Below are 72,089 nucleotides of genomic sequence, written 5' to 3'. Positions count from 1 at the left end.
TTTTGATACGATTAACGAGCGCAAAAGCGTCGTAATCGTATCATCGGTGTAGTGTCAGACATTTTCATTATTTCGCTGCCGCGACAGGTACGATGTTGTTCCTCGTTCCTACGGCAGCACACATCGCTGTGTATGAAGCCGCATGAGCGAGAAACATCTCCTTACCTGCCTCCACTGGCAATGCGGAAGGAAGGAGGTGGGCGGGATGTTTACGTCCCGCTCATCTCCGCCCCTCCACTTCTATTGGCCGCCTGCCGTGTGACGTCACTGTGACGCCGAACGACCCGCCCCCTTAGGAAGCGTCGCAGGGCAGGTAAGTGCATGTGAAGCTGCCGTAGCGATAATATTCACTATGGCAGCTTATCACAAGATATTGCAGCTGCGACAGGGGCGGGGACTATCGCGCTAGGCATCGCTACATCGGCATGCGATGTCGTAGTGTGCAAAGGGCCCCTTAGACAATGATGCAGCTCAGATCTATGAAATTTTTCTTCAGCCCCAATTGAACTGAGGAAAAATGGCAGCATTCTGCGATTGCAAGGAGGCTCGACTCACTTGCACCCATACAAGTCTATGGGTGCGTGTGAAACATCGCACTGCCCTTGGATGACATCTGGATATATGCAGAGACAAGCAATGGAGAAGATGGAGAGATTAATCCTTCCTTCTCCTCTGCCCCTGTGATCCGATCGCTGGATCGGATCACAGTATAATGACACTCAATTCACACTTGCAGCAGACCTTGATCCGAGTGCCATTAGCATATCACATCCGATGCCTTATGCTAGTGTGACTCTGGCCTAAGGAAAAGTCTCTGTACAGCAACTCCATTCTAGCTGTCTCACCACAGAGGCTCTAGATCAGAGTTGCTGCACTGAGGGTCATGTCGTATCTCCCAGCACTGTCTATAAGGAATGTCCTCTGTACAGTAACTCCATTCTATCTCACTTCAGAGGTGACTAAATAGGAGTTGCTGCACTGAGGCTCATGATGCCTTATCTCCCAGCACCATTTATACGGAACGTCCTCTGTACAGTAAAGCGGGCTTTACACGCTGCGACATCGCTAGCAATTGCTAGCGATGTCGAGAGCGATAGCACCCGCCCCCGTCGCACATGCGATATCTGGTGATCGCTGCCGTAGCGAACATTATCGCTATGGCAGCTTCACACGCACATACCTGGTCGGCGACGACGCTGTGACTGCCGAACAATCCCTCGTTCAGGGTGGAGGTGCGTTCGATGTCACTGCGACGTCACTAAGCGGCCGGCCAATAGAAGCGGAGGGGTGGAGATGAGTGGGACTTAACATCCCGCCCACCTACTTCCTTCTGCATTGCCGTGGACGCAGGTAAGGAGATGTTTGTCGTTCCTGCGGTGTCACACATAGTGATGTGTCGTGCTGCAGCAACGACAAACATCGTACCGGCAGCAGTAACGATATTATGGAAAGGAGCGACGTTTCACCATTTTTTGACGTTTTTGCGATCGGTGATCGTCGCTCCTAGGGTTTACACGCTGCAGTGTCCGTAACGGCGCCGGATGTGCATCACTAACGACGTGACCCCGAATATATATCGTTACCGATGTCGCAACATGTAAAGCCCCCTTAACTTGCCTACGTCTGAGTAAATTAAACATTGACAAATCCCCAGGGCCAGATGGCATTCATCCACGAATATTGAGGGAATTGAGCTCCGTAATCGACAGACCGCTGTATCTCATCTTTTTAGACTCACTTGTAACAGGGTTGGTGCCTCAGAATTGGAGGATTGCTGATGTGGTACCGATATTTAAGAAAGGTAAAAGGGTAGATCCAGGCAACTACCGTCCAGTAAGCCTGACATCAGTAGTATGCAAAGTTTTTGAGGGCATTTTAAGGGATGACATGCAAAAATATATTGCAGAAAATAATATAATAACTGACAGACAGCATGGATTCATGAAAGATAAGTCGTGTCTAACCAACCTGTTGGGGTTCTATGAGGGGGTAAGTTCAAACCTGGATATTGGTAATATAGCTGATGTGATTTATTTGGACTTTGCAAAGGCATTTGATCCTGTACCACATAATAGCCTTATACTAAAGCTCCAGAAGCAAGGACTAGGGGAAACTATATGCAACTGGGTAAGGAATTGGCTAAAAGATAGGAAACAAAGAGTAGTCATAAATGGTACATTCTCTAAATGGGCTATAGTCAGCAGTGGGGTGCCGCAGGGATCTGTGCTTGGAACGATTCTTTTTAACCTCTTTATTAATGACCTTGTGGATGGGATTGATAGTACAGTGTCAGTCTTTGCTGATGACACCAAACTATGTAGGATATTAAAAACTGACCTTGATAGTACAATATTACAAAAAGATCTGGATAAGATGTCAGAATGGGCAGATACTTGGCAAATGAGATTTAATGTTGATAAATGTAAAGTAATGCACCTAGGATGGAGTAATCCTATAACTGCGTATACATTAAATGGAAGTAAACTCGGGACTACAGAACAGGAGAAGGACTTGGGTATTCTCATTACAAATAAGCTGAGCAGCAGCACTCAATGTCAAGCAGCAGCTGCTAAAGCAAACAAGATTCTAGGGTGTATAAAAAGAGAGATTAGATCCCGTGATCCCAACGTATTGTTACCCCTCTATAAATCACTTGTAAGGCCACATCTGGAATACGGGATCCAGTTTTGGGCTCCACATTTTAAAAAGGACATTCAGAAGTTAGAGTCAGTTCAAAGGCAGGCGACTAGACTACTACAAGGAATGGAGGCCGCCCGTATGATGAGTAATGGAGGCCGCCCGTATGATGAGTAATGGAGGCCTCCCGTATGATGAGTAATGGAGGCCTCACATATGATGACAGGTTAAAAAAGTTAGATATGTTTAGCTTAGAAAAAAGACGTCTCAGAGGAGATCTCATTTATATGTATAATGCATGTGTGGTCAATATAAAGGACTGGCACATGACTTATTTCTTCCAAAGACAATACTAAGGACCAGGGGGCACTCACTGCGAGTGGAAGAAAAGCGATTCCGACAGCTAAATAGGAAAGGGTTCTTTACAGTTAGAGCAGTCAGACTGTGGAATGCCGACCACAAGAGGTAGTAATGGCAGATACTAGAACAGCTTTTAATAAAGGGCTGGATGATTTCCTCAGTACACAAAACATTGTTGGTTATAAATGACTTGGTGACGAAATGTAGAATTGGTGTAGGAAGGTTGAACTAGATGGAACTAGGTCTTTTTTCAACCTAAGTAACTATGTAACTATGTAACTCCATTCTATCTCACTACAGAGGTGACTAAATCGAAGATGCTGCACTGGGGCTCATGATTTCTGAGCTTACTGTACTGTCTATAAGGACATTCTGTGTACAGCAACTCTACTATAGATGTTTCAGTACAGAGATGACTAGATCAGAGTTTTTGCCCCTAGGTCCATGATTTCTGGGTACTGTGCTGTCTATAAAGACGTCTTCCCTGCAGCAACTCCATTCTAGCTGTCTCACTACAGAGATGACAAGATCAGAGTTGCTGCACTGAGGATCATGATTTCAGAGCTCCCAGTATTATCTATAAGGACGGCCTCAGTCAGTCCATGCATTGCGTTCCGAGACTGTACCAACGTGCATCGATGTTTGAATAAGCCCTTATATAGATTACATGAAGGCTCCCATAGACATAGGGCTACAGCTGCCAGGATCAGACAACAATCCGATGAGTATGGGGGCTTCCCGACTTACCTCAAGAATGGAAGCAAAGGGAGGGTAGGAACTGTCTGTTGGACTGTTGCACTGTGGTGACGCATGCGCACTTGGCCTTTACTCTGGCACTCGCTTCCTTGTGAAACGACTGTTATTACCTTGTCTCTTCTTTTCACGTTCACATAGAATCACCATTCATAGTGTCTCTAACACACAATATTCTATTATGATACAAATATACATTTCATTGGCGTCTTGGGCATTTCTCAGTGTTTGCTTTCCCTTTACTCCATACCTTCTGGTGGAGGCTAATACTAATGGTGTACGTGATGATCTCCCACGTCGTCGTAGAGTTCTATCCCAATGACACATGTCCTGTTTATTTTACTGTTTACACCATTTAATTTTTATTCATTAATTTAATTGATTGTTTTTCAATTTTCACAAATTCAGTAAACAGAACCGTTTCTTTACATTTGATTTCAACACACACTTTATATTTCTAAATTTCCTTCCTTTTGTGTATAATATCACCAACTAGGAATATTCTACATGAGTATTCTCAAGACAATGGGTAATGTCTTATTATTTTTCACATTAATTTTTTCTTAATTGCATTTTTATCGTTATACCCATAACTCTCAGGCACCTAATTCATATGCCACTATAGTGCCGCGTACTAACCTCCTTACTCGATATATATGCCCTATTCTATGATGCTAAGTTCTAGACCCGTTTATGACGTCTCCCAAGATCCATATATTTTAATTTTCACAGCGATTTTCTCTTTAATTAATTATTCACAAATTTTTTCTCAATTTTGGTTATTAAATACTCACAAATGTTTTTACATTTTATTTATTAAGGCGATTATACACTTTGTTTTGATGCATATGCTCTGTTATTTGCATATCCGTTATTGTAACTGTCAGAGATCCCGCCAGTATTTGAAATACAGCGGGCGGTCCTCTGGCGTGTATGTACTTGTATATATAAGGGTTCACCCCGGCCATACTTGAATGTTGATTTTTCTCTGATGTCCTGATGAAGGAGACTGATCTCTGAAATGCGTTGACCTGACCTGTGCATAGAATAAAGAGGTGCTTTAATATCAACATCGTTTATCTCTCCTGGTGATAGCGCGGCAAAAAAAAGCCGATTCTCGTGTTTCACGCTCCTATTGATTACCTCCGGGTTGCGGCTGTTCACCATTCTACTAAGATAATTCTAGGAGTTGTGACTTTCACAACCCTACCAGGCGAGTGTATACACCTGCACTCGCGGATTGTTTTACTGGATAAGACCCTATTGGAGCATTTTTCTCCAGTTTTCTTTCTCTCTGTATTTGTTGTTTTTTTTTTTTCTGGCAGCCACATTGAGAATGAGTAGAGCAGTGGTTGGACATCCATCTTATTTTTCCATTCTGTAACGGATAAAAATTCCCCATTTTCCCAATCAGTGCAGGTCCTGGTGATCGGGCACTCTGATCAGCAAATTATCACTTAGCCCATGGAGAGGTGCCAACTTGTTTTCACTACACAAAACCTTTAAGGCTCATAAACAACCAATCCCCACAATTGTTTGGCCGACAGCTCTCTTTTGACTATCACATACAGGAATGCTCAGCCAAATGTACTTGTGTTCTCTATTAGAGAGCAGATGTCGCCTCCTCTGGTGGTGGATTATCTTTGAAGAGAACAAAAGGATCAACAAGTGGAATTCCAACACGCCAGTTCCTACCCTTCCTTGACAGCCAACCTGTTCGATGGAAACATCCACCCTCTCGGCCCAGGAAACCGACATTGATCGCGTGGAATGAGCTGTTAGGTGATCCAGAGGAAGGTGGCCCTGGTTAGAGTATGATTCTTTGATAGCGTTTTTTATCCAGTTGGATAACGTGCTTTTGGCCGCTTTTTTTCCCAGTATTCCGACCCACAATCTGGATAAAAAGATTGGAATCCTTTCTGAAGGATTCGGTCTTCTGTAGGTAGAGTACCTCCGTTCTACGCACATCGAGTGAATGGAATTTCATCTCTTTCTGGTAGCCGGGTTCTGGCAAAAAAAGATGGTAAGATAATGTCCTGGTTTCTATAAAAGTCTGACACCAATTTTGGAAGAAACGATGGATCCAGACGGAAGACAATCCTATCATCAAGAATCTTCATATAAGGTTCAAGTATGGAAAGAGCCTGAAGTTCACCCACACGCCTGGCTGTGGTGATTGCTATATGTTAATATCTTATACGTGTATGGTGTGATTTGATATATTGTAAAAAGTATCTCTGATCTAATTTGTCACTAACTTTTATATACTCTCTATATACATGGTCCTTTATGACATTCTGTATATAGAATACAATTTTGACATTATGCTGTATTTATTTGATCTGCATAAACGTGTATATTTACATGGTGACACCCATAGTTATAACAGCTTACCTGTCTTATTATAGAACAATATAGGGCATATGCCTTAATAGTGACGACTCTATCAGCAATAGTTTCTATTGGTAATTTATTTATGACACCACACATGGTGATCTTTACGATATAGTAAAATAACGAACTGTAATGGACCATACGAATATTGTGACATATATTACTATAAGGATATTTTCATAATTTATTGTATTCATTTTAGTATTATACAGTGCCTACAAGTAGTATTCAACCCCCTGCAGATTTAGCAGATTTACACATTCGGAATTAACTTGGCATTGTGACATTTGGACTGTAGATCAGCCTGGAAGTGTGAAATGCACTGCAGCAAAAAAGAATGTAATTTCTGGGGGGCGTGGCTTGCTGATGGCCGAGTGAGCTGCACTTGCTGGGAGCTCTGTCCTGAACTTCCCCCATTAGCCTCTATTAGAGCACATTAACATCTCCCTGCTTATGGGCAGATCCAGGAAAGTCACCGGACACCGAGGTGAGATAAAGGAGACAGTGAGCAGCATGGATCGTTTCCTCAGCCAGAGTACCTCAGCAGCCGTCAGGAACACTAGATCAATGATGGCGTCTGCCTCCCTCATGGAAAACTCACAGCCCCGGGAAAGTCAAACACAGACACAGCAGGAGCTGGGGAAATCACAGCAGGACTTCTCCAGCGAGGAGGACAATGAGGGAGATCTGCCTAATCTACATGAGATAAGTAAATCTAAAAAGGCTTTGCCTACAAAAAAAGATTTGGACAGATTTACTAGCAGGCTTGAGAATACTTATAAGAAAGAGCTGCAGGCACTGAAATCTGAATTCACATACAGGGTAGAGGAGGTGGAGAAGTCCCAGGAAGCCATCACTGCTGAGTTGTCCCTACAAAGGAAAATATTACTTAGCCACTCAGCAAAGATTGATGAGCTCACTTCAGGGCAAGAGGACTTAGAGAACCGCAATCGGTGAAATAATGTCCGTATCCGTGGCATCCCTGAAAGTATTGGCACGCCTGAACTGGAGGCCATGGCACAGAAGCTCTTTGCTCAAATTCTGGGAGAACAAAGCTCTGGGCCGATTGAGTTAGACCGCATACATAGGGCCCTGGGTCCCAAATCCCCTCCAGATTCACGTCCAAGGGACATAATATGTAGAGTCCACTTTTATAAGGTAAAGGACTCCATCATGTCCGCGGTGCGGCAGGCAGGATCCATCAACTACCAGGGGTCCCAGGTCCAGATATTACCGGATCTGGCTAGACGCACTCTGCAGCTGCGAAGAGCATTAAAACCCCTGCTCCAACACCTCCAGGACAGAAACATTCCATATAGATGGGGTTTCCCCTTCCAGCTGACAGCGCATAAGGATGGGAAATCAGCAATCTTTCGCAAACTCGGAGATCTGGCTAAGTTCTTGGGGACTTTCGAACTTCATATGGTAGCACTGCCGGATTGGCCCTCAGGCCCCCAACTCCCTGTGGAACCCCCAGTATGGCAGCCAGTCCGTCGCCATGGGAGACAAAGAGGTCCTGACAAGAGCAATCCGACAGGGTAGCGGTCCTGTGTAGCACCCCTGTTTCCTACTGGGGATAACCTTCATGGGCCCTTCCGGCATGATAGCCAATTATCCCTGGAGCCGCAGGGGAGGGCCTTTCCATGAAACTGCATCAAAGGCATTGTTGCAAGTTACTGTGATTTGTTGAAAGTCTTTCTCCTGTCACCTAATATTGCTTCTTTCCAGACTAGCATTGTGTTATTTCACAGGTGTTATCAGAGGTTCTGACATTGGGTCAAGTACTACTTAAACCTCATAGGAGGAAGCAGTAAACTGTTTGTGTTATAGATCCACTTGGACCCTCCACCTGGTGGACCTGGTTGGGAGTGTCTTCCCCTAGCATTTACTGACTGGACCCTGTGGGGCTGGACCGTCTAGAGGCGAAGATCTGGGCCTTTTGAGAAATAAGCCCGGGAGACTCATGTGATTTTCTTGTTTTTTACAATTACTAGAATCTTGTCCCTGATCTGAACACTTTGCTTACCTACCGGGAATGCTGATTGGGGTCAATGCCTAGAATAATAGCCTGTTATGATGTTTACTTTTCTTTAGATGATAAAGTTTTAGCGGGAGCATATAGTTAGTGCGCTTTATAATGATATATCATATTGTATTAGAGGCGGGGGGTAAGGAACGGACTCGCTGCCGTTCTTGGCTTCCTCTAACCCCCCTTAGTGCAAATGGCAATCCATTGCCATGGAAATTTTGCACCACTTAATACTAGGGTTCCTTACCCACCTTTTAGGTCCTTTGACCTAAACCTTGCTCTTTCTTTTCTCTGTCTTTCTTTCTTCTCTATCCTTCCCTCTCACCTGACTGGACCAGCCCCCAGATACCACATCATGCTTCCAGCTGACCTGCATTATGGATAGTGTCAAGTTTTGCTCCTTCAACGTTAAAGGTTTGAATGTCCCTGAAAAAAGAAAACAGATAGCATATTCCTGTCATAAGCAACGGGTGGCCATCTTGATGCTTCAGGAAACTCACTTTAGGTCAGATGCAATTCCTAAGTGTTCCTCGGCTTACTACCTGATTTGGCACCATAGCTCGAATCCTGATGCTAAGTCTAAGGGGGTTTCCGTGGCATTTCATAGGTCCTTCATACCAGAGGTGTTAGACTCCTGTATCGACCCCAAGGGAAGATATATTTTCTTAAAGCTTTCTTGGAAAACCAATATCTTTGTTATTGCTAACATGTACTTTCCTAACCAGGGGCAGGACAGATTCTGTGCAGACGGGAGGAAAATTCTGGAAGATTTTGCGGACTCCTCTCCGGTGATATTAGGAGGCGATTTTAATCTACCAATGAACCCGGCCCTCGATGTGTCCTCGGGTAAGTCGTCCTATCCGGCCTCAGTCATACAAAGGGTCAAAAAGCACATGCATGGTCTGAGATTGGTGGACATATGGAGGATTCTTCATCCGGACACCAAAGATTACAGCTTCTATTCCTCGGTCCATTCTGTCTATAGCAGAATTGACTCCTTCCACATTTCTCATGCCCTCCTAGACATGACAGTAGAAGCGACCATAGGTAATATAATATGGTCAGACCACGCTCCCATTTACTTATCGATTCAGTTAGGGCCTCGTGTCAAATCAAATTTCACCTGGCGACTGAATGAAAACCTATTACAGGATCAGTTATGCCAAGCGGACCTTACCCAGTCAATTCATAACTTTATTAGAGATCATGAATGTGATACCACTTCTCCTGCAATCCAGTGGGAATCACTGAAATGTGTATTAAGGGGCATTTTGATCTCACATGGTACCCGCCTGAAAAAAGAAAGAACCATTGAAATAACGCAGTTATCTAACCAGATTGCCTCACTAGAAAGCAAACACAAACGGGACTCATCTCCTACAACCTACGCACAACTCTCTACAACCAGACATAAATTACTAGAGGTATTAGACCAGAAATCCAGGGGCTTAAGAGAACATCTCAAAAGCCGCTTTTATCAACTGGGCAATAGAAGTGGGAAGCTTCTTGCAAGGGCCCTCCATCCCCGCTCCATGAATACTTACATCCCTTTCATAAAAGACCCAGGAAGTGATGGTCATTTGCAAAGCAACCAGGACATTTTAGCAGGCTTCCGCACATACTACAAGGCGCTTTATGATATTAGGGGACAATCGGGACACATAGTGACATAGCGACATATGGGACTCAGGATGATGTTAAAGCTTACCTGAAATCCCATAATCTCCCTTCCATCTCAAATGATACCTTACTGGAGCTGGAAGAGGACTTCTCCCTGGAGGAGGTCAATGCGGTAGTCTCAGATTTGAAGTCAGGGAAAAGCCCAGGTCCAGACGGGTTCTCAGCGGGTTTCTATAAACAATTTTCAGAACTTCTAAATCCTCTGTTCCTATCGGTCTGTAGATATATATCTGCAGGGGGTGCGTTCCCTCCCCAGGCGTTGATGGCCCACATCACAGTTATACCAAAACCAGGGAAGGACGCATCTCTTTGCTGCAACTATAGACCGATCTCGCTCATAAATCTAGATATCAAGCTTTATTCTAGAATGATATCAAATAGGTTACGAGACCTTCTTCCCAGACTGGTAAATCCAGACCAGGTGGGTTTCGTGCCCAGAAGAGAAGCCAGGGACAACACCCTGAGGACCATCTCCCTGATTGACGGCGCAAGACGTCACGGGATCCCCATGTGCATCCTGTCGGTGGATGCAGAGAAGGCGTTTGACAGGGTGCACTGGGGTTTCATGTTTCAGGTCCTTAAAAACATAGGGTTGGGAGAGCACATGATGAACAGAGTTACAGCACTCTACTCTTCGCCCACAGCACAAATCAAAATAAATGGCTCCCTCTCAGATTCCTTTACAATATGTAATGGAACAAGACAAGGGTGCCCCCTTTCCCCATTATTATATATTCTGACCATGGAACATCTGGCGGTGGCATTGAGGAGCAATATATCAATTAAAGGGGTTACATTTCACAAACAGGACCATAAATTAGCTTTATTTTCAGATGATCTGCTCCTGTACGTTACCTCTCCACTCATTAGTCTACCCAACATAATGGCTGAATTGCGGAGGTCCGGATCTCTGAGTAATTTTAAAATAAATACTCATAAATCCGAAATACTGAATATATCTCTTCCTCCAATGCTGGTGACTCAGCTCAAAGCCTCTCTCCCCTTCAAATGGCAGGTGGATTCATTGACATACCTAGGAATTAAACTGACGGCAGATCCCCTTGACCTCTTTAAATCAAATCACCGCCACATTTCCAGGAAGTTAGAATTAGACCTCAATAACTGGAACAAACTCCAGCTTTCATGGTTTGGGAGGATAAAAGCGATCAAAATGGACCTGTTACCGAAGCTGCTTTATTACTTCCAAACCATCCCCTTAGTATTGCCGGCCTCTTTTTTCTCACGTCTGAAATCTAGCATAACCAAATTTGTCTGGGCACATAAACGCCCACGTATTTCCCACAAAATATTGAGTAGATCAAGGGATATGGGAGGAACTGGACTCCCTAATCTCCTTTTGTATAGCTATGCCTCTTTAGGGACGTGTGTTCTGGATCTATTTAACTCAGGTGAAACGAAAAGATGGGTGGAAGCCGAAAGCGCGCAATCTGATGTTGATCCGAAGGTAGTTATTTGGACCAGAGCACCACCCAGCTCCAGCTCTATCACAGTACCCTTTATCACAAAGCAATTGCGGAATTTTATGTCCCGAGGTAATAAATATCTTGACTTGTCCTCCATTCCAGGCCCATTGACACCGGTCCATAGTAATTCAGATTTTCAGGCGGGTTTCCATAGATCAACATTCCTCCATAAAAGGAAGAGTGACCATCCTATTATTCGTGACTTTATCTCAGACACAGGTATTAAACCCCTAGATAATTACTCTTCAGATATCAACAAATCTCAAGATATGTGGTTCTTCTTCGAACAGCTGAAAAGTTTTATAGTGTCTATGGCTAGGAGGGTAGACATCTATAGGGCACTCACACCCTTTGAGGCCCTTTGCCTAGCAAAGGATCCTCCAGGCCATACCATTTCGACCTTGTATGACTTGTTTCTCAGATGCAGAGGTGCGAGGGATGGCTTGCCTGGGTACTTTGGGAAATGGGAGAGAGAGTGGGGGAGGTCATTCTCGGCTGGGGAGCGGACCAAAATCCTTCTCTTTATTGGTAAAACTTCGCTGAATGTGATATCACAGGAAAGGTGCTACAAGATCCTATCTAGGTGGTATAGGTGTCCTGTGAGTATCCATGCTGCCTTTCCATCAGCCTCTGATGTGTGCTGGAGATGCCAAAAGGAGAGGGGAACCCTCACTCATATCTGGTGGTCATGTCCCCCGGTGAGATCATTCTGGGAGAGCATTTTCCAGTTACTCAATAAACTTTCCTTGAGGCAGATCCGGCCCACAAAAGAGTTAGCTCTCCTGTCCCTCGGGAATGTTTCTGCTTCAGGGTTTAGGAAAGGTTTATTAAGACATTTTTTAACAGCTGCCAGAAACCTAATTCCAAGATATTGGAAGCAAACTAGAATCCCATCACGGGATGAATTCATAGCAGAGTGCAATGAGATCTTCAGGATGGAGACCTTGATAGGTCAGACACTCGGCAACAAGGACAAAGTTGATGCTACGTGGGCCCCGTGGATCATGTTCAGGGACTCACCGGATATGGGTCTATGGATTCACGGGGGGGCAGGTATGTAGGTAATTTTCCATTCTCTTATTTCTGTACCTAGAAGGTTAGCCTTGAAAATGTGGTTTTGATGTAGGAGGGCGCGTCCACTCGGGTGGGAACTCTTTGTACCCTTCCCCTTTCATCTTACTTTCCCACGTTTCTGTTGTCTTTACTGTCTCTAAATTCTTCTTCCACCTCCTCTTCTTTATCTCTTTTTTTTCAACTTGTTCTTCCTATTTCAAACACATACGAATTGTACTTGTTATTTTTGGTCGCCAGTGGCGCAGGTGTAGTCAAAGAACTGTTGTGTTTTTAGCAGCTAGCTTGGATATATACCCTCTGCCTGCGCGCTGTGCAATTGTTTGATTATCTTCTTCTATTCTAATAAACTTTGATTTGAACAAGAATGTAATTTCTTTTTTTTTTTTTTTTTTTTTTTTTAAATTGTGAAAAGTTTATTCAGAGGGTCATTTATTATTCAACCCCTCAAACCACAAGAATTCTGTTTGGTTCCCCTAAAGTATTAAGAAGTATTTCAGGCACAAAGAACAATGAGCTTCACATGTTTGGATTAATTATCTCTTTTTCCAGCCTTTTCTGACTAATTAAGACCCTCCTCAAACTTGTGAACAGCACTCATACTTGGTCAACATGGGAAAGACAAAGGAGCATTCCAAGGCCATCAGAGACAAGATCGTGGAGGGTCACAAGGCTGGCAAGGGGTACAAAACCATTTCAAAGGAGTTGGGCCTACCTGTCTCCACTGTTGGGAGCATCATCCGGAAGTGGAAGGCTTATGGAACTACTGTTAGCCTTCCACGGCCTGGACAGCCTTTGAAAGTTTCCACCCGTGCCGAGGCCAGGCTTGTCCGAAGAGTCAAGGCTAACCCAAGGACAAGAAGGAAGGAGCTCCGGGAAGATCTCATGGCATTGGGAACATTGGTTTCAATCAATACCATAAGTAACGTACTCCACCGCAATGGTCTCCGTTCCAGACGAGCCCGTAAGGTACCTTTACTTTCAAAGCGTCATGTCAAGGCTCGTCTACAGTTTGCTCATGATCACTTGGAGGACTCTGAGACAGACTGGTTCAAGGTTCTCTGGTCTGATGAGACCAAGATCGAGATCTTTGGTGCCAACCACACACGTGACGTTTGGAGACTGGATGGCAATGCATACGACCCCAAGAATACCATCCCTACAGTCAAGCATGGTGGTGGCAGCATCATGCTGTGGGGCTGTTTCTCAGCCAAGGGGCCTGGCCATCTGGTCCACATCCATGGGAAGATGGATAGCACCGCCTACCTGGAGATTTTAGCCAAGAACCTCCGCTCCTCCGTCAAGGATCTTAAGATGGGTCGTCATTTCATCTTCCAACAAGACAACGACCCAAAGCACACAGCCAAGAAAACCAAGGCCTGGTTCAAGAGGGAAAACATCAAGGTGTTGCAGTGGCCTAGTCAGTCTCCTGACCTTAACCCAATTGAAAACTTGTGGAAGGAGCTCAAGATTAAAGTCCACATGAGACACCCAAAGAACCTAGATAACTTGGAGAAGATCTGCATGGAGGAGTGGGCCAAGATAACTCCAGAGACCTGTGCCGGCCTGATCAGGTCTTATAAAAGACGATTATTAGCTGTAATTGCAAACAAGGGTTATTCCACAAAATATTAAACCTAGGGGTTGAATAATAATTGACCCACACTTTTATGTTGAAAATGTATTAAAATTTAACTGAGCAACATAACTTGTTGGTTTGTAAGATTTATGCATCTGTTAATAAATCCTGCTCTTGTTTGAAGTTTGCAGGCTCTAACTTATTTGCATCTTATCAAACCTGCTAAATCTGCAGGGGGTTGAATACTACTTGTAGGCACTGTATATTCCCCCATTCAGCCATTTTTCATATGAGGATATTGTACAATTGACCACACTGCCCTGTCTAGTTTTATGCACGGGTTTGCACATGGTTTTTATCTAACACTTTTTTCACTAAATGTCCCAGAAAACATAAATAAAGTTTGATATAATAATTTGAACTAAAATACCTGTCTGTCTATTTTTGGACTTTATTATATTAAAAATTTAGGAAGTGACCAATGGTCATATGTAGGTTGATATTTCACGAAAACCTAAGCATGATCATCGTACTGTGAAGAGATTTGTGGGCCGATTCTGAGCACAAACGTGTTTGTGCTGATAAAGGCAGAATGAGGAAGGTTTCTGCCAGGCAAGTTCATCGGAGAGCAGCTGCTAATAAGCCATTACAAACCAGCAAACAGATATTTGAAGCTGCTGATGCCTCTGAAATCCCTCAAACCTCAAGGTGTGGGATCCTTCAAAGACTTGCTGTGGTGCATTAACCTTCTATTCGGCCACCCCTAACCAGTGCTCACAAGCAGAAATGGTTGCCGTGGGCCCAGACATACATGAAGACTAATTTTCAAACAGTCTTGTTAACTCATGAGTGTTGAGCAACCCTCGATGGTCCAGATGGATGGAGTAGTGGATGGTTGGTGGATGGCCACCATGTCCCAACAAGGCTGCAACGTCAGCAAGGAGGTGGAGGAGTCATGTTTTGGGTCGGAATCATGGGGGGATAGCTGGTAGGTCTTTTTAAGGTTCCTGAAGGTGTGAAAATGACCTCTGCAAACTATATAGCGTTTTTAACTGACAACTTTCTTCCATGATACAAAAAGCAGAAACGTGCCTTCTGGAGCAAAATCATCTTCATGCATGACAATGCACCATCTCATGCTGCAAGTATACCTCTGTGTCATTGGCTGCTATGGGCATAAAAGAAGAAAAACTCATGGTGTGGCCACCATCTTCCTCTGACCTCAACCCTATAGAGAACCTTTGGAGTATCATCAAGCAAAAGATCTATGAGGGTGGGAGGCAGTTCACATCAAAACAGCAGCTCGGGGAGGCTATTCTGACATCATGCAAAGAAATTTAAACAGAAACTCTCCAAAAACTCACAAATTCAATGGATGCGAGAATTGTGAAGGTGATATCAAAGAAAGGTTCCTATGTTAACATGTAACTTGGTGTAACGCCTGCCCGGATCCACAGACTCAGACGGGCTGTAATGTACAGGCTAGAGGGAAGCCACTCACCAAGGATGACCCCCAGAACCCTGAAAACCTTTAACCCCTATACAGGGATTTGGAATTACACAGGGCCCTGGAGATCACTACCTGTGGAAGGCTGCAGTCTGAGAGAGTAGTCATCAGGCAGGGTCAAACCAGGAATTGCGGAACAGGGACAGAATCGGCAGGTAAAGGATGTAATCAGAAACAAGCAGAGGTCAAAACCGGTTCGGACAGCGAGGTACAAAAACAGCAGGCAGGAGGGTAGTAAGGAAACAATCGGTAATCAGCACACGAAATCACAGGACGAACCAGGCGCCAGAATTCTCAGAACTATCTCTGGCAGAGGTCAGCAGACAGGAGGGGCATTAAAAAGGGTGTGGTGTCTTCCCATAGGCTGTAGCTGAATGATGGTACCTCAGCTGGGAGACACCCGCCACCTACAGTCAGCCAGTGCCACTGCAGATCCCCAGGAAACCCAGACCAGTGGATGTACGGAGCCTGCGCCCACCGGTACCGCTGGCATCTACTCCTCTCCCATCACCAGCACCATCCACGGCAGGAACACGGCGTCGCCTGGCGATCGGAGCAGAAGTCGATGGAGCGGACTCCGGCGGTGACGTAACACTTGGCCTGTTAGGATGTTTTGGAGTTAAATAGCTTTTTATTTTAGTGAATGTGACCTAATAATGCTGCAAATTCTACAAATGAGCATTTTCAGTTCTTTAAAACATATAAAAATGTTTAGACACTCTACTGTGCCTAATAATTTGGAACAGTGCATTTTGAGTTTTTTTCAATTTTGAACTTTATACTGTTATCATTGGGAGGTTTCTTCAATAAAATTTGATGTATACTCTAACAGGTGATGACTAATTTGACTGACTGTCATTTGCACCGACCGTTTAGAAAAATCAGAGAAAAATATAAATTTGCATAATAATTTGGAACATGGTGTATAGCTAGTTGCCTACAACAAGACCTGAACACCAAACACAGAAATCTTTTTACCCAGTGATGGTTTGCTAGGTCTTGATCAAAATAAGCACTCAATGCCGATACCTGGACCTTAAAAGTGCTGGGACAGACCTTCTTCAAGGCCGTTTTGTAGGAAGTCCAGGATGTGAGCCCCATTCAGATGAAATAGGTCAGGAACCTGAGGTTTGCACCAGGCGGTAAAGGTTTTCCATATCTTGAAATATATGAGGTTAGTGACTGGCTTACGGCTTTTTTGAAGAGTCTCAATTACTCTCTCTGACAGGCCAATGGCTATCAGAATTATGGCTTCAGAAGCCACGCTGCCAAGTTCAGTCTCCTGAGATCTTGGTGGAAGGGTGGACCTTGATGGAGAAAGTCGTGGAATTGAGGCAATATGAAGGGCCCGTCCTGAGACAAGTTTATGAGGGCCCCAAACAAACTTCTCCTGAGCCGTATTGGTGCGACCATTATGGTAGGCACTTTGTTATCTTTTGCAGAGTCCTTGCCAGTAGTTGTATTGGTGGAAAAGCATAGGCTAGTGGAAACGTCCAAGGGAGGGAGAAGGCATCCACTGCTAGAGCCTGATCGTTGGGATTCAGGGAAAAAAGTTCATCTACCTTTGCGTTCTGCTTGTTCGCAAAGAGATCCACCTCTGGACGGCCCCACCTCAGGACTAAGATGTGGAATACGTCTGCCTTCAAAGACCATTCCCCAGGATGAATGTCCTTCCTGCTGAGATAATCCGCCTGGGTATTTGCGGAACCCTTCAGATGGACGGCCGACGGAGATAGAAGATGTCTTCCTGCCCAACAAAATATTTTTGCGGAAATCCTTTGAAGGCTCACGAGGTGTGTGCTTCCTTGATGATGAAGGTGTGCCACAGATGTCATATTGTCCGAGTAGACTATCACGTGTGCCCCTTGGATCATGGGGGATGCTGCTCTGACAGCTTGGTCCACAGCTTCTAGCTCTCGGTAATTTGTGTATCTGCGGTTGACCTCCTGGGACCAGAGACCTTGAAAGGGAACTTGAGAGACTATCGCTCCCCAGCCTCTCTGGCTGGCATCCGTTGTATTCGTCATCAGTGATTCCCGATTCCAGCAGACTCCCCTTTGTAGATGAGTTGGAATCATTCACCACAGCAAAGATGTTTTTACCGGACCTGGCAAAGATATATTTTTGTTCAGGGACCTCTGAGAACCGTCCCAAGAAGCTAGGATGTGAGCTTGTAGTGAGCTTGAGCCCAGGACACTGCAGGGAGACATGACGTCATAGACCCTAACACTGACATTGCAAATCTTAGGGTTATCCATCGCTGATGATGCAGGGCAAAAACTTTGTTTTTCATCCTCACTTGTTTGTCTATGGGCAGAAAGGACATTTGTTTGATGGTAACTCTGAGGAAGACCTTCCTTGTAGAGGGAAGTAGGTCCAATGTTTTGAGGATTTATCACCAATCCCAATCTCTGTAGGATTTTGAGGGTCATCGGTACCTGTTGTCGAGGTAAGGAATAATACAAATGTTCTGACTTTGTATGAACACCACCACCTCCCCCATTAGCTTTGTGGACACCCGAGGGGCTGAAAAGAGACCAAACGGGAGGGCGTTGAATTGGTAGTGATGGAGAAACCCGTTGTGACGAACCGCGAAACGGAAGATTTTTTGTGAGCGTGACAGATTGGGATGTGATAATATGTATTCTTTAAATTGATAGTAGCCATGAAAAACCCGTGACTGATAAGCGGTATGGTGGATTTGACGGACTCCATTTTGAAACGTCTGTGGACGATATGACTATTTAATGGTTTTAGATTTATAATCAGCCTGGGGGCGCTGTTTTTTTTTATCAAGAACAGACTGGAATAGTGACCGTGACCCACCTCGGTCTCTGGTACTGAAGATATTACTCCTACATTTTGGAGATTTTGAATGCTTAGCATAAGGGTGTCTCATGATCCCTGAGGAGGGGGTGATCCTTAGACATTGTGGTAGGTATGTGGCAAATTCGAATTTTAGACCATCCCTGATGGTGTTTATGACCCACTGATTTGACGAAATCTCTTGCCACCGATGAAGAAACCTGGATAGACGAACCCCTCTTCTGATGGCGTCATTGCTTCTCTTGATGATGGCTCCGATCTTCGGACTTCTGGAACATAAAGATGTACCTACCTTTGCCCCCTTTTTGATAACTCCACCGACCCATTTTATCTTTCCCTTGGTACTGGGTAGGCTGACTCTGGGGGAAGGATGAAAACATTTCTTCCTTTGCTTCTCCTCTGGCAAGCTTCTTTTTATCTGTTGCCGTCTCCAGGATGTCATCCAGGGCAAGGCCAAAAACATTTCTCCCCGAAAAGGGATAGAGCATAGCTTAACTTTAGAAGCCGCTTTGCAGCTCCAAAGGTTAAGCCAAATGGCTCGTCTTGCAGAATTTGAAAGAACCCCACTTCTTGCTGCCACCTGGACTGACTCAGGTGATGAATCTGCAAGACATCCTGTCGCCATCTGTAGAGGTGGAAGGGAAGCCAAGAGATCTTCCTTTGGTGTGTCTTGGGCGAGATGCTCCTGAACAGTGATCTGGCTACACATGTAAAGGCCACCCCGGTCCTATGTAGTACCGCGGAGGTCTCCCAGGACTTCTTAAGAACGCTGTCAATCTTACAGTCCATGAGATCCTTAAATTGTGATGAATCCCCAAAAGGGAAGAGTCGTCCTTCTGGCCGCTCTGGCTACTTGTACATCCACCTTAGGCACCTCCCAGCAGCAGGCAGGATTGTCTTCTAGCAGGAACCAGTTCCTCAATTCCCGAGGAATGATAAGGCGCTTCTCTGGGGCTTCCCACTCCTGCAGAATCATATCTCTAATGATCTCATGCATCGGGAATCCTACTTTCTTTTGGGTTCTTAAACCTCCAAACATTTCCTCCTGTACTGACATGGCAGATTTCTTTTCCTCAACCCCCATAGTATCCCGCACCGCTCCCAGTAGTTCATCCATATCATCCATGGAGAAGAAATATTTGTTCTCGACTTTATCCACTGAAGAGATACCTTCATTCTCCTCTATGACCTCATCTGGTAGTGATGATGGACCTTCTAAAGAGTTTGACTCTGACTCCTCCATGAGACTGTTTCCTCTTCTTGGGTGCTGGGGCTGCAATGGGAAGAGCCTGGGAGAGGGATGCTAGGGAAGACTGAACCTCCTGACGTACCAGGCTTCTTAACTCTTCAATGAGGGAGGGTTGTTCCTCTCTAACTACTCGGTCAGTACAGGGTTGGCATAGTCTCTTATTATGGCCCGAAGGAAGCCTCTTGCTACACAACACATTTATGGCTGGAGGTCTTCTCCTTCTTGGGTGCCACATTCTTGTTTCCCCCGACTTCCCCCAAGTTGCGAGAGAGAAAAGAACTTCGGCACTCAAAAGGAAACAGTGGAAAATGTGTTTCTTTTGAAAAAGATTTCTTTTATTAATGGCTCTTCATATGAAAAAAGAAAAGAGAAAAAACAGTTGTTGACGTTTCGGCTAATACAATAGCCTTTCTCAGTAAACTGTCTATGTATACAGGGTATAATAAAAATAATATATGCATGGAAAACCTCGTCACCAGTCTTCTTCACTTTGTCCTTGGATCAGGTGCTCACTAGATACCATCACTGCATGTATACCATTGACTGGGTTCAAGAGCAGACTCTTGCTATCTTTCTCATAACAGGAAATTTCCTGACCGCATATATATCACTACTGCATGATTATCATCGACTGAGTTCAAGAGTAGACTCTTGCTATCCTTCTCATAACAGACCACGGAATTGTCAAACTGGTGACGAGGTTTTTTATGCATATATTTTTTTGATTATACCCTGTATATATAGACAGTTTATTGAGAAAGGCTATTGTATTAGCAGAAATGTCAACAACTGTTTTTTCGCTTTTCTTTTTTCATATGAAGAGCCATTAATAAAAGCAATCTTTTTCAAAAGAAACACATTTTCCACTATTTCCTTTTGAGTGCCGAAGTTCTTTCCTCTCTCTTGGTTAAATTTTGACTTCTGAGCACCAATTATCACGGTTGAGCCAGATTCTTTACTTTTCTATTCCCCCAAGTTGCAGTATACTCACGGGGGCTGTGTTGGGCTCCACAGAAGCACAGTGGTTAGAGCGATCTCCCTCCATCCTCAGTCCAGCCTGGAAAGTGCTCTGACTGGGATCTTTATGTGGTCCGGATGATATCTGTTAAAAAATATACTCTTAAATATATTTTTCTTCAAATACGTAAAAGCGCATGAAAGAAAGGACTTCAAAAATGTAAAAAATAAATGTATTTTATCTATTTAAAAATGGTTGCCAGGGTTCAGTTACAGAAAGGAAAAATAATATACTTTGTTAGCTTATGGAAAAAAGAGTTCATTTAGTCCATACTGATCAATGGGAATCTTTACCCATCTCTCTTTGGGTCCTGAATGGCAAGGCAGGGGGTGTCATCTCTTAGGCCGGACAGCGTGTCTTCATCTTGCAGCACTGGAGTCTTCTGACCGCAGGCAATGTGGAGGAGCGAGCAAGTAGCCCCCTCCATCGTGCATTATATACCAGCTGTTCAGTCCATATAGGGTGGTTTAGTTGTATAGTTCCATATGACATAATCTTCTGGAAGCTTCTGGAAGGATTTATATATATCCTTCCATGTCAGTACTCAAGTATACTCAATATAGATATTTTAATACTTATTCCTTATAAAAACTTAATTAATAACCTATGCCCTTCAACATAAACAGAACTGTGAACGTATATGTCTTACTATGAAATATTTGATAACTAGATGTATTACTTTTAATGTTTTTACAAACCCCCCTTGAAGCGGGTGGAGTAACCCCGAAAATTAATTAATACATCATTAAAATAACAAATCTTCTTTCCTTATTTGGCGATAACAGATTAATATCAATAATAATGATGAATAATAATTAATTTGTATTATTCATGTTGTAAGTTCAATAATATAATAATGTTGATTCCTGTTATGATAGGCCATGACTGATCAATCATATAAAAATATATAACTATACTTTGCTAGACCTAAAAAGAAATGCAAAAAACAAATCCGGTCACCATATGATGTCCTCTGAGTTGATGTCTTCTTATCTCCGATGTAATCCGGCATAAACACAGTCTCTTAGAAATAAATCCTTTGATAAAAATGAATGGTTACCAATTTATACAGTCCCATATTGTGTTTATCATTGTTAGATCAAAGTCCATAAACTTTATTTTTTTATTACAAAGTCCATAGCCAATGTTGATAAACCACAGTTCATGAGTGTAGAAGAATAGCAAAAGTCTTTGATGTCTGTGCAGTGTAATTTACATTAGTCACCTTTTATCCTTCATGCTGCCTGTTGTCAAATCCTGGAACAGATGTTAAGACGTTCTTGGTCAGCACGACAGGAGTTAACTTTAACACGTCATTGCTCTTCTTAGTAACTTTAGGGAGGTCTTAATGCACAGACCATGTGTCATTGTCCATCCTCGAACCAAAAGATCATTGTGTTTTTGAGGTGCAAACACGGTAAGTGTATTTTGTATGTTACACAGTCTTATTTGAGACGTTACCTTTTGGATCTTTTGCAGAATCCCTTTTAACTTTAGGAAAATTATAAAGTCTTTTTATCTTTTGTAATCTTGATTGAAGACTTCATTCCCTAATCTAAATACCAAATATGGCAATAACTATCACTAATAAATGTCACAGCGTATCATAACTCTAATACTATAATACCATGTCATTATTATTATCGTAGAAGTATTAATATAATTGATACTTAGAATGATGTAATAATACTGCATAATGGTATAGACAATAGTATTCTCATGTAATGACCTTTTTGTCATTGGTGCATTACCCTTCCAAACCCATAGGTGGCAATGTGTTGAATGTAACCAAAATATAATATAAAATATGAAATAATATAATGTGTACCTATAACATGTATCATATTATAAATTTGAAAGGCAACAATGTGGCTTTTTAGTTAGATTATTTGTAAAATTATAAACCAAAGCAAATAACCTTTTAGAAAAGACTGGATGATTCCATCAAAACACAATAATACCCATTATAAATTATTATTGATTAAAAATATAATATATATTATTTGTAAATAGGAAGGTAAACCTAGATATACCTCGATCTTCCATCTTTATTACTCTAATTTAATCACTTGATTTGTCTATTATTTATTAAATAACCTACTATAAGAAAATGTGTAACTATAAGTAATATTTCATCCTTATTGTGTTAACATACTAATATAAAAATAATGTATTACCAGAAAGTAAACAATTGTATATATTGATGAAGGAAGTATCTTTTCTTCCAAAAAATGGAACTTTTCCCTTGTAATAAGATTCATATTTAATAAAGTAATATTCTTATATTAGATATTACTGAACTAAATATTGAAGTGTTTTCTCAATTGAGATATTTAAAATTTGAAGAAAAAAATAAAAATTGTAGAATTAAGATTTTGATTAAAAATGTGAATATTAAATAATAATTAATATAAAAAATAGGAATAAAAGGAAATGAAAATCGGAATAAAAATAAAAATTGAAATAAAAATAAGGCCTTCTATGTATATAACACCTATGGTTTTTAATAATACATAACCTTAATGTTACCAGTATCTTATAGGATTACCATACCTATCAGTAACCTATAAAAATAATTAAGTCATGTAACCTTGCAAATAATACACTTCTCTTAGTATATAAATGCATTATGATATACTTCAAATATATTTTTTTTTCAATTCTTCCTTTGTACTTGAAATATTAATTATTAAAGTATCCTGTAAACACATATATTTATCAAATATAAATGTGCGATTGAGACCAAACCTCCCCCTTTCAATATCATGAAATATGATATTATAAAAATTAATATGTTTGGATTAAATTAAATTAAAATTTGTGTTGTATATCTTCAAGACCATATTATAAATATCACTTCCATATTTGAAAAGAAAAATGATTACCAATCTATGTATCAGTAAAAGAAGTGACTTAACACAAAAGATCCTAACATCTCTATATTAAAGAAATATGTCTAAGAATAATATATATATATCCGGTATAAATTCCTTCATTTATACTTATGTACTATAACCTATTTATTCTAATAGTATACATACATATATTATAACCTCGAAGTTAAAACAAAAATTCCCCTTTTTTTTTTTTTCTGGATCCAAGTACTCAACATTGACATTAGCAGCTGCTCAAACAATCAATCATTCATAGACACATCTATGCACACAAGACTGTCATGATTCTTTAACATATACTTCTACATAGAAACTGACAAACACATATCCCTTTTTTTCCAATATTATATGCGCATTTCAAAAATTATGTTACTAATTTGAATTACTTCTCTAAAAAAAACAAATTCCAATGTATTACATACTGTACATATGACCATGGAACAAACATTTATTATTAGCTTTAGTACCAAGTCACATGCTCTGGTACGTGCAAAGAACACCATTCCAAAACAGCAAGCAGTTTTACTACACTCCAAAGCTCAGATTACATTTCTAATAACTCTAAAGAAGATATATATTCATAAAAGAAACGTTAAAGCAATAATACTCTGGCAATTGGTACCTGAGAAAATAATAATTATTAATTAATCGTGCTTTCGCGTTTAACCTTACCCAATAAAATATATGTTACCTGATTGAGGACAAGAACAAATGTATAAATAAAAAGTTAATACTTCATCAATCTGCTTTACTGATAAATTCTGAGGGAAATAAAAGAATAAAATTATTATCATATTTATGATAAAAATGAAACACTTAAAATCTGTTACTTTCTCTTATTGTTTTATTTTAAATATTATTATTCATATACAGAGATCAAATTATTAATTTATAACATTAAACTATCATTTTACTAAATGAAAATATGACCTTGATTTACTATCACTACCTTTAATATATATATATATATATATATATATATATATATATATGCATAGATTCACTGTATATGAATAAACATATTTATCAAACAATAAAATTAATTTACCCAGAAATCCCCTTTATTTAACTGGAGACCAAACCTAATTTTTTCTTCAAAGATTCGCTTTATTAAATTCACTTTGAACTTATAGGAATCTCGGAACTTATGTAATTCAAGGTTTTCTGTTAAATGAGAGAGAATGTCTCTCTCTGAAAGACCACCCAGCTGTCGCGGACTATCAAATCCTAACCCAGGGAAAGAATCTGCACAAGACACCTGTTTCTGTCTTTCAAAGCTTTTACTCAGAATTTGTCTGGGATCATCAATCCCAGTGACCAATCCCTCCACTGGAGACAAGGGTTTTTCCTGTGAAAAAAGATTTTTAGATGATAATTGGGGTGGATTGTATGATTTGTAACACGTATGCATCTTCCTTCGAATTTCATACACCCTGTCACAAAAATATCTGGATCTGGGAGACACTGTTGGTTTTTCAGAATTAATTAATCTCTGTTTTGATTGACTCTGGCGACTTCTAACAAAATCGATAAATGTCGTACATTTGAATAGGGACTTTTTATTTAATGCCACCGCACAGGCGGCATTGTCAAGGAAATTAAATTTCTTGATGAATAAACGTATCATTCCATCCAATCTGACATTTGGAATAACCGCCCTATACAAACGTTCAAAAACGGACATAAATGAGAACGTACTCTCATTCTGTTCAATTTGTAATTCCTTCAACATCTCATAATTTGGATCAGATTCATTCCTTGCACAGAAGATGAGATTTTTCAGCCTTATGATATCGTTATCATTTGAACAATCAAATGTCTCATTGTCAGAAGACTTTTTTAATGCCAATTGTCTAAAGAAATACTGAGGTATCCACATACGGAATAACTGATTCGTCTCACTATTGGTTAAATTTAACTTCTCAATGGAACTTTCAAATATCTCTGAATTTCTGCAAACATGTATTTTAGGATTATATGCGGGAATTAATTTGCATATGTCCAATAAATTTTTTCTAAGTTTAATCCCTAACTTAGCCTGTTCTATTTTTAGAAACTGATCGTCGCCATTTTCTCTCTGCACGTGTCCTTTCTGCACGTGTCCCACTCTGGCTCCTCCCCCTTCTGGCTTCTCTACGTCATTTCCTGCTTCTTTCCCAGCATGCTGAAAGTCACCTTGATTAGGTAACACGTGTCTGCCGCCATTATCAAAATCTGATTTATCATTTCCAACATTACAGTCAGAATTCACAATATCACTGACTGACATTCCAGGTTCTAAGCAGTCTTTGGATTTCTCTGTCACTGACTTTCCTGACAATTCAGGTTGTCTATTTCCACCATTTTTACATTTTTCTACGATTAACTTGTGAAAATCATAGACTAAATGACACACATTTCTGATTTTCTGTTTCTCTCTATTAAAAGACCTTGCACATTCTATACGTGAATTCTCAAGTTCACACTCCTCATAAAAGCGTAACCAAATCTCTTCTACATTAGAAATATCTGAATAAGTGAACTGAATTTTACTTTGCTTAACATATGAAGAGATAAAATCCATTTTCTTACCTGAAATGATCAGATGATCTGATGGATGATCCTGTAAGACTTGATTCACCTTGCTCAGCACGTCCAATACTTCTTATGGACTGACTTTATCTTTCTTGCTCAAAAATACGTCAAAAGTTAACTTCTGTAGCTTTGTAAAGACTTTAAAGTTCATTAAAAAAAAACTTTCATGCAACTTGACTTATACGTATTTCCTAGGTTCTGCGTGATTTTTTATAAATTGTCGATTCCTGATCCTTTGCAGGAGATACTTGAGATACTTAAGATACTTCGACCCCCCTTATGCAAAGTGAAGGAACAACAAAAAATGTAAAAAAAAAATCACGAATAGCTGGCTCACCAAATGTTAAAAAATATACTCTTAAATATATTTTTCTTCAAATACGTAAAAGCGCATGAAAGAAAGGACTTCAAAAATGTAAAAAATAAATGTATTTTATCTATTTAACCCCTTCAGCCCCCGGGCACTTTCCGTTTTTGCGTTTTTGTTTTTTGCTCCCCTTCTTCCGAGAGGCGTAACTTTTTTATTTTTCCATCAATCTTGCCATATGAGGGCTTGTTTTTTGCGGGACGAGTTGTACTTTTAAATGAAACCATAAGTTTTACCATATAGTGTACTAGAAAACGGCAAAAAAATTCCAAGTGCGGAAAAATTGAAAAAAAAAGTGGGATTGTACAATAGTTTTTGGGATATTTTATTCACCGTGTTCACTTTATGGTAAAACTGATGTGTGGGTATGATGCCTCAGGTCGGTGCGAGTTTATAGACACCAAACATGTATAGGTTTACTTGTATCTAAGGGGTTAAAAAAAATTCACAAGCTTGTCCGAAAAACGTGGGGCACGTTTTGCGCCATTTTCCAAAACCCGTAGCGTTCTCATTTTTCAGGATGTGAGGCTCAGTGATGGCTTATTTTTTGCGTCTCGACCTGACGTTCTTAACGGTACCATTTTTGCGCAGATGCTACGTTTTGATCGCCTGTTATTGCATTTTGCGCAAAATTTGCGGCGACCAAAAAACGTAATTTTGGCGTTTGGAATTTTTTTGCCGCTACGCCGTTTACTGATCAGATTCATTGATTTTATATTTTGATAGATCGGGCATTTCTGAACGCGGCGATACCAAATATGTGTGTATTTTTTATTTTTTTAACCCTTTAATTTTCAATGGGGTGAAAGGGGGGTGATTTGAACTTTTAGGTTTTTTTATTTTTTTTTAATTTTTTAAAACTTTTTTACTTTTTTTTTTATTTTACTAGTCCCCCTAGGGGGCTATTGCGATCAGCAATCCGATCGCTCTGCAGTATCTGCAGATCTCAGCTACAGAGCTGAGAACTGCAGATTTGCTGCTTCACTTTCAATGCCGGCTGTATTCCGGCATTGAGAGGAAGTGACTCATGTTAGCCACAGGCGTCATCACATGACCCTGTGCTACCATGGCAACCGCCGAAAGTCACGTGATCATGTCACGTGACTTCCGGCGGGGGCGGGGTAAGTCACTGTCATGGCGGCGCCCATATACATATCGCTGCCAAGACTTTGGCAGCGAAATGTAAGGAGTTAATGGCCGCGGGTGGAAGCGATTCCACCCGCGGCTAGCAGGCACACATATCAGCTGTTGATAACAGCTGATATGTGCGCCGATCGCCGCCGCCCGCGGCAGGGGGCGGGGCTTAACGGGACACGATCCATGACGTATCTAGTACGTCATAGGTCGTTAAGGGGTTAAAAATGGTTGCCTGGGTTCAGTTACAGAAAGGAAAAATAATATACTTTGTTAGCTTATGGAAAAAAGAGTTCATTTAGTCCATACTGATCAATGGGAATCTTTACCCATCTCTCTTTGGGTCCTGAATGGCAAGGCAGGGGGTGTCATCTCTTAGGCCGGACAGCGTGTCTTCATCTTGCAGCACTGGAGTCTTCTGACCGCAGGCAATGTGGAGGAGCGAGCAAGTAGCCCCCTCCATCGTGCATTATATACCAGCTGTTCAGTCCATATAGGGTGGTTTAGTTGTATAGTTCCATATGACATAATCTTCTGGAAGCTTCTGGAAGGATTTATATATATCCTTCCATGTCAGTACTCAAGTATACTCAATATAGATATTTTAATACTTATTCCTTATAAAAACTTAATTAATAACCTATGCCCTTCAACATAAACAGAACTGTGAACGTATATGTCTTACTATGAAATATTTGATAACTAGATGTATTAATTTTAATGTTTTTACAATATCCCAGCTTCCCACTGTGGGGGTGACTCCACCCCTACCATCGGTAAGGGGGACGCAGGCCATCTAACGGGGCGAGTGCCTGGTTTACCGCCACGGTGCTGTGATCACGCATGCGTTCCACAGTGGAACGTATGAAATCTGAAAGTGACGCTGACAAGGAGCCCCTGATGACGTCACTTTCTGCTCTCCCCACAGCCACCGTCCGAGAGGTGCCGAGGAGCTAAAGGAGGCCCCTGGCGAGTCAGACTGCCTCGCTTTAGCTCTGAGAGGCGCAGGAGGGGCAGGCAGGTCCCAAATCCGAATGAGACAGAAGCAGCAATAGAGGAGGAAGCGGGTTGGCTCAGACCTCAGCTGCCCGATTGGTAAGGAAGTATGTATACGACGTTCTCATCACCGGCCACAGAAGCACCGCAGGTCACTTTTTCGTGTCCCATAGGGACAGGAAACAACACTAGAGATGGGAGGTGGAAAGGGATTATTTAACCTCTTTGTGTTTCCTGTCCCTATTAGGGTAGAGAGGTAACCTCCTGTGTGCTGTCGTGGAAGGTGACTAGAGAAAAATAAAATGTTTAATATTTTGCACACTTAAGAACTAGGGGGAGCAGCTGCTGAAATCCTACTGTACTGTATAACTAGCTCACATTACAACTGCAGTATACGTGGGTGGAATCTGTTCATGTGTGTGATGTCACCTCCACCTTCTGTTCTGGGTGTTTCCAAAAGGATAACAGAGAATGAAGTTAAGGATCACAGGGCAGAGCCATTTTGTTGGTGAGCGCAAAGTGATCCTAATATCTAGTGTCAGCAAGGACATCTGCATAGTGCTCCTTACATAGCGCTCTGCACAACCCATACCAGCAATGCTCTGCCGCATGCTCGCCTATAATGATCTGCTGCATGCATGCCAGCCGTCAAATTTCTGCCGCACGCACGCCCCCAATGCTCTGTCGCATGTACGCCCCCCAATGCTTTGCTGCACGCACGCCCCAATGTTCTGCTGCATGCAGGCCCCCGATGCTCTGCAGCATACACACCTCCCAATGCTCTGTTGCATGCACGTCCCTCAATGACTGTCAATCTTACTCGGTTTGGGGCTCCATGCAAGATCTCGCCTCGTGGGGGTAAGTATAATTCTGAGAAAGGTCAAGAATCAGCCCAGAATTACGCAGGAGGACCTGGTTAATGACCTGAAGAGAACTGGGACCAAATTCTCAAATATTACTGTAACACACTATGCCGTCATGGATTAAAATTCTGCAGGGAACACAGAGTCCCCCTGCTCATGCCAGCACATCCAGGCTCATTTCAATCTTGCCAGTGACCATCTGGATGATCCATGGAGGCATGGGAGAAGGTCATGTGGTCAAGGGAGACCAAAATAGAATTAGTATTAGAGCATTGAAGATGGGTTGTGACTGAGTCTTACAGCATGACGATGACCCGAAACACACAGACAGGGCAACTAAGGACCTGAGCCTGATAGAAAATCTTTGGAAGGAATTGAAACTCAGTGCAGCCCAGAAACCTGAAAGATCTGGAGAAGATCTATATGGAGCAGTGAACCAAAATCCCTGCTGCAGTGTGTGCAAACTGGGTCAAGAACTGTCGGAAACGTCTGACCTATGTAACTGCAAACAAAGGTTTCTGTACCAAATGCTAAGTTCTGTATTTCCATTGTGTCAAATACTTATTTCACGCAATAAAATATAAATTCATTATTTAAAAATCATGCAATGTAATTTTCTGTATTGGTTTTTTATTGTGTCACAGTTGAAGTTACCTACAATAAAAATTACAGCCCTCTCCATTCTTTGCAGGTGGGAAAATTTGCAAAATTGTCCATGTATCAAATTCGAATATTAGTACATATATCCAGATTTTCATTATAAATATATTATATGCTAACTCCACTACTTGATAATGTATAAATAGAAAACACAGGAGCAATTGCACATTTCAAATTAAGAAAATTACTTTTATTACAAAATAATGACAACATAAAAAAAGACATACATAAACACATAAAATTGAAGTGTGACAGTGTACAACACACACATAGATGGGGAGGACTGAAACTGGCTGAGTTTCCGATGCTATAATGTTATTTGCTTATTGCAAGTAAAAAGTGAAGGAACCCACATTGGTTATATCCCTCTGCTATTACACAGCAACAGAGCGCAGAACTGTGGAGCATGAGCGACATGGATGCAAATGCATATATACAAAAAACACCCAGTGTACGGTTTCATATCGTGGCCATTAAAGGGATAAGTTCATGAGGTGCGCCTCTGCATCCAAACGACCATGCCCACAGACAGCATTACACCATAGAATATACAATTAAAGTGCTCAGTGCATACAGCATGTAAACTGATGCTATGTGATCCAGAGAATAGATAAATATATATATAGCCGCTACATCGGGTCACATAACATGGTTATAGTAAAATACAATCATCATAGTATAAACCAGTATAGGTAAGAATACTATATTCCTGGAATAGAGGTCATAGAATTGGCTCAAAAAGAGGACCTGCGCGTGTTAGTAATCTGTCATCAGTAAAAATTCACATCTCATTCACTGCAGGTTACCATATGACCTAAATGGCTCAGGCAATCATGGCATCACATTACCCATTGTAAATTGGTGGATCAGCACTGTCCAACCTCCACCCGAATGTACATTTCGCAATAGAATGCTTCCTCAGGGGTCTGCTGTTAATCGATATACCCTCACCTTTTATAGTGTGGTCACCCAAATGAGTCTCACCTGCGATCCCACGCCGGCGCATGTGCGTTGCTGTCCACCGGCCATCCCGGGAGCGCCACTCATCAGCATCGCACGTGCGTGCTCAGTGGCTCAGAACACCAATGCTCACGTGCGTCACCTATGACAGTGGCGCCACCCGGGGGACGGGTGGAGAGCAGCGGGCACGCGCACAGGAACACACCTGGGACCGATCACATCCACTAGAATGTGGCACCATACACACCAGTACTCTGCACGTCATTCTATGTGGATACAAGGTATATGACATGTTTGCCTCACAAAATATATACAGGGTGATTAATGTTCGTGATGACTTGATTCCCAGGTGGTGTGGGATATCACCAGGAGATAAATGCAGTTCCATTGGGATCAGTTTCACACACAAGGTGCTCCTCAGGATGGCAAGGGAGAAATTAACTGTCAACAAATACACAAATTAAAATAGCTTAAAAACAGTGTAGGAGAGCAATGGAAATATGATAACTGCTTATAGTACTAATAAGTATCATAGATGCTGCGCAAAAATCCAAAACCAGACCTAAGAGGCCAATTTTAAGATCTATTTTAAGACTAAGGTGGACCATGGACTAATTCACAGAAAACATGCAAATGAGTTAGCTTCGTTTAGCCCTATAGGCGATTCCGTTTGCAGCAGGATGATCCATTTACATTCCTGCTGCAGCAGTTTTTTTATATATGTTACCACCACGAATTCCTACGGACACTTGTTCAATACCCCTCACCTTAAAGGTGCAGGGATCACATCCATGTTTAAGTTTGAAATGTCGTGGGATTGTTTTTAAATCCTCCAAACTGGTAACAGTTTTTGCCGCAAGAATGTCACGGACATGTTCTCTCATCCGGACTCGCAGTTGGCGAGATGTCAACCCGATATAAATCAGGTTGCATCCGCAAACCGCGTAGTATATAACCTGCGTAGTGGAGCAGGTGCTATACTGTCGGATTGTAAATTCTTTATCACCCCCGGAAGACTTAAACGTTTTCATTCTACTCATATTGGCACATGCCTTGCATCCACCATACGGATAAAACCCCGATTGGTGGGCCCGTCCCAAATGGTTTGTTGGTAGTTGCCACATAGTGGCTTCTAACCAACAAATCTTTCAGATTTTTGTTTCTTTTATAAGACATCTGGGGGTAAACCAATAGGTAGTTCTTCAAAGTTGGTTCAGTTTGGAAAACTGACCAGTGACGCTGTAAGATTTTCTTAATTTCCTCACTCTGTGAGTAGAAGGTCGAAATTAATCTAATATGGTCATTATCCTTGGAAGTTCGTTTTGAAGACTGGAGTCTGCTTTCTCTGGTAGAGTTCTTTGCCCTGTTGTAGCCTTCTTTGATGGCTCTGTTACTGTACCCTCGTGACTGGAATCTCTTTCTCAATATCTCTGCCTGATGTTCAAATTTTTGTGGGGTGGAACAGATCCGCTTCGTTCTCATGAACTGACCAACTGGAATGGCTTTGATGGTTGCGTAATGTTGACTAGACCCAGCATGCAGCAGGGAGTCATCTGTGTGTTTTGTACACTGTCACTCTTCCATTTTATGTGTTTATGTATGTCTTTTTTTAATGTTGTTGTAATTATTTTGTAATAAAAGTAATTTTCTTAATTTTTAAATACGCAATTGTTCCTGTGTTTTCTCTTTATACATTATCAAATTCGAATATTGTAAGAATAAGCTTCTTACCTTTTGATACAGCTTGAGTTGCCTTTCTGAGGAAGGCAAGGTGGTCGGATTAGCGATTCTCAGGAATAGTGGGTCCCTGTTCAGGCACCAGATTTTGTTGTCACCATTGAGCATGGGACATAAAAGATTTTGTGTGTGTGTGGTCCTAATTAAATTAAATTATAAAGATCATGTATGTATGTATAGAAGACACCCCTCTGAGACAATAAAGTATCAGAAGTAGCTCTCCCTTTGTCTCAAACAAATAAAAGAATACATCATCATCACTCATTTATATAAGACTATAAACTTTTTAGTTTCACATTCCTGAACTTCACTTTTAACAAAGAAACTGAAACTATACAAGTCCTTATCTAACGTAAACAGGAGGTCTCTGCTGCATTACACCAGGGGACACAGTACAGACTCTTATGGTCATGTCACACACAACGACAGCGACACCGTCGCTGCTAAGTCGCCATTTTCTGTGACGTAGCAGTGACCGTGCTAGCGATGTCACTGTGTGTGACATCCTGCAACGACCTGGCCCCTGCTGTGAGGTCGCCGGTTGTTGCTGAATGTCCTGGACCATTTTTTGGACGTTGCTCTCCCGCTGTGAAGCACACATCGATGTGTGTGAGACAGAGACAAACTAAACGTGCAGGGAGCCGGCTTCTGCGGACGCTGGTAACCAAGGTAAATATCGGGTAACCAAGCAAAGGCTTTGCTTGGTTACCCGATATTTAACTTTGTTACCAGCGTTCGCAGCTTCTTGAAGCCGGCTGCCTGCTCCCTGCATACGTAGCCAAGGTACACATCGGGTAACTATAAGCAAAGCAGTTTGCATGTTAATCCGATGTGTACTCTGGCTACGAGTGCATTCAGCCAGCGCTAAGCGGTATGCGCTTGTAACCAAGGTAAATATCGGGTAACCAAGCGAAGCACTTTGCTTGGTTACCCGATATTTACCTTAGTTACCAAGTGCAGCATCGCTTCCACGCGTCGCTGCTGGCTGGGGGCTGGTCACTGGTCGCTGGTGATATCAGCCTGTTTGACAGCTCACCAGCGACCAGGTAACGACGCAGCAGCGATCCAGATAAGGTCAGATCGTCGTCGTGATCGCTGCTGCGTCGCTACGTGTGACCTAGGCTTTAAGGTCCCGTCACACACAACGAGATCGCTAACGAGATCGTTGCTGCGTCACAGTTTCTGTGACGCAGTAACGATCTTGCCAGCGATCTCGTTATGTGTGACACCTACCAGCGATCAAGCCCCTGCTGTGAGATTGCTAATCGTTGCCGAAGGGTCCGGAGCATTTTCTTCAAAGGTGATGTCCTGCTGGGCAGGACACATCGCTGTGTTTGACACCTAACAATGACCTCCTATACAGTCCGCTCGTTACTGCATCGTTGGTAAGGTCTGACTGTGTTACATCTCACCAGCGACCTCCCAGTGACTTACCAGCGATCCTTATCAGGTCACATCGTTTTCGGGATCGCTGGTAAGTCGTTACATGTGACGGGGGCTTTACACAAAGACAAAATGGAGAGTATATTTAACAAAATGAATTCTGCTCTCATTCAAGCAATACACATATGGATGAGTAAAGCATACAACTTGGCTAAAAAAAAAAAAGAAAAAAAAAAAAAAGGAAAAAAAATTCTCCATCAAAAATTAAAAAAATGTGTAAAAAAATGAATAATTTGTAAATGATCCATTATAAAAAGTACACAACCGTAATGACATAAAATGAACTCTTTATTAACAGATAGTAAAAGTCTATTAATATTTACTAAAACAGACATTCTATTCATGACTATGGCTTCACTCCTGTGTGAATTCTTTCATGTGTAATAAGCCTTGATTTCCGAGCAAAACATTTCCCACATTCTGAACATGAATATGGCTTCTCTCCTGTGTGAATTCTCAAATGTCTAATAATATGTGCTTTCAGAGCAAAACATTTCCCACATTCTGAACATGAATATGGCTTCTCTCCTGTGTGAATTCTCTCATGTGTAATGAGACTTGATTTGGCAGCAAAACATTTCTCACATTCTGAACATGAATATAGCTTCTCTCCTGTGTGAATTCTCTCATGTTTAACAAGATCTGGTTTGCAAGCAAAACATTTCTCACATTCTGAACATGAATATGGCTTCACTCCTGTGTGAATGCTCTCATGTGTAATGAGACTTGATTTGTCAGCAAAACATTTCTCACATTCTGAACATGAATATGGCTTCATTCCTGTGTGAATTCTCTCATGTCTAATAAGATGTGATTTCCGAGCAAAACATTTCTCACATTCTGAACATGAATATGGCTTCACTCCTGTGTGAATTCTCTCGTGTTTAACAAGATCTGATTTCCAAGCAAAACATTTCTCACATTCTGAACATGAATATGGCTTCTCTCTTGTGTGAATTATCTCATGTTTAATGAGATTTGATTTGTTAGCAAAACATTTCTCACATTCTGAACATGAATATGGCTTCATTCCTGTGTGAATTCTCTCATGTGTAAGAAGATGTGATTTCCGATCAAAACATTTCCCACATTCTGCACATGAATATGGCTTCGCTTCTTTGTTACTTTCACTTTCCTTAGCATTCTGTGTGGAACTCCTGGTACCGTCATCTGCCATAAATAAAATTGAAGTTATAAGCTTTTAATAATATAACCTCAAACATACACAGACACACATAAATCCATACAAATTCCAAAGAAAGTGTGTAGTGTTCTACTTTAAAAGGCCTATGTGACAGAAAATACCCAAAATGACATTTTAAAAACTGCACCCTTCGAAGGGCTCAAAATGACATTCAATAAAACATATCTACAAAAGCATATCCAGTGGCACTCAATAATATAAGGATACTTTGGCATTGCATTACTGCTGTAGGAATATTAGAAAAAAGGGATTAATACATAGGTAATGAGAAAAATGAGTAAAACGACATAGGCATTGCATTACTGCTTTAGAGATATTTGTAAAGTGAGATTCTTAGTTTATGTATTGACCAATCCATGTGAGCCCGATAACCTTGACAAGCACCTGACCAAGCACTCCACCCTATAGCAAGGGTGTGTCCACCATCTTATTTAGCCAGGAAGCAGAAATGCAGATTTTTTAACCACACAGAGGCATTTAAGGTTAGGTTCCCAATATAATGAGATCACCTTGTCAAGGTGATCGGCCTCACATGGATTGGCCAATACATAAGCTAAGAATCTCTCTTTGCAAATATCTCGAAAGCAGTAATGCAATGCCTATGTCTTTTTACTCATTTTTCACATTAGCAATGTATTTATCCCTTTTTTGTAATATTCCTACAGCAGTAATGCAATGCCAAAGTACACTTTAGATGCATCACAGAAATTAAAGCAATGTGGAAGGAAAAAAAAACAAACATTTTAATTTTTCCCACAAAAGTGTTGCTTTAACCACAAATTTTTATTTTCCCAAGGGTAAGATGAGAAAATGGACCATATAATTCTGTTGTGCAATTTCTTGTGTATACGCCGATATCCCAGGACTCGGCTGGGAAGGAGCACCATTTAACTTTTGGAGAACAGAACTGGCTGAACTAGAGGATGCCATGTCATGTTTGTAAAGCCCTTGATGTGCCTAAACAGTGGAATCACACCCCACAAATTATCTCATTTTGAATTCTACACCACTGAAGGAATGTATCTAGGTGTGGAGATCATAGGAGTACCCTTATATAGGGCAAGGGGTCTTTAGCAGACCCCCAGCTATTATGGCGACCCATATGCACCAAATGATAAATGTTGCTGGGGGTGTTGGATATGTGGAACGTTGTACCCCATAGGCTGCGAGCTGCGAATGCTGCTGTCAAAGATTGAAAAGTTAACAGCAGTGGGTGAAGCTTACCTCCACTGAATAACTCAGACATCATCTGCTGCCAATAACGGAGACTCAGCTTCTGAGCCCGCAAGAAGCAATAGGATGTAATAATACGTTACATATCGAGAAGGGGTTAAAGAAAACCTGGCAGCTACAAAAACACCATTTACCTGCAGATATAGTGGTAATCTGAGTACCTAGCATTTAAATATCTATCTGGTTTATTAGAACAGTGTGTGACGCTAGTCACTGCACGGACAAGCCGTGAGGCAGGGTTATCAAACGTTCTGGGGTCAGATACAAAGAGAACATGCCGTGAACTAAGGGGAAAGACAAAGGCGTAGTCAGCTCTGGGGTCAGAATATCAGGAGGATAGCGGATATGGGCAAATGGATGGTCAGAGGAGGTCCAAGGTCTCCCAGCTATAGATCAGAGCACAGATAACCAAGGCCCACATTCGCAGGGAGCCACAGTGGCATCTGACTCTGTTCACAGACAACCTAAAATTAGTTGCTCAGCCTCAGCTGAGTGTATTACACTGTTTTCCTCTCCTGTGGAGTGGTTTGTGGCTTCTTGAGACTCAGTGGGCTAATTTCTTTTCAGCTGTCTTCTCCCCATTTAAGATTTGAGATTCCTCTTCTTACTGCAGATGATACCTTCAGTTTATGCTCCTGTCATTCCGGTTTTTGTGGCGATTCTTTGTGGGGTTTGCATCTCCACTCCCGGTGGTTATAGATCAGGGATTGGACAGGTGTTAGTGTGGCACCCCAGGGTTCAGTTGCCACAAATATACCTGTACCCGGGGCAGGGAAGGATCTCCACATCAGGTAATCCCACATACAACACTTCCACTCCAAGCCTGGAGGGGGAGCTCTACAAGCAGAGTTCAGGTGAGGTCCCCTTTAAATCCAGGTTTGGAGGCGGAGTTAAAAAGACAGTTGACAGTTGGAGAAAAGGAGACTGTGCGAGCAGAGAGTGAGGGAAGACATCAAAATGGAGAGGGCTGTGCTTAGCCCGTACGAGCAACTGTGTGACCGCCTGAGGGGTCAGGAGTGAGGCAAAAGAGGAGTGACCAGGGAGGTGGAGCCAGATCGGTTCATCCCCAAGGAACAGCGCTGATTACCGGACACCGGCGTCAGAGTTTGTGAGGGATCTAATCTACCCAGCAATAAAGACCGGAGGCCAGGGAGACTCCAGATCTCCTGGCCGCAGCAGCACCTGAAGGCAAAGCCGCTACACAGAGCTTAGGGACCGCAGTGAGTACAGCAGTGCCCCTTAGAGAAGCTCCCGCCGCCTGCCATACAGGTGAAGACAGTGAGAGAGGGACAACGTATAGCTACAGGCAGCCTAGTACGAAGGAGAGAGACAGCGCAGCAGGGAGGCCTCACAACTGACCTGGTGCAGAGATCCTGAACTGTTCCCAGATTACCCAAAAACTGTCACATCAGAAACTGAACCCCTTTTTAATAACACCTGCAAGTAAAACCTGGTCAGAGTTAATGAATTGGTGTGACGCACTTTATTTCTTCATCTGAGGAGCCATAGGCTGCTGCACTAAAGTGACAGTTGAAAAGGCTGTGAGGAAAAACCACCATATCTGTGTAGAGACTGCTAAAACTGCCCTGGGGATCCTGCTTCACCTACGGGAAGCATAAACAACTGGCTGCCTAACCATCACCCCAGAGGTCTGACCTGCAGCCCCAGTAACCATACTGGAACCGTAGGTGGCGTCACGAAAGTTTATTTTTTTTATTTTTTTTTTATTTTATTTTTATTATTTACTGACTTTCAGCGACCACCAGGGCCATGGAACCGGGCACAGGCCCCCGTGACATAATCCCATTAACCAACACCTGGAACCGAGTACCCCACGGCCCTGGGGCGGGTCATTAGGGTTAAGCTGGAGGTCCAGACCTGGATACCATCAAGCCTACCTCTGGGATCAGGGACAGCACAAGTTCCCTAGTTTGAGGGCCAGTTTTAGGGTCCCTGCTCCAGCTATCCTGGCACCTACATGATACTCTGGGTTTAGGACTGATTACTCAGAACAGGGAACCCCTGAAGAAACCAAGCACCTCCCAGTTTCAGATTGAACTGAGCTTTCGCTCAACAAACAGCTTGGCACGACCCGGATTCCATAGGGAGCCAAAATTGTCACTCACAGCGTACAAGACAGAGGATAGAGTGTGACACAGTAACTACAAGGAGAAAATGCAGTTACATTCTCCCAGCAGCTGCTCACTTCCAGTCACCAGCACAGTGGGAGAGGCTGAAACAGTCACCACTCACTACATAGTGAGTGCACAGTAATCAACTCTCTTGTTCCTTGGCTGACAGCCTGTGAGCGGTAAGTGTTACTGTTTCCCGCACTGCATCGGTGACTGTATACGAGCGGCAGCAGGGAGAATGTAACTTCATTTTCTCCTTGCAGCTGGGAATGTGTCTGTTCTTCTTGTTATTTAATGGTGACGCTTCACTGAGGAAGGTTACCTGTGGAAAGGTCTCTACTCCGTTCATCACTCCGCACATCCATTTCTCCTTTTTCCATTGTGTCTGCAGCGTTCTGCATATCTTTTCCCTGAATTTCAAAGCTGTAAAATAAATAATGTAAAAGTCATGGACAGAAGGAAAAGTCATGTGGAAGGTTCTAGATGGACGCTTCTGCTACCAGAGCTGTGTGGCCCCTGAGACCAATCCATGCATGGCCTCTACGCCTCCTATATCCCCCGTGCGGCCCCAGAGTCAGTTCAGCAGGGATAGAAGCAGACGTGGCAGGATCCACTTAGTGTGGTACATTATGACATTGGGATTTCCTTCATAGTTTGGACGCCCTAATGCTTATTTTTCCATCATTTTAGAATTGCTTTAGTCAACAATGTTATATTTTTGAAAGTCTTTTTGAGGAAAATTAGTTTTATTCAATTGTTTTTCTTTAACGGGACGAACAGAGATGTACATAGAATCATGGGACCCCATAGCGGAAGTTCTAATTGGTACCCCCCCCCAAAAATAAAAATGTCATTAATATTCAACTGGGTCATATAAGAACCTCTCACAACTTTACAGCCCTTACAAAGGAACTTTCCTCCTAATGAAGCCCAAAGATTCTCCTTTCACTGCCCCATAATGTATAATACAAGCACTGTATGATACCTCCACAGGGACGTCCTCCACACCAGGGCTGAGGAGAAAAACGAGAAGTTTCCATCCGCTCTCTATACAGACACATCTGCAGGTTTTTCCCTCCGCTCTCTATAGACACATCTGCAGGTTTTTCCCTCCACTCTCTATACAGACACATCTGCAGGTTTTTCCCTCCGCTCTCTATACAGACACATCTGCAGGTTTTTCCCTCCGCTCTCTATACAGACACATCTGCAGGTTTTTCCCTCCCCTCTCTATACAGACACATCTGCAGGTTTTTCTCACTATCTGACATCAAAATCAGAATAAAGTGAAGAAATAAATCCGGCACTCACAATATTTTCAATTTTTTTTTTTTTTTAAATCCAGTGAATAAAGACCACAATGTGAGTCAATCAGTGACGCTTCGGTCCTTCCTTGGACCTTTATCAAACTCACACTATAAAGATACATAAGAAAAATACAAAGTGAATATTATGGGATATTGCAGCCGCTGGGGACGTGGCCATGTTCCAATTGTGCCCATTTTCTGTTCTATAGATAAATCTTTTCTATGTTTCCACAAGTAATATGTAAGATGTTTGCTCTAATATTCATGCACCGTATTTTTCGGACTATAAGACGCACCCTGGTTTTAGAGCAGGAAAATAGAAAATAAAATTTTAAGCAAAAAATGTGATCATGACACACTTATGGGGCGAGGATCTGCTGCTGACACTGTTATGGGTTAATGTCCCCAAATTCTCTACTAGGATACCCCATCTTGGTAATGATCCTCCTGCCTTGTATATACAGTATATACCCCCATCCTTGCTCATAATATACCCCCATCCTTGCTCATAATATACCCCCATCCTTGCTCATAATATACCCCCATCCTGCTATACACCCCCATGCTGGTATACGGCCCGCATCCTGTGGCACATAAAAAAAATAATAAACGTTCATACTCACCTTACCTCACTCCCTGCAGCCCCTCCTCCCGTCTGTGTCAGCAGCAGCGCCGCTGAGTGGAGCCGTCCCCGTTCCCCTGCAGTACCGCGATCTCCTCCTGGCTGCCGGCGGCCAGCCAGGAGGAGATCGCGGTACTGTAGGGGAACGGGGACAGGTGAGTACACTGATTCACTGCACCCCGCGCTGATGATGATGCACGGGGAGCAGTGAATACAGCCGCACATGATCACTCCAGGCTGTAGTTGCCAGGGGTGATCATGTGGCCGGCTGTTTATCCCTCGCCCATCATCCCGTCTACCTGTCAGCGCTGAAAGATGGGCGTGCATATGGAATGAGTGGGACCACGTGGTCACAGCAGGCGCTGCTGCAGCCTGCTCGTGCCCCCGATGACCCGCTTCACCACAGCACCCTCATTCCCCGCAGCCATACATTCAGACCATAAGACGCACCCCCCAATTTCCCCCCACATTTGGGGGGGAAAAAGTGCGTCTTATGGTCCGAAAAATACGGTACCTTTGAGAGAATATTCACTTTGTATTTTTCTTATGTATCTTTATAGTGAGTTTGATAAAGGTCCAAGGAAGGACCGAAACGTCACTGATTGACGCACATTCTGGTCTTTATTCACTGGATATAAAAACCCCAGATGTGCATCCATCCTTCCTACAGGCCCACCCCAGGTGTGCCCCCATCCATCAATCCATCCTTCCTACAGCACCCTCCCCCCAACTTGCAGTCTCTCCCCCCTGCGAGCCCTCCCCCAACGTGCAGTCTCTCCCCCCTGCGAGCCCCCCACAACTTGCAGTCTCGTCCCCCTGCGAGCCCTCCCCCAACGTGCAGTCTCTCTCCCCTGCGAGCCCCCCACAGCTTGCAGTCTCGTCCCCCTGCGAGCCCTCCCCCAACGTGCAGTCTCTCCCCCCTGCGAGCCCCCCACAGCTTGCAGTCTCTCCCCCTGTGAACCCCACTCAACGTGCAGTCTCTCCCCCCTGTGAACCCCCCCCAACGTGCAGTCTCTCCCCCCTGCGAGCCCCCCCTCAACGCACAGTCTCTCCCCCCCTGCAAGCTCCCCCCCAACGTGCAGTCTCTTCCCCCTGCGAGCCCCCCCCCCAACGTGCAGTCTCTCCCCCCTGCGAGCCCCCCCCAACGTGCAGTCTCTCCCCCCTGCGAGCCCCCCCAACGTGCAGTCTCTCCCCCCTGCGAGCCCCCCCCCAACGTGCAGTCTCTCCCCCCTGCGAGCCCCCCCCCAACGTGCAGTCTCTCCCCCCTGCGAGCCCCCCCCCCAACGTGCAGTCTCTCCCCCCTGCGAGCCCCCCCCCCCAACGTGCAGTCTCTCCCCCCTGCGAGCCCCCCCCCCAACGTGCAGTCTCTCCCCCCTGCGAGCCCCCCCCCAACGTGCAGTCTCTCCCCCCTGCGAGCCCCCCCCCAACGTGCAGTCTCTCCCCCCTGCGAGCCCCCCCCCAACGTGCAGTCTCTCCCCCCTGCGAGCCCCCCCCCAACGTGCAGTCTCTCCCCCCTGCGAGCCCCCCCCCAACGTGCAGTCTCTCCCCCCTGCGAGCCCCCCCCAACGTGCAGTCTCTCCCCCCTGTGAGCCCCCCCCAACGTGCAGTCTCTCCCCCCTGTGAGCCCCCCCCCAACGTGCAGTCTCTCCCCCCTGCGAGCCCCCCCCAACGTGCAGTCTCTCCCCCCTGCGAGCCCCCCCCCAACGTGCAGTCTCTCCCCCCTGCGAGCCCCCCCCCAACGTGCAGTCTCTCCCCCCTGCGAGCCCCCCCCCAACGTGCAGTCTCTCCCCCCTGCGAGCCCCCCCCCAACGTGCAGTCTCTACCCCCTGCGAGCCCCCCCCAACGTGCAGTCTCTCCCCCCTGCGAGCCCCCCCCCCCCCAACGTGCAGTCTCTCCCCCCTGCGAGCCCCCCCCCAACCCTGCGAGCCCCCCCCAACGTGCAGTCTCTCCCCCCCATTGTACAGCCTCTTTTCGTTAGCCCGCTCCATCGTGCAGCATCGCCCTGTGTAGCCCCTCAATATGCAGCATCGCCCAGTGTAAGCCCCCAATATGCAGCATCGCCCCCTGCCCTGTGTAGCCCCCCATATCCCCCTTCCTTATGGAAGCCTCCACAGCCCTGTGCTGCAGCTTCAGCCCCTTCCCTGTGATATATACACGAGCTGCAGCCCCCAGTAGTGACAGGAGACACTTTTATTTCTTACCCCAAAATCCAGTGTGACCTCAGCTCTATAACTAATGAGGAAAAGCTGAATCTTCCCCACCTCAGGGTCAGGATCCGCTCTGCACAGGAGCCCGAGCACTGCCGCTTCCGGTCACAGATCAGCACAGCGCGATGAGGCCCCGCCTTTTCCGGTGACGTCATTCCCTCAAACAAATCAACTCCATTCTAGACGCTACCCTCTGGCCACTGGGATGGTAGATGCTAGAATGTACGGGCTGCTTTCTGGTATGACGTCACTTCCGGGCGTATTCATTTACTGTTAGGGGGCGTGTCCTTTATTCAGCGCGGCCTGTAGCTCTAGGCTCAACCGATCTGGATTTTGGGGTAAGAAATAAAAGTGTCTCCTGTCACTACTGGGGGCTGCAGCTCGTGTATATATCACAGGGAAGGGGCTGAAGCTGCAGCACAGGGCTGTGGAGGCTTCCATAAGGAAGGGGGATATGGGGGGCTACACAGGGCAGGGGGCGATGCTTTGGAGGCTTTCATAAGAGAGGGGGATATGGGGGGTTACAGGGTAGAGGGGATGATGCTGTGGAGGCTTCCATAATGTGTGGGGGTTACTCTAGGCAGGAGGCGACCCTGCATGTTTTGGGGGGTCTTGCAGAAGGCAATGTGGAATGTTTTGGGGGGCTTGCACTTGCCAGGGAGCAACTCCGCACGTTTGGGGGGGCTCGCACTGGGCAGTGGGTGATGCTGCACGTATGGGGGGGCTGGCAGGGGGTGACACTGCACGTACGGTGGGGGCTCGCACTGGGCAGGGGGTGACGCTGCACGTATGGGGGGGCTGGCACTGGGCAGGGGGTGACACTGCACGTATGGTGGGGGCTCGCACTGGGCAGGGGGCGACACTGCACGCTTTGGGGGAGCTCACTCTGGGCAGGGGGCGACGCTGCATGTTTGGGGGGGGCTCACTTTGGGCAGGGGGCGACGCTGCATGTTTGGGGGGCTCACTCTGGGCAGGGGGCGACACTGCACGTCTGTGGGGGGCTCGCGGAGGTCGACGCTGCACGTTTGCGGTGGGCTCACTCTGGGCAGGGGCGACGCTGCATGTGTGGGGGGGTGCTCGCCTCGCGGAAGGCGACGCTGCACGTTTGGGGGGAGCTCTCACTGGGCAGCGGGGCATTGGTGCGTGTTGTGGGGGCTCTCGCTGGGCAGCGGGGCATTGGTGCGTGTTGTGGGGGCTCTTGCTGGGCAGCGGGACATTGGTGCGTGTTGTGGGGGCTCTCGCAGGGCATTAGTGCGTAATATGTGGGGGCTCTCGCTGGGCATTGGTGCATATTGTGGGGGCTCTCTCTGGGCAGCGGGGCATTGGTTCGTATTGTGGGGGCTGTCGCGGGGCAGCGGTGCATGTTGCGGGGGCTCTCGCTGGGCAGCGGGGGGCTCTCCCTGTCCAGCTAGACCTCCCGCAGCGCCGCCGCTGCCCAGCGAGATCCCTTGCATAAGAGGATCAGGGGCTTCTAAAGACAGAAAATAAACTGTCAGCAACATCTGAACAGCCCCTCTCCCTGCTTAGTGCACCCTGCAAGCCCCCCCAAAGTACAACACTGCCCCCTGCCTAGTGCACCCTGCAAGCCCCCCGAAAGTGCAACACTGCCCCCTGCCCAGTGCGAGCCTCCCAAACGTGCATCGCCCCCTGCAAGTCCCCCCCAAATGTGCAGTATAGCCCCCTGTCCAGTGCGAGCCCCCCCAACGCTCCGCTGCCCAGCGAGGGCCCCCGCAGCGCCCACGAGGACTCTCACTGGGCAGCGGGGGGCGATGCGGGGGCTCTCGCGGGCGGGGGAGGCTCGCTGGGCAGCGGGGGGCGGCCTCGTGGGGCAGCGCGTTTGGGAGGTTCGCACTGGACAGGTGGCTATACTGCACATTTGGGGGTGCTTGCAGGGGGTGATGCACGTTTGGGAGGCTCGCACTGGGCAGGGGTCGACGCTGCACATTGTGGGGTGGGCTCGCACTGGGCAGGGGGCGACGCTGCACATTGTGGGGTGGGCTCGCACTGGGCAGAGGGCGACGCTGCACATTGTGGGGTGGGCTCGCACTGGGCAGGGGGCGACGCTGCACATTGTGGGGTGGGCTCGCACTGGGCAGGGGGCGACTTTGCACATTGTGGGGTGGGCTCGCACTGGGCAGGGGGCGACGCTGCACATTGTGGGGTGGGCTCGCACTGGGAAGGGGGCGACGCTGCACATTTTGTTGGCTTGCAGGGGGCTGTGTTGCACTTTGGGGGGCCTTGCAGGGTGCAGTTGGTAGGGGGCAACGTTGCACGTTGGGGGGGCTCGTGCTGGGCAGGGGGCTGTGTTGCACGTTGGGGGGGGCTCGTGCTGGGCAGGGGGCAGTGTTGCACATTGGGGGGGGGGCTCGTAGGGAGAGAGACTGCACGTTGGGGGGGGGCTCGCAGGGAGAGAGACTGCACGTTGGGGGGGCTCGCAGGGAGAGAGACTGCACGTTGGGGGGGGGGGGGGGGCTCGCAGGGAGAGAGACTGCACGTTGGGGCGGGGGGCTCGCAGGGAGAGAGGCTGCATGTTGGGGCGGGGGGGGCTTGCAGGGTGTGCTGAGCAGGTGGCCGTGTTGCATGTTGGGGGGGGGGCTTGCACAGGGAACTCTGTGTGTTATTAATCTTCTCCCTTTGTTTTTCTAATACAGTTTATGACTACTGGCATCTGGGTGTAATTGCCCCCCGTCGTCCCACCTTAGAGACTGAGAGAACAGTGTGGTCTAATGCACATCATCCTCCTGTGTCCTCCAATGTATTTAACGAGAGAGGATTTTTATGGTAAATGGAGAAATACAATTTTTACACCTAAAACGCACGGGACTCCGATACAAAAGATTTTTTTTTTCTTTCATTGTTGCCGATGTCCAACATGGCTTTATTCTACGGATTGATTTGTAAAGTTGATTGTTACAGTATATTTGTACTACTGTCTCCTCCCCATTCCCCTGTAGACTGTAGCCCCCGAGGGCAGGGTCCGCTCCCCTCTGTACCCGTCTGTCAGGATTGGTTTATTCACTGTAATTTATATCTGTATTTTGTGTTACCCGTTCCCATGTACAGCATGGAATCAATGTTCTCTATAAAAATAAAACTGTATAAATATTTCTCCTTTTTTTTTTTTTAATTGATGTTCTTGTTTAATAAAACTGTTGTAGACGTATGGGTTGAATGTTCCTTTCTATAATGATAACGCTCGGTGTGACATTAGTGATCAGTCACTGCCGGTTGGATCTGTATCGGGCTGCGGTCACACATTGCCGGTTGGATCTGTATCGGGCTGCGGTCACACATTGCCGGTTGGATCTGTATCGGGCTGTGGTCACACATTGCCGGTTGGATCTGTAGCGGGCTGCGGTCACACATTGCTGGAGGTAGTTTCCACAGTCCTCACATGTAGACCCACAGTAAACTGATCAGATCTCGCTGACAGTTTATTTTCTGCCTTTAGCAGCCCCTGATCCTATTATGCCCCACATATATTAGGCCCCAGTCGTGTTTCTCGGTGTTTCCCTCTTTTTGTGGCAACATAACTCCATAAGGCTCACACCTCCTGATTCAGGTCGTTTGGGGCGAAACCTTTTTTTATATATTTAAAGGGACGTAAGTCGCTGAGGGTCTGAAGCTGGTGCCACCGCTGTTCCGTAGGACAGGCTCTGGCAGAGGTGACACTACATATTTTACAGAGGGGTAACAATACTCATTAGAAATCTTGAGAAGTATTTTTAGCCGCTGCGGAGAACATCATAATTTGCAACAACACAAAACAATAGTACATACAGCACATGGGTATCCATAAGGCCCCTTTCAGATGTCCGTGTTTAAACAGGTGCAAGTCACACATGACCTTATGGTCGTCCGTGTGGTATCGGTAAAAAAAGGAAAGGGCCATGGTTATTTGGCCCTTTCCAGCCTAAGGGCTCATGTGCACGTTGCGTACTTACATGCATTTACGCTGCGTTTAGCGCTGCATCGTAAATGCATGCGTCCTGTGTTCACTGCACAATCTATGTAATTGGGCATGAGACGTGCGCACATTGCTTTTTTTGAACGCAGCGATTTGGGTGCTAAAATTTTTACCCAAATCCATTAATTCAGCAGCATGTCAATTCTTCCGTGCGTTATGGATGCAGATCCCACTCTGTCTATGGTGGTTGCAGCATCCCGTGCGCAGGAAATCGGCTTTTTTTTAACAAAAAAACTGCATCCATTATGCTGTGTTTGTGCAGCGATTTGAAGCGCACATGTGCTGTCAAATCGCTGCAGAATATTCAGCAGTTACGTGTGCGCATGAGCCCTTACAATAGCAGCCCACAGACGCCTGAAAAGTGGAACATCCATTAGAGGCGCCAATTCTGGTGCTGGATTTGGCTCTTCCCGTTGTTCTTGTGCGATGACAAATGGGGTAATATATGTAGGGTTGATGCCAGCTCCAGCTGGCATCAAGCCTTGGTATTAGTAATGGGTGGCGTCTAGCAGACACTGCCATTACTAATCCAGTAGCTGAAATAAGAATAACAAGGTTTATTTGAACAACAAACCTCCGACTCGGCCCTCATTCACCAATTTATTTGATTTTTATAAATAAAAATTCCGCCGTAATCCATGGTGAGGTCCCATGACATTCCCCAAAAACAAACCTCAAAAGACATAAAAAGAATCATTCAATAAATAAAGATGAGACACCCTCTTTTCCAATTTATTTCTCTAGCAAAGCCCTAATCCTGGTCTGCCGAAATCCATTTGGGGGCGGCCACGTCGATCCTATACTGCTGTCACATTCAATGGAGAACCGATTGTTTCTCATTGTGGGAGCGCACACACACTGCTGTGTATGCTTCAGTTCGGTGACCTGGATCTCATAAGGTGAGCTCAGGTCACCGCAGGGACGACCTCAGCAGTATGTGTGCTGGTGTGGCAGTGATGTCACGGGTTAATCAGAGTTCACAATGAATTCGGATCACATCCTGATGACACCCCTGTGACGTCCGTGGTACTGTGGGTGTCGCGGCAGTAACATCATGGGTTCATCAGAGTACCCAATGAACTTTGATGAACCCGTGAAGTCACTGTCACTATACCTGCAGTAGGGTGGGTGTCGTCAGGATATCATCAGAGTTCCTTGGATACTCCTGACCTCACTGCGCACACACTCCTGGATACTCACCTGTCCCCAGTGATGCTGTCCCTGGCACTGATGTCTCTGGTGCTGCTGCTTCTAGGTCCTCTGTGCAGTACATATTTATTGAGTATAATGAGCGGGAATCAGAAGCAAGTGACAGCAGAGCCGAAGACAGCAGGGCTGGAGACAAGGGAGTATAAAAAAATAATTTTATTTCATAGACACGTATTTTCTCCCGTACGGGTCATACAGATCACATCAGTGTGTGACACCCGTGCTGCTGGAGAAAAAAACGGACATGTCTGCGTGCATGGAAATGTGGAGCCACACGGTCCATGTGAAAACATGCATGTGTGAGAAACACCATAGATAACATGAGTATGTGTGGCATCCATGTTAAAAATGGATGTCATACATACCTGAAACATGGATAAAAATTCCCTGCTTTCCCAATCAGTGCGGGTCCCAGTGATTGGACACTGATCAGCAGGTGATCACCTGTCATATGGATAGGTTATAACTTGTTTTCACTATACAATCCCTTTAAGGCCCGTAAACAATCCCTACAGTCATTTGGCTGACTGCTCTCTCTGGACTATCACATACAGGAGTGCTCGGCCAAATGTTCATGTGTTCTCTATCTGAGAGCTGATGTCGCCTCCTCTGGGGGTGGATTATCTTTCAAGAGAACAAAGGGATCAACAAGTGGAATTCAAACACGCCGGTTCCTTCCCTCCCTTGACATCCATTCTCGAGGTAAGTCGGGAAGCCCCCATACTCATCAGATTGTTGTCTGATCCGGGCGACTTTAGCCCTATGTGTATGGGAGCTTTCATGTAATCTGTATAAGGGCTTTTTCAAACATCTATGCACGTCAGTACAATCTCGGAACGCAATGCATGGACTGGCTGAGGCCGTCCTTATAGACCATACTGGGAGCTCTGAAATCATGAGCCTCAGTGCAGCAACTCTGATCTTGTCATCTCTGTAGTGAGACAGCTAGAATGGCATTCCTGCAGGGAAGACGTCCTTATAGACAGTACGGTACCCAGAAATCATGGACCTAGGTGCAACGACTCCTATCTAGTCATCTCTGTACTAAAACATCTATAATGGAGATGATGTACACCAGACGTCCTTCTAGACAGTACAGTGAGCTCAGGAATCATCTGCCTCAGTGCAGCAACTCCGATTTAGTCACCTCTGTAGTGAGATAGAATGGAGTTACTGTACAGAGGACGTTCCTTATAGACAGTGCTGGGAGATGAGACATCATGACCTTCAGTGCAGCGACTCTGATCTACTCATATCTGTACTGAGAAAACTAGAATGGAGTGTCTGTACAGAGAGTTTTCCTTAGGCCAGAGCCACACTAGCATAAGGCATCAGATGCGATATGCTAATGGCACTCAGATCAGGTTCTGCTGCGAGTGTTAAGGGTACTTTACACGCTGCGAGCGTACCTGCCCCCGTCGGTTGTGCGTCATGGCCAAATCGTTGCCCGTGGTGCACAACATCGCTAACACCCGTCACACGGACTTACCTTCCCTGGGACGTCACTCTGGCCCGCGATCCGCCTCCTTTCTAAGGGGGCGGTTCGTGCGGCGTCACAGCGATGTCACACGGCAGCCGTCCAATAGCAGAGGCGGGTTGGAGATGAGCGGCCGGAACATCCCGCCCACCTTCTTCCTTCCTCATTGCCGGTGGACGCAGGTAAGGAGATGTTCGTCGTTCCTGCGGTGTCACACATAGCGATGTGTGCTGCCGTAGGAACGATGAACAACATCGTACCTACAGCAGCAACGATATTTGGAAAAGGAGCGACGTGTCAACGAGCAACGATTTTTCACGTTTTTGCGCTCGTTGATCGTCGCTACTTGGTGTCACATGCTGCGATGTCGCTAACGGCGCCGGATGTGCGTCACTAATGACGTGACCCCAACGATACATCATTAGCGATGTCGCAGCGTGTAAAGCACCCTTTAGTTGAGTGTCATTATACAGTGATCCGATCCAGTGATCGGATCACAGGTGCAGGGGAGAGGGAGGGATTAATCTCTCCATCTTCTCCATTACTTGCCTTTGCGTATATCCAGATGTCATCCGAGCGCAGTGCGGTTTTCTCGAGTCATACGCCAGTGTGACTCTGGCCTTATAGACAGTACAGTGCCCAGAAATCATGAACCTCAGTGCAACAACTGCGATCTAGTCATCTCTGTACTGAGCAGTGGTGTAACTAGAGTTTGATGGGCCCCAGTGCGAAGTTTGGACCTGCCCCCCCCGCCCCCCAACACAGACACACGGGGTACGGGATAATGACACTGACACTTGGGGTACAGGATAATGACGTTAACACTTGGCTCTTTTCCTCAGCACCCAGGTTTCCCATGATCTGAAATCCCTCTTTCTATCAGCACCCAGCTTCCCTATGCTCTGATATACATCTTTCTCTCAGCACCCAGCTTTCCCATATCAGAGCATTGGAAAGCTGGGTGCTGCGGGAAAGAGCCTCTTTCCATCAGCACAAAACTTTCCCATCCCAAGCTTGTGTCTTTGTCCCTCCTCGTATATATATTTCTCCAAATCCTATAATGGCCCCCACATAGCCTTCCATATAGCATATTCGGTCCCACATAACCCTTCATATTATTAGAATGCACCCCATAGTCCTCCTTGTATTATAATGCATTTCCCATAATCCTCCATGTATAAGATAGATCTCATAGTACTCCATATATTATAAAACAACTCTCATAGTCCTCCATATATTACAATGCACCCCCATAGTCCTCCATGTTTTATAATGCACCCCCATAGTCCATGTATAAGGTAGCCCTCATAGGCCTTCATATATTATAATACAGCCCCCATAGTCATGCATGTATTATAATGCACCCCACAGCTCACCATGTATTCTAATGCAGACCCCATAGGCCTCTATGTATAATAATGCAGCCCCCATAATCCTGCAGATATTATAATGCAGCTCACATAGTACTCCATGTATTACTGTATAATGCACTCCCCATAGTCCTTCATGTATTATAATGCAGCCCCCAAAGTCATCTATATATAATGAACTCCATAATCATCTATGCATAATTCACCCCATAGTACTCCATATATTATACTGCACCCAATAGTCCTCCTTATATTATACTGCACCCCATTGTTTTCCATATATTATAATGCATCCCCATAGTCCTATATGTATTATAATGTAGTCCCCATAGTCTTTCCTATTGTATTATTCACCCCATAGTCCTTCATGTATTCTAATGCAGCCCTATGGTCCATGTATAAGGTAACCCCATTAGTCCTCATATAATGCAGCCCCCATAGTCCTACATGTATTATAACGCAGCCCCATAGTCCTTCATATTGTATTATGCAGCCCCATAGTTCTCCATGTCTAACGCACCCCCTCATTCCATGTATAAGGTGTCCTTCATATTGTATTATGCAGCCCTATATTCCCGCATATATAATGCACCCTATAGTCCATGTATAAGGTAACCCCATTAGTCCTCATAATATGCAACTCCCATAGTCCTGTATGTATTATAATGCACCCCATAGTCCTTCATATTGGATTATGCAACTCCATAGTCATCCATGTATAATGCACCCCTATATTCCATGTATAAGGCATCCTTCATATAGTATTATGCACCCTTTATATTCCTCCATATAGTAGTACATACCCCTTATATTCCTCCATATAAGAGTATGCACCCCTTATATTCTGCCATATACTAGTATGCAGCCCCCATATAGAGTACCACCATATTGTGTGCCCCTATATAATATTGTGCTCCAACATATAGTTATATGCAGCCCCCATATACTAGTTTGCATCCCCCATATAGTAGTATGCTTCCCCATAGTCCTCTGGTCATCCTGATTAAATACACAAATATACTCACTTCTCCTCATTCCCCCGCTGCTCCGGTCTCCTCCGCGTGTGTCCACTGTTCTGCAACAAACCACAATTTATTGAGGGCACCACAGATATGGAATGGGATCGAAACCAATTAACACACCAAAATTTGTACCAACAATTGAGAACGAGACAAGCGGTGTGTAAAAATAATTGGGATCACCAAAAATCAGAAGTAGAAATGTCTTTTATTTAACACGGATTTAAGGACAGCAAACACAAGCCATTAAAAACATTTAGAAGCCCGAAAGGGATTCCTGTGCAATCTGCATCTCAGGGAGAGTGTGTGTGGTCAAGTTATTTATGTATAGGTATAACAAATCTTACTTTATTGGGCAACATTACAGGTGCGCCACCTAAACAAGATATTTCATCAATAGGTGCTCTTTCTTGGCCCCTATAGGACTAAAAATATATGTTATATGCTTGCTTGATGAAAAAATATATGGGTACACATACCGAAAAACTGTACCTATGTGGATATAATCAGTAAATGCTTGGCATGTGCATGCCACATTATAGTACTGTACTTACTCTGACAAAATCACAGTGTTTGGTGCATGTACGCTATATAATGGCACAATAAGGGTTAAAAAAATCAACGGGCCAGTTTACTCTTTGTATCTCGCGCATTCGCCTATATACTATAACATCTAAATTGTATATACAGAATCAAAAGCATAGTTACGGAATCCCTATTGGATTGGTGCTGTATATAATGATAAAAACGGTCAAGAAATTGATTATTTTCCACATTTAGGAATAGCAGCGATACAAAACAACCTGCATTGCGCTTGCGCATTGTTTGATGGCCGTAATTAAACACACCCATAGTGGGTGTGATATTTGCACAGCAGAAAGGGACTTGATATCCATACCGCGCATGCGTGCTGTATGACGACTCCAGCAGTGGGAAAAAACCTTGCGGCGCCGTACCTTTCAATTTACATTCTGTGCATGCGCACTGACACACCGCTCATAGTGTGCAGCTGACGCGTGCTGTATGATGGCTCCAACAGCAAAAGAATCTTGCAGCCCCGTATTTCTCAAGCCACATTCTGCGCGTGCGAATTGGCACACTATTCACAGTGTACAGCTGACGCACGCATGCGTACTCCAACACTTCCGGACGCCACGGCTTACGGCTGCTCTGCACTCCAAGGTGACGGGTAATTGATTTTACTTTCATTTTTGGTATTTAAGAGGACACAAAACACTTATTTGTGCTCACATCTACCCCTGACGAAGCAACAGGCGTGTGGTGATACGCGTGGGGTTTCCCACATTCCCTGGACATTTTCCCTTTCTTCCCATTATGGAATGCACACTATGAGGGTAACTATATATACTTCTCCTCGGTAACACTCGGCTGGTTTTTCTGTTAGACCAGCATGTGTCACCATAGGGAGAGCGCATCCTTCTCATTCCACATCAACTAGGTTCCTTGAGATATTTTCCCAACTTGACTAATCTTTCCTCTACATAAACAAGAGGTTCATCGGGGCACTGCGAGTCTTAATTATAGATTCTGTAGCACACAGTTCTTCTGGGTATGTTTTTGATCCTTTACTCGCTTATTTATCTATGTGCCCAGGTTCGTTTACTCTTCATACATCATTAGCAAGGATTTTATATTGTAATAGCAGGATGCTGGCTAATTGCCTGTTGTGCTTTTGGGGTTTTTTTGCCCTTATTTTTTGTCATGTTTGACTCATTAGAATTGCTTGTAAACCTGAGCCCGTTTTCTATTGGAGGACCTGTTTTTGTATATCTGTTGTATGCACACCCACTGTTGTATATATTGGGGGGATCATGTATCTCTTCCTGAGATGCATATTGCACAGGAATCCCTTTCGAGCTTTTAAATGTTTGTTTTTTTAAATTATTTATTTATTTAGAAACCATCATAACAACAAAATACAGGTCCATGGACCTAACGGCCCGTCTGCAATAATCACAGTCTGCTCAGAATAGAAAGTAAATTGAGACCAATCATATGCACAACTAGGTAAGGTATATAAGACGTACGCCCAATCCCGAACATCTACCTATGCAAGGTTCCCGTAAGGTTATTCTTTCTTATTTTTCTAAATGAAAAAGCACATTCTGCCTTAAGATATTAAGATACGCACGTTTGAAAAAAGAAGAAGAAAAGAAGACAAGATAGAAAAAGGAAGAGAATATAGAAGAGGCATAAGAGGATGAGCAGGGAAGAAGTGGGACGGGAGGAGGTAAGGTAGAAGTGTGGGGGGTAGAGGGGGGGAGGAGTAGGCGGACATTCATACTCGCTGTTTATCAGCACACTTACAGAATTGCGGATTCGTTGGTTCCCGTGCCGTCTCCCACCAGCTCTCTATAGTCCCCTGTTTGTTGGAAGTCCATGCACCCCCGCCAGGTGGCCCAGAATTTCATATAGGAGTCATGCAGTGAGGAGGTCAGATCCTCCATATGCATTAGGTCATTGACCTTAGTGATCCACTGTGCCACAGTGGGGGGGGGGGTCTGAGATCTCCATCTCTCCGGGATACATAGTCTCGCTGCCATTATGAGGAACCTCCTCAGGGATGCTTTCTATGTTTTTAGTGGGGTCTCGCAGTGATGCAACAGGAAGATGGTTGGACCCATTTCCTCAGTGGTTCCTGTGACGGATGATATCAGACACACCTTTCCAGAACGGCTGGATCGCCTCGCATTCCCAAAACACGTGGAAGAGAGTACCCTCCTCCACACCACATCTCCAGCAAGTAGGATCCACCCATGAAAAAATGGCATGAATTCTAGATGGCACCCTGTACCATCTGGACAGCAATTTGTAACTGGCTTCCTGGAATCTAGAGCTAATGGATGAACTGTGTGCAAGCTGACAGATACGTTCCCACTGGTCAGAGGAGAGGCTCACGCCGAGGTCACTCTCCCACTTCGCTACAAATGATGGAGGAGGTTGGTCTGAAGGAGAGGATAACAAAAAATATACCGCGGATAACGAGTGTCGAGTCGGGCCTGTTCCCCCACAGATAATTTCAAATCGTGTCTTGGGCTGTTGGAAGTAGGCCCTATTTGGAATTTTACTGAGAAAATGTGCCAGCTGTAAACATCTCCAGCGTCCCAATGGGGCTGGGGTTTGTCTAGCCTCCAGATTGGCAATCGAGGGCCAACCCTCCCGATCTCCCAAGTCTTCTACGCGATCTATCCCATTGTGTATCCACAACTGAAATATGGGGTCCGTTCTTCCCGGCTCAAAAGAGGGATGGCTCAAGATAGGCATCATGCGGGAGTGAAGGGGGATCAATTCTGCACGCACCGGACCCGTACTGCAATACGTCACCATAGGGCCAATAGTTGGATGTACCTTCAGCCCCGCAGGAGCCTCCGGAAGCACCCAAGGCAATTTATTTAGAGGTATTTGAGAAAAAGTCTGTTCAATTTGAACCCACACCTTCTGTGTACCGTTCCTGCACCAATCAATTATTCTGGTGAGGTGGCCTGCTAAATGGTAACACTTCATGTCCGGCAGCCCGATCCCGCCTCTGCGTTTGGATCTAAATAGGGTGGTTCTCTTTAAGCGTACTGGTTTGCCCGCCCATATAAATGATGACTTAATTGACTCGAGTGTCCGGAAGAATGCGGTTGGAATTTTAATTGGGAGAGCTTGGAAAATGTATAAGAGCCTGGGCTGTATATTCATCTTAAAGATTTGATTTCTACCAAACCATGAGAACAGAGATTTTCCCCACCGGTCACAGTCTTTCCTAATAGATGCTAGCAAAGGTGGAAAATTATGGACATAGAGGAGGCCCAAGTCACTGGTAAGACGTATTCCCAGATAATTAAGAGACCGAACTGCCCACCGAAAACTAAAGGATGATTTCAACTCCTCCACTTCCCTGGAAGACAGATTGATGTTAAGAACCTCCAATTTTGAGAAGTTAATTTTGAAATTTGCTAATTGAGAATATATCTGAAATTCTTTCATCAAGTTAGGGAGAGAAATTCTGGGAGCCGAAACAAAAAACAGGAGATCGTCCGCATATTCTGCTTAAATGTTTTTAATGGCTTGTGTTTGCTGTCCTTAAAACCGTGTTAAATAAAAGACATTTCTACACCTGATTTTTGGTGATCCTAATTGTTTTTACACACAGCTTTTCTCTTTCTCAATTGTGTGTCCACTGTTCTGCAGCTCTGACATTTTAGCACAGCGGTGCACAGTAGTGACGTCACCGCGCTCCTCTGTGCTGACACATCAGAGTGTCACAGACACACAGCGGGAGAATGATGAGAAAGGGAGTCTCTGCTCCTTCTCTCATCATTGCTTTCAACTGTATTGGCATCTGTGATGCCGATATAAATGAAAGTGCGATCCTCGGCAGGGGGCGTGTGGAAGGGGAGGAGGGCCGGTGCCAGCGCTAGCATCGGGTCCCCCTGACTCACAGGCTCCATAGCGGTCATGTGGCCTGCCTCTATTGGTGGTATGCCACTGGTGGAAGCTACAGGGAGACCATCAAAAAATCCACTCCAATCTAGGCAGCTCTCAAATGAATCATCTAGAATGGAGTTGCTAAAATGAGGTCCTCAAAAAGCAACTACAATCCAATGTTATAAATTATGACGACTCTGCTGCGCTCTGTTACACTTCTCCCTGTGAGGCTCTGCCCAATCTTAAAAAAAAGACTCAATTCTAGTCACCTCAGCATCGACCCTTCCACAGTGGAGGCTATAGGGAGAGCGTCAAAAATCCACTGCATTCTAGCCGGCTCACTAGTGAATCATCTAGAATGGAGTGGCTAAAATGAGGTCCTCAAAAAATCATCTCCGATCCAATGTTGTAAATTATGACGACTCTGTTGGCTGCGCTATGTGCGCATGTTGCAGATTGGGTGCAGAAATGTTCTCCATGAAATCTGCATCTTCTGACACAAAAATGCACCAAAGAACACATGCCTTTTAGTACATTTTTGTGCCAGACGTTTTTCTTAATGTAGTCAATGAATTGAAGGGCTAAAAAGTGCAGGAAAAAACACAATAATATTCACATGCTGTAGATTGCACCAAATCGGCAAAAAAAATAATGTGCGCAAAACACATCAGCATTTACATTGACTTTGCTGCCATAGATGGTATAAAGATAGGCATACAGATCTGTGCTACAAACTGCACCAAATCTGCAACAAAAAACGCACTGTGTGCACACAGCCTTACACTTCTCCCCGTGAGGCTCCACCCACTCTTCAAAAATGTCGCTGTTCAGGCTGGGGCTGGAGGGCGTAAAGTAAAAGTCAAAATGGAATTTTACCCTATAGAAATACATAAAAAAAAATATAACAGTGTGGATGTTTGCTCCATTAAAAACTTGAGCAATTCCTGAAAAAGCATTAAATCAATAGTCATGAAATCATTAAAATTATAAAGAGATGTTTTTATATATATATATTGTGAGGTAGCAGCGTTGCTTGGGCAAAAACGTGAGGCAGTGAGGCAGCAGCGTGTTCACACCAACAGTATTTATTGTTGCAGCATAAATAGATCCAATTTCCCACTGTCAAAGTCTCTTCCGGATCACAGCCGGTGCATATAGACAAATTCCTTGCATCAAAAAGTCTTGTTACCTTAGGACCCCGTTAACCGCAGGGATCTGTGTAAGGTTCTCCTAGGCTCACACTCTTGGCCTGTGTTCACTCCACACAGAGCCAGCCCAGCTCACACGGCGTGTGTTAGCTTCACCAAGCCTGGCTCTCAACTGAGACACACCCTGCTGTGCTCTGCATGATTTAAACGAAAATGCCGGACATGAGGATTGCTACAAAACCTGGACTGGGAGGAGGGATCTGTCTCCCTGTTACCCTTTGTGCTATACTCCCAGTAATAGCTATAGCAAACTCAGAGGGTTTCCAGACACATTCTGGGGGACACATAGCGGTCTTCAAATATTACCCCTGTCACTGCCTCACATATCCCCCCCCTCAGTTCAAACGGGCGGGGTTGAACTTTTGCCAACATACAGGGACCTCTGGACAGGGCATCCGCATTGCCCTGCAACCTACCAGCCCGGTGTTCCACAGAAAAGTGAAAGTTCTGCAAGGAGAGAAACCACCTGGTGACTCTAGCATTTCTCTCCTTAGCATTCCTCATCCAGACCAAAGGGGAGTGGTCTGTCACCAGGCGAAAGCGTCGCCCCAGCAGGTAGTAGCGTAGGGATTCCAGAGCCCATTTTATGGCCAGGCACTCCTTCTCCACTATGCTATAGTTCTTCTCTGCCGGGGTGAGTTTTCTACTCAAATAGGTGACCGGGTGCTCTTCCCCATCTACCTCCTGGGACAGAACTGCACCCAGACCCACCTCAGAGGCATCTGCCTGTACTATAAACTCCTTTTGAAAGTCAGGGTTGGCAAGGACAGGCTGACAACATAGGACTACCTTTAGCGCCTGAAAGGCTTCCTCTGCTCGTATATTCCAGTGGACCGTGACCGACTTCTTCCCTTTTAAAAGATCGGACAAAGGCGCCGACCGTCCAGCAAAATTGGGTATGAATCGTCGGTAATACCCCATTATACCCAGAAAGGCTCTTACCTGTTTTGTGGTAAGGGGACGAGGCCAGTTTTGAATGGCTTCGATTTTGTTTACTTGTGGCTTGATAACCCCTTGGCCTATCACATACCCCAAGTAACGGGCTTCTTTGAGACCCATAGCACATTTGCTTGGATTCGCCGTCAGACCAGCAGCTCTGAGCGAATCCACTACCGCTTGTACCTGAGATAAGTGGGTGCTCCAGTCACTGCTATAGATGATGATGTCATCCAAATATGCGGAGGCATATGGTTGATGGGGTTCTAACACTATGTCCATTAATCTCTGAAACGTGGCCGGAGCCCCATGTAAACCAAATGGCAAGACGACATAGTGATAGAGCCCCCCTGGCGTGACAAAAGCGGTCTTTTCTTTTGCCGCCTCTGTCAGCGGCACCTGCCAGTAACCTTTAGTGAGATCGAGAGTCGTGAAGTACTGGGCCCGTCCCAGTCTCTCTATCAGCTCGTCGACCCTGGGCATGGGATACATATCAAATTTCGAAACCTCATTTAACTTTCGGAAGTCATTACAGAATCTTAAAGAACCGTCTGGTTTCGGGATCAGCACAATGGGACTGGCCCATTCGCTCGTGGATTTTTCAATAACCCCTAGTTGGAGCATCTTTTCTACCTCCTCCGCAATGGCTTGCCTACGAGCCTCTGGTACCCGGTATGGCCTCAGGCATACCCTTACTTGAGGCTCGGTGACAATATCATGGTGGATTACGGTTGTTCGGCCGGGTAGGCTTGAGAACACATCCGTGTTCCGCTGCACTAACCTCCGAGACTCCCGTCTCTGCTGTTTTGAGAGAGAATCCCCTATCCTTACTCCCAATTCATCATCAGGGGACTCCTCCTTTGTTGTTGTCAAGGCACCTGAAAAGGTTAGGTCCAACGTTACGTCAGCCACCATACATTCCCTGTCTTTCCACGCCTTCAGCAGGTTTACATGGTAGATTTGCTCTGGTTTTCTTCTACCTGGCTGATACACTTTATAGTTTACTTCCCCCACTTTCTCCTGGATCTCATAGGGACCTTGCCATTTGGCTAAGAACTTACTTTCTGCAGTAGGTATTAGGACTAAGACACGATCTCCCGGTTTAAAAGACCTGATGGAGGCCTTTCTATTATACTGAGTACTTTGGGCTGCCTGAGCATCCAGCAAATGCTCTTTAACAATGGGCATTATTGCCGTGATACGATCCTGCATACCCATAACGTATTCCACTGTGCTTTTGTGAGGGGTGGGCTCCTGTTCCCAAGTTTCCTTAACTATATCCAGCAGTCCCCGCGGATGTCTGCCATACAGTAACTCAAATGGCGAGAACCCGGTGGAAGATTGTGGGACCTCGCGGATAGCGAACATTAAATAGGGCAATAACATGTCCCAATCTTTCCCCTCTTTGGAGACCACCTTTTTCAACATAGCCTTTAGAGTTTTATTAAAACGTTCCACTAGACCATCAGTCTGGGGATGGTACACTGACGTGCGTAGCTGCTTGATCTGGAGGAGTTTGCACAGTTCCTTTGTAATTTTAGACATAAAGGGAGTGCCCTGATCGGTCAGGATTTCTTTGGGTAACCCCACGCGACAGAACATAGCAAACAACTCCCGAGCAATAAGCCTCGCCGAGGTGTGATGTAGTGGAATGGCCTCCGGAAAACGTGTCGCGTAATCCATCACTACCAGGATGTGCTGGTGACCACGGGCTGATTTTACAATGGGTCCGATCAGATCCATAGCAATCCGCTCAAAAGGCACCTCTATAATGGGTAAAGGTATCAGAGGACTACGGAAACGGTGCGTTGGTGCGGTCAACTGACAAACTGGGCAGGACTCACAGAACCTCTTAATTTCTGCGCCGACCCCTGGCCAGTAAAACCGCTGAAACATGCGTTCCCGCATTTTCTCTTCACCTAGGTGCCCACTCATTAGGTGGTTATGAGCCAATTCCAAGGTCTGACGGCGGTACGGCTGAGGGACCACCAACTGTTCCACTATTTCCCCCCGGATTGTATCAACCCGGTAGAGCAACTCTCGCTTTAGAGCCATGTAGGGAGTTTCCAGCCTGGCACCAGGCCGCTGGGGTACCCCATCAATTACCTGTACATTTCCACGTCCAGGAGCCAATGTGGGGTCCCGGAGCTGTGCGGTTCCGAAATTATCTGGAGACACGTTCAACTCCGGGATTGCCTCGGGTGGCTCAACCTCTCCTGCCATTACCTCTAGGGGGAACCTGGCAGGGTTACACTCTGTCCCTATACTGGTGACCCCTACGGCAGGTATCCCTGAGTCGGGATCGTCCGGCTCAGGGCCTGGTTCAATCATACACCTCGGAGGGCTAGGTCGCCTCCCACATAATGTCCAGAACAGGGGCAAGTCTCTTCCCAAAATAACAGCATATGGAAGTCTTTTCATCACCCCCACTTCATGTTGTACCTCTCCACACGAGGTAGCAATGGTGACCCTTTCCATAGGGTATTCACGTAGGTCTCCATGAATACAAAGTATCCCTACTTTATGTCCCGTAGGGTTTTCCCCGGAGACCAAGGAGGCATGTACAAGAGTCACTACACTTCCTGAGTCCAACAAAGCCTCTGCTGTATAGCCATTAACACGTACTTTGCAGAGATGGGGCTCCTCCCCCATAGCAACAGTGCTTGCGGTACAAACAGTATGGGCATACATTGATACCCGGTGAGCATACCGGCAGTCCATGGGTTCTGATGTGAGTGGGCACTGTGCCATCACATGCCCGAGCTGATGGCACCGCCAGCACATAACAGCAGAGGTGTCCCTGTTTCGGGTGTCTGACTTTGGGGAACCGGGACTCCGGCTAACCTTAGTCTGGGGTTTACTCTCTGCCAGGGCTGAAGACGGGGCGGCACCCGAGGAGGGACGGGAGTCTTTTACCAACTGTGAAGGGGGCGTATCCCTACGGAGTGCCCGCCGTGAAGCAGAGTCCCGGACCAACTCCTGGGTAGCTGTGTAGCGTTCCACCAAATTCACTAGCTGGTCTAGGGTACCGGGGTCCCCCTGTCCCACCCACCGTTGAATGGGGGCTGGCATAGTCCGCAAAAACCGTTCAATCACCACCCGCTCAATCATCTGTCCGGGGTTCAAGGTCTCCGGCTGCAGCCATTTTTTTACAAGGTCCAGTAAGACATGGGCCTGTGAGCGTGCAGGTTTTCCCTCCTCAAAGGACCACTGATTCACTCGTTGGGCCCGGAGATAAGTGTTAACCCCCATTCGTGCAAGGATCTCACCTTTCAGTATGCCATAGTCCTTGGCATCCTCCGTGCTGAGATCCAGGTAGGCTTTTTGGGGTTCACCTACCAAGAACGGGGCCACGACATCAGTCCAACGGTCGATAGACAATTTCTCTCGCTCAGTGGTCCTCTCAAACACGGAGAGAAAGGCTTCTGGGTCATCCTCTGCACTCATCCTCGTAAGTGCCGCCCTTACTCTGTCCTGGGCCGCAGGAAGGACTGGATGACCTGGAGTTACCGCTGGGAGCGCTTCTCGCAGAGCAGAAAGCTGCTTAGCCAACAAGCTGTTTGTCTCCTGTTGCTGAATGAACGCCCGCTGGAGCTGGACATTGGTTTGTTGCTGCTGAGCATTAGCCTGGGCCAGCTGCTTTACAAGATCCTCCATGGTGGCTGCTGAGTTAAACTGTAACTTTGCAGGCTTGATCATAAACATGTGAAAACTGGGTTGTTGCCCCTAGCAACCAGGCTGCAACGCCTGCAGGTTTCGTGGACCCGCCGATCCACCGCAAACAGTCAGTAAAAAAAAACAAAAAACAATTCCTTTTTTTTTTTTTTTTTTCGGGTAAGTACCTCTTAGGCCATTGCCCTTAGCAACCAGGCTGCAGTGCCCGCATTCTCCACCATAATGTGAGGTAGCAGCGTTGCTTGGGCAAAAACGTGAGGCAGTAAGGCAGCAGCGTGTTCACACCAACAGTATTTATTGTTGCAGCATAAATAGATCCAATTTCCCACTGTCAAAGTCTCTTCCGGATCACAGCCGGTGCATATAGACAAATTCCTTGCATCAAAAAGTCTTGTTACCTTAGGACCCCGTTAACCGCAGGGATCTGTGTAAGGTTCTCCTAGGCTCACACTCTTGGCCTGTGTTCACTCCACACAGAGCCAGCCCAGCTCACACGGCGTGTGTTAGCTTCACCAAGTCTGGCTCTCAACTGAGACACACCCTGCTGTGCTCTGCATGATTTAAACGAAAATGCCGGACATGAGGATTGCTACAAAACCTGGACTGGGAGGAGGGATCTGTCTCCCTGATACCCTTTGTGCTATACTCCCAGTAATAGCTATAGCAAACTCAGAGGGTTTCCAGACACATTCTGGGGGACACATAGCGGTCTTCAAATATTACCCCTGTCACTGCCTCACAATATATATATACACACGTGTGTGTATATATTTGTGTATATATATATATATATACACATGTGTGTGTATGTATGTGTGTATATATATATAATATGTGTGTGTGTATATATATATATATATATATATATATATATATATATATATATATATATATATATATATATATATATAGGAAAAGACAAGTTTATGAGGGCACCACTACAATAATGGTTGGGATCAATCCATTAGGCACACCTATAACAACAGAGCAATGCAAAAGTACAAGAGGGTGTGTAAAAAAAAAGGGTTCTCTTTGTTGCCTTCCTCCATCATGGTTGTCCCATTTGCACCTATAGGCCCTTTTTCCTGATCGCTGGTACCTTTATTTCTACATCTGGCTGGTATCTATGATATTTTGTGCATTTTGCATATGTACTGGATGTTTATATGCTTCCTTGTTATTTATATCTGTATTCATTTGTATTGAGGCTTTGCCTTTATTTACTGGCCTATAGTGTGCTTTGTACATGATACTTATCCATATGGAGGGGTTTTGTTTTATTATATGCAACCCCATCTGTTTGTTTGAACACTCTGTGTATTTTAAATGTTTTTAATATAGTATTGGTGTCTTTTTTGCTAGATAAAAATTGTTCTATTTGACTTAACATTTGGTAATCCCATTTTTTTTTTTACACACCTTGTTCTTTTGCATTGCTATATATATATATATATATATATATATATATATATATATATATAAATATACACACATATACATATATGTATATATATATATATATATATATATATATATATACACACACACACACACACAGTATATATGTGTGTGTGTGTGTGGCGCCCTGGACAAGCCAGGTCGTCACAGAACTACACCAACACACCCCACACCCCGGTTAGGCACACCTAAGTAAAAAAAAAACACTTGTTGCCTCCCTCCAGGGGCTGATGTCCACACCAGGGGGTGGGCCAGGCGGTTGGTCCCGCCCACCGAGGAGTTCACAGTCCTGGAGGCAGGAAAAGGAAGTTCAGTGTAGTCTGGAGTTAAGTGGAGTAAGGGAAAGTGAGAGGAGTGAAGTGGCAAGAGAGCAACTGACTGACCGTGTCCGGGTGTGTGGCCCGGACGGTACAGCAAGGTTGGCAGACGGTGGTGACCATCTGCAGGAGAGGCCGATTGGAGCGAACCATAAGGACCGTGGACGGGCGGTGGCCCGACGGTACCGGACCGGCGAGCAAAGAAAAGCCAGCACCATCCGGCAGGGCTTACGGACCCCGACAAGGCTAGGAGTCGCCGTGCAATTTGTCAAATCCGTTAGCGAAGGGAACCTCCTGGGTTTCCCAGCAGTCAAGTCCCGATTGAAGGTGACAGCTCAAACCGTGAAGGGAAACACAGTCACCACCAAGGCTACAGTTCCCAGGGCCAGAGCCTGTGGGCAAAAGGGGCTCCCTCGGCATCCATCCAAGCTGGGGAGCGGGTTACCGGTGGGAAGCCATTGGAACCGTAACACAACACAGGTGCAGGGAAAGGCAGTCACCATCAACCTACCGGGAGCAGAAACCACCGCAGACGTCAGTGGGCCCCGTCCATCCAGCCGTGTGTTTTACCAAGGACTTTGTCTTCGTGATTGGCTGAGTGAGTACTACCGTGCCGTGCGGCACAGCGCTGCCCCAGCGACCCTGCACCCTCACCAGGCCCCGTAACCCACCTGCCATCCCTAACCCTCACAGGGCCCCGGGACAACCAACCCCCTACCCACGGAGGGGAAAACAACAACTGCGCTGCTCCCTGTCATCGCTCCCGGGATCCCCGTCCAGAGCAGCGGTGGTGTCACAATCTCACCACAACCGTGGGTGGCGTCACGGACAATATCCCTAAACCCAAACCACCCCCTTTCACTCACGGGCGAGGAACGCCGCTCGAGTCCCCGGGATCTGGCCCACCGCTCAAGCCACCACCGAGCAGCAGTAGCAGCAGCAGCCGGACCCGAGCAGTGGGTGAGCGCAGCGCGCCCTCCCCGCCCGCGACAACTGTGTGTTTTTTATATATATATATATATATATATATATATATATATATATATATATATATATAATGTATATATAGGGTCATCCAAAAGTAGGTGGACAGTATGTGTAATAGCGTTATCTTTGCCTGGAAATCAAAACGCATGCATTTTTGCATTAAAACGCTGCGGAAACTCATGAAAAAACGCAACGTGCGCACATGGTTTAATAGGGTTATCAAACATGGTGGAAAGTGAAAATGACTCAGTTGCCCTTATCAACCAATCAGATTCCACCTTTCATTTTCCAAAGAGTTTGTGAAGACTGAAAAGTGGAATCTGATTGGTTGCTAAGGGCAACTGAGTCAGTTTCACTTTACACCATGTTTGATAACCCTATTAAACCATGTGCGCACGTTGCGTTTTTTCATGAGTTTCCGCAGCGTTTTGAACTGCAGCGTTTTAATGCAAAAATGCATGCGTTTTGATTTCCAGGCAAAGTCTATGGGAAATAGGGATTTCTTGTGCGCACGGTGCATAAAAAAACGCTGCGTTTTTGGTGTCAAAAATTTGTCAAAATCTCTGCGTTTGAAGAAGCAACATGTCAATTCTTATGAGCATTTTGGCTGCGTTTTGCTAACATTAAAGTCAATGAGAATTATCAAAACGCATCCAAATCAAATTCCTAGCGTTTTTCATGCATTTATGATGCAAAACACATGCTTTAATGACAAAATCAAAGCATGGGATTATGACATGATAGTGAGGTCATGACGTTTCCTTTTGCCCTCACATTCAGCCCTACTTTAAAAAAAAAAGAGTCCAATAATAAAAAAATTATATTTTATTAATAAATATGAAATCTCAATAATCTTTTTCTAAAAATTAACATTTTTGTGTATGATTTATAGCAAGTTTTATTTTCTAAGGTTTGAATGTGTCTTTGTTTTGAAAACGCATCCCATTTTAAAGCACTGAAAAAGCATGTAAAACGCGGTAAAAACACAAGCGTATTTCCTGCGTTTTTGTGGCCAAAACTAAATTTGACAATGACAAATTCTGCCAGAGGATGCGTTCATTTCTGCAAGGTACTGGATGAAACGTGTGCACATAGGCTACATGCGCACGCTGCATCGTTTTGTGTTCACAAACTGCAGCCAAAACTGCACCTGGTCAGAGAGAGCCTGGAAATGTCACAAAAAATGCTTGTAATTGTAGGTGCGTTTTTAGTGCGTTTTCGGTGCGTTTTCCTAAGGCTGCAGTTTTTTGCTGCAGTTTGTGAACATAAAAAGATGCTGCGTGCGCATGTAGCCTTACGTATACTGTCCACCTACTTTTGGACCACCATTTATATGTAAAGTGCTGGCCAAAAGTATTGGCACCCCTGCAATTCTGTCAGAGAATACTCAGTGTCTTCTTGAAAATGATTGCAATCACAAATTCTTTGGTATTATTAGCTTCATTTATTTTGCTTGCAATAAAAAAACACAAAAGAGAATGAAACAAAAATCAAATCATTGCTCATTTCACACAAAACTCCAAAAATGGGCCAGACAAAAGTTTTGGCACCCTTAGCCTAAGGCGGGCTTTGCACACTACGACATCGCAGGTGCGATGTCGGTGGGGTCAAATCGAAAGTGACGCACATCCGGCGTCACTTGCGATGTCGTAGTGTGTAAATCCTAGATGATACGATGAACGAGCGCAAAATCGTCGTCATCATATCATCGCTGCAGCCTCCGACATTTCCATAATGCCGGGGGAGCGACAGGTACGATGTAGTTCCTCGTTCCTGCGGCCGCACACATCGCTGTGTGTGAAGCCGCAGGAGCGAGGAACTTCACCTTACCTGCCTCCCGGCTGCAATGAGAAGGACGGAGGTGGGCGGGATGTTTACATCCTGCTCATCTCCGCCCCTCCACTTTAATTGGCCGCCTGCCGTGTGACGTCACTGTGACACCGCACGACCCGCCCCCTAAGGAAGGAGGCGGGTCGCCGGCCAGAGGGACGTCGCACGGCAGGTATGTGCGTGTAAAGCTGCCGTAGCGATAATAATCGCTACGGCAGCTTTCACTATATATCGAACGTGCGACGGGGGCGGGACTATCGCTGCAGCATCGGTAACACATTGTTACCGATGTTGCAACGTGCAAAGCCCGCCTAATACTTGGTTGCACAACCTTTAGCCAAAATAACTGCGAACAACCGCTTCCGGTAACCATCAATGAGTTTCTTACAATGCTTTGCTGGAATTTTAGACCATTCTTCTTTGGCAAACTGCTCCAGGTCCCTGAGATTTGAAGGCTGCCTTCTCCAAACTGACATTTTGAGATCTCTCCACAGGTGTTCTACGGGATTCAGGTCTGGACTCATTGCTGGCCACTTTAGTAGTCTCCAGTGCTTTCTCTCAAACCATTTTCTAGTGCTTTTTGAAGTGTGTTTTGGGTCATTGTCCTGCTGGAAGACCCATGACCTCTGAGGGAGACCCAGCTTTCTCACACTGGGCCCTACATTATGCTGCAAAATTTGTTGGTAGTCTTCAGACTTCATAATGCCATGCACACGGTCAAGCAGTCTAGTACCAGAGGCAGCAAAGCAACCCCAAAACATCAGGGAACCTCCGCCATGTTTGACTGTAGGGACCGTGTTCTTTTCTTTGAATGCCTCTTTTTTTTTCCTGTAAATTCTATGTTGATGGCTTTTCCCAAAAAGCTCTACTTTTGTCTCATCTGACCAGAGAACTTTTTTTTCAAAATGTTTTAGGCTTTCTCAGGTAAGTTTTGGCAAACTCCAGCCTGGCTTTTTTATGTCTCGGGGTAAGAAGTGGGGTCTTCCTGGGCATCCTACCATACAGTCCCTTTTCATTCAGACGCCGACGGATAGTACGGGTTGACACTGTTGTACCCTCGGACTGCAGGGCAGCTTGAACTTGATTGGATGTTAGTAGAGGTTCTTTATCCACCATCCGCATTGGATGTTAGTAGAGGTTCTTTATCCACTATCCGCACAATCTTGCGTTGAAATCTCTCGTCAATTTTTCTTTTCCTTCCACATCTAGGGAGGTTAGCCACAGTGCCATGGGTTTTAAACTTCTTGATGACACTGCGCACCGTAGACACAGGAACTTTCAGGTCTTTGGCGATGGATTTGTAGCCTTGAGATTGCTCATGCTTCCTCACAATTTGGATTCTCAAGTCCTCAGACAGTTCTTTGGTCTTCTTTCTTTTCTCCATGCTGAATGTGGTACACACAAGGACACAGGACAGAGGTTGAGTCAACTTTAATCGATGTCAACTGGCTGCAAGTGTGATTTAGTTATTGCCAACACCTGTTAGGTGCCACAGGTAAGTTACAGGTGCTGTTAATTACACAAATTAGAGAAGCATCACATGATTTTTCAAACAGTGCCAATACTTTGTCCACCCCCTTTTTTATGTTTGGTGTGGAATTATATCCAATTTGGCTTTATGACAAATTTTAATTTTTTTTTTCATTGAAGACAAATTAAATGAAGATAATACCAAAGAATTTGTGATTGCAATCATTTTCAGGAAGAAACTGAGTATTATCTGACAGAATTGCAGGGGTGCCAATACTTTTGGCCAGCACTGTAAATATGTGTGTATAGATATGTGTATATATGTGCGTCTATATATATGTATATATATGTGTCTATATATTTGTGTGTTTGCATATGTGTGTGTTGCGGACGGGGGCCGGGCCGCTGCAGGGGCTGCTCGGATCCGGGTTCATTACTGTGGCTCGAGTGGTAGCTAGACACGGGCTCGTACAGCCGTCCGTCCTCACAACCGTAGAAAAGGGGGGTATTTACAGGGGAGAGAGTTTTTGTTAGTGACGCCACCTGTGGGTTGCGGTGAGAGCTGGTGGCACTGTCACTGCCTGGTGATGGGACGCCCGGGGCTGATGGAGCGGGGCAGCTGGATGGAATCCCCTCCACGGGTAGGGGAGGTGTAGTCCCGGGGCCCGGGGGGGAGTACGGGAGCAATGACTGCTGAGGATGGCGTTCAGGGTTGGACCGGGGATGGATGGTGTACTCACAGTTCAAAGAATTGCACACAAACACAGTGGTAAACCAAATTGCCAGTGACCAGTCGCCTCCGGCGGGTGTATTCGGGTCCCACACCCAGGTGTAGCAAACAGGGGTCCCTTCCTCCTGCACTCAATGTTTGTGTCTTCAATGGGACAACCCCGCTTGGAACGGGGGAAGTCCACTCCCGGTACTGTGTATGTTGGGATCTGTGGCCCGCGAAATATGACCCTTGGGATCTCTGTGGGATCTGACGGACACTCTATCCCCCGCGTTGGGCTTCCTTTTCGCTCTCTGGGCTTCTGTAGAACAAGGCCTGAAACCTCGTCCTCAGCTGGTCAATTGACAAGGGGCTTGCAACCTTTTTCACCCTAAGGTCCAGACACCCCATCTATGCACGGCCTCCGGACCGGATTCCCGCTGTCGGCACCGGCGGGCCACTACCCTGTCCCGGTCCACTTTAGGTCTCCCGCGACCGGATCTCTGTCGCCTATGGTCCTGCTTGCCGTCTGCCACCTAGTCCGGTAGTCCAGGGGCCCCTACCCCTGACTCCGCTGTGCTGCACACTCCTCCACTGTCAACTGTCAGCACTGTTCTGTTGTGTTCCTGCCCCTGAGACCTCAGGAACCCTAGGTGGGCGCTCCCTTCCGCCTGGTCCCACCCTCTGGTGTGTCCCTATTATCATGGGGGGGAGACTAGGCTTTACTGGCTGTGTGGTGCACGTGGGTGTGGGTTTTGTGTTGGACTGCCAAGGAGGATGGAGTTTTGAACCTGAGAGATTTGTACAACCTCTGTAACTACCTGGTTTTGCCAGGGCGTCACATGTGTATACATAACTGAGAGGCTCCTGAAATCAGCTCCATTCTAGTGGTATCTGTCTAGATTGATGTTGCTTTTCTGAGGGAGATCCTCAATATATCACCTCCATTCTAGTCCCCTCAGTACAGAGCCGTCTAGTGTGGAGTTGATATAATGAGGTCCTCAAAAAAGTGTATATACTGTGAAAGCCTCAAAAAAATCAACTCCATTCTAGACACAACCCACACAGCTCTACTACACCGCACCGAGGAGGCCCCGCCCCTCCCGGTGACGTGTTTCCCTCCAAAAAAATCATCTTTAGGGCGGCGTCACATGGTACGATATATCGGGTGATACGTCGTTGGGGTCACGGATTCCGTGACGCACATCAGGCATCGTTAGACGTATCGTAGCGTATGACCGCTACGAACGACTGTGACTGCAAAAATACTCACCTTATCGTTGCTCATTGACACATCATTCATTTTCAAAATGTCGGTCCTCCTTCTGTGCTCCTTTTGTTCATCGTTCCCGAGGCAGCACACATCGCGCCGTGCGACACCCTGGGAACGACGAACACAGCTTACCTGCGTCCCGCTGGCAATGTGGAAGGAAGGAGGTGGGCGGGATGTTACCTCCCGCTCATCTCCAGCCTTCCGCTTCTATTGGCCGGCCTCTGTGTGACGTTGCTGTGACGCCGAACGTCCCTCCCCCTACAGGAAGAGGATGTTCGCCGCCCACAGCGATGTCGTCCAGGAGGTAAGTGCGTGTGACAGGGGGTTAACAACTTTGTCCGCCAGGGGCAACTAATTGCCCATGACGCACAAACAACGTGGGCGGGTACGATCGCACGATAGATCGTACCGTGTGACGCCGCCCTTACTCTAGATGCTAACCAGGAAGCAGCAGTGCTCGGGCTCCTGTGCAGAGTGTTAAGCCTAGAATGTACGGGCTGCAGTCAGGTCATGGGCGTGGCTATGTGTTTTCCTGTCCACTATAAGGCCTCTTTCACGCGTTCGTGAAAAACCACGCACGTTTTTCATGGACGTGTCAGAGGTGCGTTTTGCCCTCCGTGAGCCGTGTTTATGGACTACGTGTGTTCTCCGTGTGTTATCCGTGATAACACACGGAGAACGGGAACTTTCTACGCACCTGTCCCTGGCATTGCTGTCCGTGGTGCTGATCTTCAGTCTCCTGTTCTGACGCCCCCTGACGAAGAAACCGAAATATGTGTCGGGTGTCACACGTTCCTAACGGTAACCGCTTATATGGGTTCATTTATATAGAAATCTTCTATGTATCTATATCTTGTTTGTATTTTCAACTTAATGGGTCACCATAGAATTGTCTTTATTACAAATAGCGTTTAATATCTTGCTACACCACAGGCATTGTAGCTTTAAATATCCCTAAGTGCACCATGAGTGACCCCTAGTGGTCTTCAATTGTATGTCTTGCCGATGGTTTAGATTTATTTTGTGCACCAAGAGTGACCCCTAGTGGTCTCTAATTACTTATACGCATTGCTGATGGAGCTGATTTATTATATTCTCTTCTGGTTGGCCCATTATAATTTTTGAAACTATGTATGGATGTATTTATATCTACATATTTATCGATCTATGACACGGTTCTGTTAATTGTTCAATATTGATGCACGCATAGTTGTCCCTATAGGTACCTGTGTAAATTTACTATTTATATTTATACTTAATAAAAATTCACCTTTTGAATAATCCGATTGCCTTCTTGCAGTTTTGGGCTTTTATGATCGCTTTTCTCCCCTCTTTTCCTAAACATGTTTATGCGATTTGCCCTTCCTATATAGACCCTGATTCTATTTATGATCTATCATGACCAATATTTTATGATATACCATGTATACAAGATCACTGTTTAAAACCCTTTTTGACCCACTCCTTTTAGCTTCTTGCCTGGAGCACGGACAGACACACGACCGAATTCATCCAAGAAACAAGAGAATCCAGCTCTTCAGGTAAAGACTTCAGGTTTATTTCATCATGCAGGCAAGTTTCTTGGGTAAAAAAAATATATATATATAATATTATATAAAATAAATAAATAATATATAAATTTATATTACCCCCTACACATGCTCTGACATCAAGAACATGTCTATGCACACTCTTTGTTTCACTTATTAACAAGTACTTTTTATTTTTCATACAATGCAGGTGCACATGTGGATCCGTAGAGATGGTGCGGATAATATATACAGAAGGAAAATGCCACAGAAATTAATGTTTCAACCTTAACCTGAGGTC

At 45.2% G+C, this 72,089-nt stretch overlaps 1 protein-coding gene and 1 long non-coding RNA gene across 3 annotated transcripts; one reads left to right on the top strand and one right to left on the bottom strand.

Annotated features, from left to right (window-relative positions):
- Window positions 1-34,485: 34,485 nt before the first annotated feature.
- On the bottom strand, window positions 34,486-43,137 carry LOC142258703 (uncharacterized). 2 transcript variants are annotated; one of them, XM_075331324.1, is made up of 3 exons: window positions 42,915-43,137; window positions 39,107-39,207; window positions 34,486-35,385 (listed from the first exon to the last, which is right to left on the bottom strand). In XM_075331324.1, the coding sequence occupies exons 1-3, from the start codon at window positions 43,073-43,075 to the stop codon at window positions 34,562-34,564; spliced, it is 1,086 nt and encodes a 361-aa protein (XP_075187439.1). In that variant the 5' UTR covers window positions 43,076-43,137; the 3' UTR covers window positions 34,486-34,561. The 2 variants fall into 2 exon arrangements, with proteins under 2 accessions (XP_075187439.1, XP_075187440.1); XM_075331325.1 differs by having other exon boundaries at window positions 42,975-43,137.
- On the top strand, window positions 43,092-46,027 carry LOC142258706 (uncharacterized). Its single transcript, XR_012727845.1, has 2 exons — window positions 43,092-43,258; window positions 45,572-46,027. It is a non-coding gene; the product is annotated as an uncharacterized LOC142258706 (long non-coding RNA).
- Window positions 46,028-72,089: the final 26,062 nt, after the last annotated feature.

The sequence above is a fragment of the Anomaloglossus baeobatrachus genome (assembly GCF_048569485.1).
Source record: "Anomaloglossus baeobatrachus isolate aAnoBae1 chromosome 3 unlocalized genomic scaffold, aAnoBae1.hap1 SUPER_3_unloc_1, whole genome shotgun sequence".
NCBI lineage: Eukaryota > Metazoa > Chordata > Amphibia > Anura > Aromobatidae > Anomaloglossus > Anomaloglossus baeobatrachus.
Note: the sequence above shows the minus strand (reverse complement) of the source record. Positions and strands in the feature narration are given on the sequence as shown.

Coding starts and splice junctions, on each gene's coding strand:
- LOC142258703 (XM_075331324.1), bottom strand. CDS start 43,075: ATGACGTCACCGGAAAAGGCGGGGCCTCATCGCGCTGTGCTGATCTGT. Junction 39,208..42,914: donor AGGTCACACTGGATTTTGGG/GTAAGAAATAAA, acceptor TTTATTTTACAG/CTTTGAAATTCAGGGAAAAG. Junction 35,386..39,106: donor GAGTAGAGACCTTTCCACAG/GTAACCTTCCTC, acceptor TATTTATGGCAG/ATGACGGTACCAGGAGTTCC.